General features: G+C 40.9%; 7 protein-coding genes and 1 long non-coding RNA gene across 17 annotated transcripts; 3 read left to right on the top strand and 5 right to left on the bottom strand.

Annotated features, from left to right (window-relative positions):
- Positions 1-23340: 23340 nt before the first annotated feature.
- Positions 23341-26790, top strand: LOC121600998. Its single transcript, XM_041929783.1, has 2 exons — positions 23341-23431; positions 23530-26790. Exon 2 carries the CDS (start codon positions 23551-23553, stop codon positions 26602-26604), a length of 3054 nt encoding a protein of 1017 aa, XP_041785717.1. The 5' UTR covers positions 23341-23431; positions 23530-23550; the 3' UTR covers positions 26605-26790.
- A 400-nt stretch (positions 26791-27190) lies between these two features.
- Positions 27191-27820, bottom strand: LOC121601002. Its single transcript, XR_006005953.1, has 3 exons — positions 27620-27820; positions 27422-27512; positions 27191-27357 (listed from the first exon to the last, which is right to left on the bottom strand). It is a non-coding gene; the product is annotated as an uncharacterized LOC121601002 (long non-coding RNA).
- Positions 27821-30825: 3005 nt separating this feature from the next.
- LOC121601005 (putative nuclease HARBI1) lies at positions 30826-33348 on the top strand. 2 transcript variants are annotated; one of them, XM_041929788.1, is made up of 4 exons: positions 30826-30909; positions 30970-31354; positions 31419-31496; positions 32336-33348. In XM_041929788.1, coding segments are annotated over exons 1-4 (1251 nt in total). In that variant the 5' UTR covers positions 30826-30907; the 3' UTR covers positions 33122-33348. The 2 variants fall into 2 exon arrangements, with proteins under 2 accessions (XP_041785722.1, XP_041785723.1); XM_041929789.1 differs by lacking the exon at positions 31419-31496.
- Positions 31015-34906, bottom strand: LOC121601006. 5 transcript variants are annotated; one of them, XR_006005955.1, is made up of 6 exons: positions 34339-34906; positions 34185-34276; positions 34067-34095; positions 33559-33604; positions 31613-32205; positions 31015-31097 (listed from the first exon to the last, which is right to left on the bottom strand). XR_006005955.1 is itself a non-coding variant. In XM_041929790.1 (4 exons), exons 1-4 carry the CDS (start codon positions 34686-34688, stop codon positions 34069-34071), a joined length of 399 nt encoding a protein of 132 aa, XP_041785724.1. In that variant the 5' UTR covers positions 34689-34906; the 3' UTR covers positions 33840-34068. The 5 variants fall into 5 exon arrangements, 1 of the variants encoding a protein (XP_041785724.1); XR_006005956.1 differs by lacking the exon at positions 31015-31097 and having other exon boundaries at positions 31272-32205; positions 33418-33604; XR_006005954.1 differs by lacking the exon at positions 31015-31097 and having other exon boundaries at positions 31272-32205.
- A 1848-nt stretch (positions 34907-36754) lies between these two features.
- On the bottom strand, positions 36755-38301 carry LOC121601003. The gene is made up of 2 exons (XM_041929786.1): positions 37136-38301; positions 36755-37056 (listed from the first exon to the last, which is right to left on the bottom strand). Exons 1-2 carry the CDS (start codon positions 37497-37499, stop codon positions 37052-37054), a joined length of 369 nt encoding a protein of 122 aa, XP_041785720.1. The 5' UTR covers positions 37500-38301; the 3' UTR covers positions 36755-37051.
- Positions 38302-46859: 8558 nt separating this feature from the next.
- LOC121600995 lies at positions 46860-48690 on the bottom strand. 3 transcript variants are annotated; one of them, XM_041929778.1, is made up of 3 exons: positions 48592-48690; positions 48361-48498; positions 46860-48293 (listed from the first exon to the last, which is right to left on the bottom strand). In XM_041929778.1, the coding sequence occupies exon 3, from the start codon at positions 48287-48289 to the stop codon at positions 47237-47239; it is 1053 nt and encodes a 350-aa protein (XP_041785712.1). In that variant the 5' UTR covers positions 48290-48293; positions 48361-48498; positions 48592-48690; the 3' UTR covers positions 46860-47236. The 3 variants fall into 3 exon arrangements, with proteins under 3 accessions (XP_041785712.1, XP_041785711.1, XP_041785713.1); XM_041929777.1 differs by having other exon boundaries at positions 46860-48498; XM_041929779.1 differs by having other exon boundaries at positions 46860-48498; positions 48570-48667.
- Positions 48691-61920: 13230 nt separating this feature from the next.
- Positions 61921-64663, top strand: LOC121601009. The gene is made up of 3 exons (XM_041929794.1): positions 61921-62411; positions 62467-62544; positions 63716-64663. Exons 1-3 carry the CDS (start codon positions 62304-62306, stop codon positions 64505-64507), a joined length of 978 nt encoding a protein of 325 aa, XP_041785728.1. The 5' UTR covers positions 61921-62303; the 3' UTR covers positions 64508-64663.
- Positions 62831-67242, bottom strand: LOC121601007. Of its 3 annotated transcripts, none has more exons than XM_041929793.1 (5): positions 67074-67242; positions 66660-67006; positions 66080-66308; positions 65927-66018; positions 62831-63444 (listed from the first exon to the last, which is right to left on the bottom strand). In XM_041929793.1, exons 2-5 carry the CDS (start codon positions 66981-66983, stop codon positions 62863-62865), a joined length of 1227 nt encoding a protein of 408 aa, XP_041785727.1. In that variant the 5' UTR covers positions 66984-67006; positions 67074-67242; the 3' UTR covers positions 62831-62862. The 3 variants fall into 3 exon arrangements, with proteins under 3 accessions (XP_041785727.1, XP_041785725.1, XP_041785726.1); XM_041929791.1 differs by having other exon boundaries at positions 66660-67009; positions 67079-67242; XM_041929792.1 differs by having other exon boundaries at positions 67079-67242.
- Between the last annotated feature and the right edge of the window lie 3513 nt (positions 67243-70755).

Raw genomic sequence — 70755 nt, 5'->3', positions numbered from 1 at the left:
TCCGACATCAAGTTTGATACTCTTTCCTTGGACTGCACCTCGTTCATAGTGGCTTCTACCATCCGGATCAACTTCTCAAGAAAGTGGTACCGCTGCATGATTTTCTATAGCTCATACCGGACTAACGTCTTGTAGGCTGCCTGAAGTCGATAAATAGGTCAGTGATGGATTTGCCTTTGTAGCCAGGGACGCATACGTGCAGAACAGGGGATCTGGGATCTGGGGCAGGATCTTGTAGGCGGCATTAAAGACTGTGATGGCACGAAAACTCGAGCATTCCAGCTTGTCGTCTGTTTTTTAATTTAAACGTCATGGGTGAATGAAACCCAGCGTCCACTCATTTCTAGCAGTTATTTCTGTTCCCAGATTCTTATAATCATGAATGCACCAACCGTTTCGAGGGTAAGCCTCACCGGCTCTGTATTGAAGAGCTTGTTCAAAGCTTGATAGATGGCGAAGTTACCTTGTCGTCTGTACAGTTACTGTTGCTGGTGTTATTGATGTTTCCCATTCAAACAGTCGGAATTTCGATTCGAGCCAAATTCGCTATTCGGTTTCATAAATGTGTTTCTATCATGTTTTATTTGGCGTACTGTCCTACGCGGACATGCCGGCCTATAAGACTTTCGAGACTAAATTCATTACTACACAGCTGGAAAGTAAATCCTAGCTTGAACTCATGACGGGCATGTTATTGAATCGTTCGAGTTGATGACTGTACCACGGGACCGCCCCATCGTGTTCTATCGTGTTACAGGTTCCTTTTCAAGACTGATACCATCCTAATCCTTTTTTTTTCATTTAACTGGTTAACAATATTCAATATTAGAAATCAACTTATCTGGATACCTGAAGATGTTATCACATTTTAAATTTATTTTACATCACGTAAATAAAAAAATCATTGTAATGTGGCAGCACATCCCATTGACAAAACTGATTGTCCTCCTTTGCACAAACTACCATCAATAGGTTCAACCCGGTATTGAATTTAACTAACTTTCCGTTCCATCTACATTAACTGAATTTAAGTTTAACTTAACCAAATATACACGAAGCAAATGGGGCGGTCTCGTGGTACATTTGTCAACTCGAACGACTCAATAACACGCCCGCAATGGGTTCAAGCTTGGAACGGACCGTCCCCCCCGTAGTAAGGACTGACTATGCGGCTATGTGGTATTGAATAAAGTCTTGAAAGCCTGTATAGGCCGGCATGTCCTCGTAGGACGTTTACGCCAATTAGAAGAAGAACAAGAACACGATGCAAATTGATTTTATTTTTGCTAAGTTTTCAACTCAACTGTTCATCAATACTGTTGTGTGTCCGATAATATTTTTGTCAACCGCAATAATTATTAGAACACGAAATTTTTCAACCTGTGCACTGCTTCCATTCATGTGGGCAGAGTACAGTTGATCGTAATGATTGTTCATCTCCCATCAAAAGACACACGGACCGCCACCGGCGTACGGGAAAGTTCGCTGGTGGGCCCGGTAGACCGCTATAGGACTGAACGTGTTAATCTGTGCTCTACCTTCTCGAGGATTTTATTGTATAAAATGTGATTTGACTGAATCAAACGCCATAGCTCTATGATTAACAACATGCATTCTGCTTAACATTCACGGTTTTGCTTTGAGTGTTTAAATGTAAGTTGATAATCACTGGTTTTTGAGTTTCATAAAGTATAGATGGTGAGTCCTGCAGTACTTGGACGCTAATGTTTATACTCAGGAAACGGCGCCAGAGTGGCAACAATTTGAAGCTATTGTTGATCTCATCAACGTAGGTGGATCGTAAAATTACAGGAATTATTTGTCTTAAATTGTGTGATAGGAGTACCAATGTGAGGTACGACCGCAGAATCCGATATCGGTCTATAGACTAGGTAAATAGGCCTTTCTAGAACGCGGTAAACTGCTTCCGCAAAGAGTACGATTTGCGAGAAGAATAGAAATGAGAGCGACAAAACGAGAGAGTGTGAGAGATAGAAAGAGAGAGAGTGGAAGAAAGGGCAGTAGCAAAAAGAAAGTCGAACGATACGGAAGCAAATAAAACTAATTTTTTATGCGATCTTAATGAAAGTGCATGTAAAAAAGGTTTTGCCAAAAGATTTATTTTCCGAATCGTAGCGCTACCTAACAACCATAATATCAAAATCTACCGTTGTTTGTTTAAGTGTGTGTGGATTTCTGTTCAACACTTCAAAGAAATAAGTGTGTATGTGTTTGTCGCATAATGCATCCATCTCAGTTTGAAAAGTTGAATTGGACATGTGGGTTTATTTTGAATATTCCTCTTCCTGCATTACATGGTAGCTGAAAACATAAACAATATGTAGTGAACATCAACCAAACTAAGGACGCAGGTCTTTTTTTGTAAAACATTTAATAAGTCCGATATTGAATGAGTGTAAAACCGTTTTTAAACGACAGCGTTGTAATTGTGTTTATTACAATGTTGCTAAAGTTAACACCGTATAACTAATCCGAAAAAATCACTTTTTTCTATGATATTTGCATGAATTTTGCTAGGGTGATGTCGAACATGCATTTGTATAAATCATCATCGTCGTAAATTTTTTGCCATAATCAACTTCATTTCCAGTCATAGGCCGATATATGATTATGCTCAAGCGTCTGAATATAGTCGTTAATCGACTTGCGATTCGGTTCCCCCCTTGCTAAGGAATCACACACGTCATTGGCTGATTTCGGAAAGTAAAGTAAATAATTCGATGGTTGTTAAGTTTGAATTTCTTGCCGGAGCACTTCCGTACGTTCTTTATTTAAACTCTCATTCACAGTTACGCTACTGCGATGCATGTTCTTCTTTTTTTCTTTTTACATTTTTTGTTTTTTTTGTTTTTTGTTTTTTTTTGTAGTGCCTGTCCATCTCTCCAACCCTGTTGCGTTCGGCTTCTAGAACTGGACGTTTAGTTACCTGTACTTGCTTCGTTCATTCATAGCGTTTTCTTCGGGTTGAAGCGTTTTCTTTCGGGTCATGATAATGCAGTAATCCCGTCTTATCCACATCGTTGTCGACTCTTGGGTCTGGACTCGATAAAAACTCGCCACTCGCACTTGCAAGCTTGTTTCATTGCCAGCGTCATCCTTAATGAGCTGATGATGATGTTCCTTATCTCTTATCTGCCATTTCCTTTTATGCCCCTTCCCGCCATCTTCGCAATAGGCCACCTCTCTATATTCCCACCCTGCTAACTCGATAGTGGCAAAATGACCCATTCCTTAAAGCTCAGATTGCATTTAATTCATACTATCATTTGTTCGATTTTAACACTCCTTTATCCCTCTTCCGTTCTCGTCTTCACTCTTCCTCATCCTTATCCTTTCCTTAGTAATTAAGAAACATTGTTAAGCCCTTGAGGCGGACATTTGTAGAAATAAATAAATAAATAAATAACGTACATCTCCTAACCCTCCTTGAAACGGGATACTGCATACGCCCATCGTTTCGTTTTTAGGTGCGAGATGAGCCTCCCTTTTCCTTCTGTGTTCATGAGTTATTCCGTTGATGCAAAAACTATAGGTAGAAGAAAAACGGTCGGTTAATTTATTTGCTAACAACTGCGAATAATATCGATGTGCGATAAAATACTCACCATAAAGTATGGATCTTCATCTGTATTCATCTTCATATTGCATGGATCTCCATCTGCTTTGCAGTTTGATGTCCTTGAAGCTATTCGATTGGATCACGCTTGCGAAAGATTCATTATTCTTCTTTGGCACAAAAACCGTTGTCGGTCAAGGCCTGCCTGTACCCAATAGTGAAGTTAGCTTGGCTTTCAATGACTTAATTGTTACCATAGCAGGATAGTCAGCCCTACATATGGGGGCACGGTCTATTCGGGGCTTGAACCTATGATGGGCATGTTGTTAAGCCGTACGAGTTGACGACTGTACCACCAGACCGGCCCCAAATGAAAGATTCATACACAATGAAAAAGATACATTGTTTATGGTTAGTACTACACACATTTGTACAAAAAATATCCTTCAAATTACCAAACTGTTCGCGTTTCAAATTGTTTAGACGATAGCTCCATTTTCGCAAATCCACATGCCTTTCCTTTCCGCAAGTTCGATTCACCTCAACACACGTTTGTTCTACAGGCAAGCAATTCAATTGATACACAAAACTTGCCCCAGCACCAGTTAAAACAGTTTCAGCGGCTTTAAAAAAATATTCTACAAAAAAAAAAAAAAACAAATAAAATTTCATCCACGAATCGAATCCGTATGGTTGAAAGAGACTGCTAGATCAAAACGAACGGTCAGCAAAAGTGCCCGAGTACGGTGCACGTGTACGAAGAAGAGCAACCAATGAGAAACACACCGTGGTAAAAGTAAGGCTCAGCCCTCTACGTTACGCTAGCGTTACGCCAGGACTCCACAGAGCATAACACGGAGCGCAACATAACAACTGACAGCTGCCGAACGCTTCCCATAACGCTTGGGAAAGGAGGTAAAGCGTTTCATTAACTGTCGGTCTTCGCAGTAGGTTGGTAGCTTTTGTACGAGCAATGAGCTGCCTACTAAGGATATTCACAATATGTTACCAGCAAAGAAGCGTTTTCTGAAGCGTTTGGCAGCTGTCAGTTGTTATGTTGCGCTCCGTGTTATGCTGTGTGGAGTCCTGCGGTGAGAAAACGCTTAATTGCCGGTACCATGTTTTGAATATCCTTAGTAGACCGCTCATTTCTCGTTGAAAAGCTACCAACCTACTGCGATGACCGACAGTAAATGAAACGCTTTTAAACCTTATGTTCAGCAATCGTTCATAAGTTTTAGATTCATTGATGATTCATGAGATTAAAAAAGTAATTATATAACTTGTACCTTACTACTTTTGATATCCATTAGTGTTATAGCAACTTTAAAAATATTGCTTACCCACCTATTGGTAAAATTATGATATTGAAATCATAATCAATGTGTAAATGTATTTATTAACCAAAAAAATGTAAATGTATTTATTAACCTGTATCATTGTCCTAATAAGAGTGTTTTTCAACTAAATGAAATTATGATTTAAAATGGCCACAAACATAGATTTCATAAAAAATAAATATTTTTCAAATATTTAACTTAATTAAATATATTTTACATATTTTTTATGTTCTACTTATTGGAAATGTTACTTCAATTGAAAGCTTCAAGGGTTTTTAGATTTTTTCTTGAATATTTATCATAAACTATATTTATAACTTGTGTTTCAGAATGTAATGTCCTAGATATTGGTTAATCTTAAAATTATTTTTTTATTTGCATCGCAGTTGAAAATATTCTTTATTAAAATAATGTACTCTGGTCGGACAAAACTATAATAAAAATAAAAACTATGATACATATTTCAAGGCATGTAAAGCTTCTCCTGTGTAACGTAGAGGGCTGAGCCTTACTTTTACCCATATAAGTTGCGTTGCTGAAGAGTTGCCAAATATTCTGCGCTCCATCTTGTCCAAATCTGCAGCATTCAATTTGACAAAGCAACGTTTCCATGACATCTTGAGGCAGATTTGTTTTGCCAAGAACCCTGAAAAAATGCTTCTGAGCAGAATGAATTGCTGACTCCCATAGCCCACCAAAGTGTGACGCTTTCGGTGGACTGAAATGTCAGCGCATTCGTTGTTACGTACGCAACAAGGAACGCATTCATGGCAAATGCGTTTAGCTAAGGATCTGGCTCGATGGGTCTGTGGCCCCTATGACCCAATACCTATGACGAAGGATGGTGATCAATAGTTGCGGTGCGGCATGATGATGTTTTTTATGCAAGTATCTAATCAGCATTTTTGCCAGAGAATGACCTGCTGACAGCAACATTTGATGTTTGCTTTCAAATGGTTGATTAGATTTTGATAAACGTCCACCAATGCGGATAAGATTATCATCGCAAAGAAACAGATAGAACCATTTTAATCTGGATTTGTTGACTGATGTTTGTTGTTGATTCTGGAGGACTGTTTTGACGGAGCTGAGTCCATTTTTTTTTTTTCAATGTTTCTGATTTCAGTTTTCCATAATTCATCTGTGCTAATAACGACAGTTTCTTGCGAAGAATCACGTTTAGTTCTCATTCGAAAGCAATATGCAATTAATTGTATCAATTTGTGGTAGTCAGAAAACTTGGATAGCAACTCGTTTAATAACAGTATTGCATCGCATGCCGGACTTTTGGTGGCAGCAGCTGTAGTAGTAATCGATCGACTTTCTATTGGAACTTCTGATGGTAGTTAAGATGACAGTTGGGGTTTGGGCCATTGCTCTTAATCTAGTTGGAGCCATGGCAGGCCGTTCCACCAAAGGTCACAGTTGACGAGTTCGCTTGCAGTTAATCCCCGTGAAACATGATCTGAAGGATTTTCTTGGCCGTTTATGTGTCTCCATGTACAACACCTAGTGTCTTGTTGTATTTTGGACACACGATTGCCGACAAAGGTGTTCCATTTTGACGGTGATGCTTGAATTCAGTAAAGAGCGACTGTACTGTCAAGCCAAAAACAGATATCGACGTCTAGCTGCATAGCTTGCTGGATAGATTTGTATATTTCGCGCTTCATCTCCGCACCTGCACCAGTCTACAATCGATCGCTTTTTTCTCAACTAGACGAAGTTACGCTCATTGCACGCAACAAACACGCCAAGCCTCATGCTCTGACAACGCAGCTCAATTGACTTACCGTATACTCGCTTTATCCAACCACCACAATGACAACGCTACCGCTGAGTATTTAAGCTGCTATTATCAAAACGTTAGAGGTTTGCGCACTAAAACAAAAGAATTTCACCTAGCTGTATCGGAGGCTGACTTCGACCTCATCGCCCTCACGGAAACTTGGCTTGTTGACAACATTTCATCTGCTCTTCTCTTCAACAACAACTTCTCTGTTTACCGCTGTGATCGCTCTCTCAGCGGCTCTAGCGCTCGCGGTGGTGGTGTTTTCCTAGCCGTTTCTAACGCATACGAGTCGATAGAATTACCTTCCCGTGATCGTTCTCTCGAGTATATTTTTGTGCGCGTCACCTGCAATAACGCACATCTGTACGTCATGGTAGTATACATTCCACCGCAGCTTAGCTCCGATATATCGACTCTTCGCTCTCTACATGATTGTATCAGCGGCTTCACTCTCACACTGAAGCCTTCGGATCTGATGTTTGTTATTGGCGATTTCAATCAGCCTAGCATAAGCTGGTCCACAGCTGATCCTTCGTCCTCGCCAGCATACTCATCAATCACGCACTATGAACCAACTGCGCGCTCACTGGCCAACATCACCTTTGTGGATGGATTTAAATTTAACGGATTAGTGCAACTTAATCACATCAATAATTCGCACGGACGCATGCTTGACCTGCTCTACGCTAACAATGCTGCAGCTAAATTGTGTTCGTCTGTCTTTCCAAGTGTTGTTCCGCTTGTACCTTTTGACTCCTACCATCCGGCGTTTGACTTCAATATACGTATTAACTTGTCGACCCGACGCAATTTGACGACTCGACAAAACTCGACGACCACCGCATTTTATCGTTATAACTTTGCTAAAGCTGACTATGTGAAACTGAACGACATGATATCAATGTTTAACAATAGCTTTCATTGTTCCAATTTTGTTTCACTTGACGAAGCAGTATGTTCATTCTCGTCCTTCATGCTGCAAGCCTTTGTTGTATGCGTCCCAGTTCAGCGTCCTAAACCTAACCCCCTCTGGGCGGACTGCACACTCAAACGACTCAAACGTGTAAAAAGAGCTGCTTATCGTCACTACCAAACGCGCCGCTGCCAAAGATCTCGCTCTATCTACTTTGACACGCACTCTTTATACTGCAGCTATAACAGGTTTCGATATGGCAGATATTTGAGTAAAATTCAACGTAACCTCTGCAGGTGGCCTGACTCGTTTTGGCGCTTCTATAACAGCAAAACAAAATCCACGCATACACCGAAATCCATTACGTACAAAGGAGCAACAAATGCCAACACTAATGAAATGTGCAATCTCTTCGCGGATCGCTTCGCAGATTGCTTTTCATCGGCCATGAATGATACCGATACCATTGATGCTGCTCTCGTCAACACTCCGGCTGGCGCAATTAACATGAGCACTCCTTTCATCGACAGTGAGATCGTTTTATCTGCCCTAGCGCAACTAAAGCCTTCCTTCGCTCCTGGACCTGACGGAATTCCTTCTACCGTGCTGAAACGCTGTCAAACGACAGTAGCACCTATCCTTGCAAAATTGTTCAATGCATCGCTAGCCAATGGCTACTTTCCCAAAACATGGAGGAAATCTTGGATGGTTCCTATTTACAAAAAGGGCGACAGGACAGATGCCATCAACTACCGGGGTATTACATCTTTGTGTGCCATTGCCAAGGTGTTCAAACTAGTGATATACAAACATCTGCTACATGCATGCCGCAGCTACCTAAGCCCGTATCAACATGGATTCGTGCCCAAAAAGTCGACTATCACGAACCTGATTGAATTTGTAACCTATTGCACTAGTCAAATTGATGCCGGAGCTCAAGTCGATGCAATTTATACAGATCTGAAAGCAGCATTCGACTCTCTTCCGCACGCAATTCTTCTCGCTAAACTCGACAAACTAGGAGTTCCCAGCTCGCTCGTACAGTGGCTTAAGTCTTACCTAATTAATCGCACATACATGGTGAAAATTGATAAGCACATGTCCAAAGAAATAGTCAGCAGCTCGGGTGTGCCACAAGGAAGCAATATTGGCCCGCTTCTCTTCATATTGTTTATCAACGATGTTACCCTGGCTTTACCTCCCGACAGTATCAGTCTGTTTGCCGACGACGCAAAAATTTTTGCGCCTATTCACAACACAGGTGATTGTACATTCCTGCAAGACTGCATCGAAATTTTCTGTTCGTGGTGCAAGCGTAATGGACTGACTATCTGCATCGAGAAATGCTACTGTGTGTCTTTTAGTCGATGCAGGAGCCCAGTCACTGGGACCTACTTCATGGACGGCACTGCAGTTAATCGACAAAATCATGCCAAAGACCTGGGCGTTCTGCTTGACTCTAGTTTGAACTTTAAAGAGCATATCGATGACGTTGTAGCCAGAGGAAATCAATTACTTGGCGTGGTTATCCGGACAACTAATGAATTCCGCAACCCCATGTGCATCAAAGCTGTGTACAACTGCATCGTTCGTTCAGTTCTGGAATATTCGTGCGTAGTCTGGAGCCCAACTACCGCTTCTTCAATTGCTCGACTTGAGGCGATTCAACGTAAGCTCACGAGATATGCCCTACGCCTACTTCCCTGGCAGGATCGTAATACTCTTCCTCCGTATGCTGCGCGGTGCCGTCTTCTAGGCCTTGAACCTCTTTCGGTTAGAAGACGCAATGCACAGTGCTCTTTCATCGCTGGATTGCTAAATGGCTCTATCGACTCATCGCCTTTGTTGCATCGAGTCGATATCTATGCACCATCCCAAACACTTAGGTCTAGAGAAACTCTACGGCTCGCTCAACCCCGTTCCAGTGCTGGTCGGTCTGACCCTATGTTCCGCATGTCGGCTGTCTTCAACACTGTCTCGGTTGCTTCGACTTCGACATCTCAACTCAGTGCTTCAAGGAACGTCTCCGGCTTTTGCCGTGGCCGCAGTGAATTGCGATGCAAATCTTATTTTTGCTATGTATTTTTTTTTCAATTGAACTGTTACATCTTAATTAGGCCATACGGCCCGTTGAAGATTAAATAAATAATAATATTTGTACTTGCTACGAGGGCGACACAGTTTGTATGTTTGCAGTGATTCGGACGGTGTTGGCTTCCATACGATGAGTTGTAACAATGTATCACGATCATCTACTAGCATTTCACGGTACATCATTTTAATATCAGCGACTATCATGATCAAATGTTTACGTGCTCTCATGATGATTGATCGGATATCGTCCTGAATAGTAGGCCCTACTATCAAAATAACGTTCAACGATATGCCGCTAGATGTCTTGATGGAGGCGTCAAAGACAACACGCAACTTGGTTGTGATTCTTGACGCGTCATCGCATGATGTGGAAGGTAATAATGATGTTGTTTTGTGTTGTTATAATCTTCCGAAATGCGCTTCATGTGCCCCTGTTCAGCATCAATAAATGAGCTGTAGTTGTTTCGAAATTCGTTGTTAGAACTGAGCCGTGATTCTAAAAAATGAAATCAAACGAACTGCTGCCTTTCGATTGTCAACTAGTTTTGTGAGAAAATGTTCCTTCAGTGGAAGACGCACGACGTAGCGTCCGGAAGAACTTCGTGAAACGGTGCGACCTGCGCGACCTGCGAACTGCTTTTCGCACGCTGTATACTCATTAGATTGTGCGTTGACTATTTCACATTCCTCTATTGCCCAGAACCGTTACATAAGTTTATTAAAATCTTGAACCGTTGTAGATGCATGGTTGACTGTAATAGAAGAAGCTTGTGAAGTAGGTGTGAGTGTACTTACGGCTGGCCCGATACGATCCATCCGAGCTGCGAGTTGACAAGGACTGGTTGCTCCTTCCCGAGAAGTATTCGTCCAGTTGGTCTCATGATGTCGAAAAAGACTTCCACGCCGATCAAGACATCAATTCGGCCGATGTAATCGAATTGAGGGTCCGCAAGAAAGATGTTGTCAGGCAGGTTCCATCCCGTGGAGTCGATCGATGAAAATGGAAGATTCCCCGTGACTCTTGGTAGTATGAAGAACTGTAGGTTGGCAAAGTATTGCCCAACCCGCGAGCGAAGTGTCGCTCGGATGCTCTGCTTTGCTGTGGTATTGGTGGAACTGATTCCTGAGATGCATAGATTGCTTCTCTCCCTTGTTGATTTCATTTGCTGGGCTTCCTGAATCTAGCACCACTCGTGCGTTGTGTTTGTGGCCTACATCGTCAACGATTATGACGAGTGGCAAAGGCCAGGAGGACTGTCTTATGTTGACCTGATGAAGCACATGTGATCGACTCGATGACCGATGTTGATGCTAACGTCTTCGGAGGATCTCGTTGTTCTTCTTCTAATGACGGTACAGTAGACGAGGGTTGAGGTAAAGAACACAATTGTGTATGATGGCGCTTGTGACAACTCTTACAGGTGCTGGCAGATTTGCCTTGCAAGACAATTATAACACAATTTGTGCTCCGTGATGACCTTTTGCTTCGCATTCAAGGATAGTTTTTTAAACTCATCGCACGCGTACACAGGATGGTCTGTGTTGCGACAAGCACAACCCTTGGTGTTGTTGTTCGGTATTGTGGTTGTTGCAAATGCACGTTGCTAAGGCGAGTTACCTGATGCTGTTGATGGCAACACTCGACTTTACAGAAACGCAACCAAATCACTATACGAATCCATTTTCTTTTCTGCCGAATGCTCTTTCTAGCTTCGTAGTGTTGGCGGATCGAGTTGACGGCTAAGCATTTGTATTAGAAGCATTTCCCATTGAGCAGTTGGTTCACCTAATTGGGTTATTGTATTTACATTGGCTTCGAAATTTTCTATCAGTTTGCGTAGTTAATTTGCACCTTCCTTTTTCAGCGCAGCATCTTCAAATAATGCTTCCACATGCAACTGCTTTAATCTCTTCGGGTGGTTGTAGTGATTGAGCAACCGATTCCATGCCACGAAATAATTTTCTTCGCTGATTGGAACGCTTTGTATTAGCGTATTCACGTCCGGTAGATTGATGTTAGATGCTGGCACATATGGCTTTTTGTCATTTGCTTCAACAGCACTAGCTAAATTAGCTTCAGCATCATATTACGCTGTTTCCAAGGTTTGTCGAAGCGCAAGATTCTTCTCTTCATGGCCTTCACCTTGGGGCAACAGTTCATCTTGCAGGTCAATGAAATTTTGCATATTGTTTTTGTAAATTTTGTTTGCGAATAATTGCCTCTGCTTTTTGCGTTTCTTTGTTGTATGACTTTGAAAATGTATGAATTGCCTGTATAGAGAGTTGCGTGGTCGTTTGCTGGATACGCAGCGACTTTACCTTACGTGCCTCTGCCATTTCATTTGTTTACACTCTCCGAATGACCACAATTCGTTGCTCGAAGAACCAAATGATGATCAATCGTCAATCCGCGATTCGAACGACCAAAATATTGGGATAACTCAATTGATGATACTGGGTTTATTTGCTGTTGAAACCAACTGTCCCATCGAGTTTGTCTGAGCCAACCTGATGCAAAAACTCTACTCTAACAATTTTGTCACAAAAACTTAGAAGGAATTGATAAAAATCGAAAGTAGAACTTAAATCATGCCTACACGCATGTATTCGTCCACCATGACCAAAATTGCAGATAACTGACAAAAGGTAACTCGCAAAGTCTTAGATTTATTTGTGCAAGTAAGCTTAAATAATTACTTTTCAAATGATATGCATGTAAAGATGTTATCTCTCCTAGTTTTTTTTTCTACAGTTAGCCGAAAAAAGGCAATTTTTTCATCCAAACGTTACCAGGTTATTAACCTCGAGTGCAAACATACTGAACGGTCCGTCATTCCATAGTACTTTATTTAATGTTGAAAGAGCAAGATGGTATAAAATGGTGTACTAAAAGATCTTCAGTAATTTGTACACGAATAGTTGCTTCTTATCTTTCAAATTCATTCAAATCCTGTCAAGACCGGATTGCATGATGCGGCGGGCCGCATTTGGCCCGCGGACCTGACTTTGCCGACTGCTGCCTTATGGGAATATCTTTTTGTTTTTCAGCTGCCTCCACTGCCACTAAGAGGGTAGGCCTTACTTTGTTGTAATCGTCACAAGACCAGATTATGTGGTCTGAATCATGAAAACCTACTCCACATCTGCAGATCTTTGTTGTTGCCAGGTTTATGCGCTCAAGATGTAGATCTAGAGCAAAATGGTTACACATCAGCCTTGATACCATGCGGATAAACGCTCTACCTACGGTGAGTCATCCAACCCATGGCCTAAGTGATACTTTCGGAGATATCGCATACAGATGCCTTCCGAAATCATCGGCGTCCCACGCACTTTGCCAGTGTACCATGCAGAACTCCTTGGCCGTGCCAGTGTACTCATGCGCAAGAATTGGTCCCTCATACAGCTCACCTTCAGCAGCACCTCTTTTAGCATGCATGTCACCCCTCACATTTCCGATGATACCGATATGAGCAGGTATGTATACTAGCGAGATCCTGAACGCCTTGTTAAATAAAGATCCCAAAAGTTCCAATATTTTCAGAATAAAAAATTCTTTGGCCTGTATCGCTTTTACGTTTTTGAGAGCTTGGACTGCACTAAAGCTGTCGGTATCCGTTAAAGCGTTGGGAATGGTCATCCAGTGGAGACTGCTCAGAGTAGTCTAAGTTTCCTCTATATCGAGGTATCTATACTTAAAAATGAACTGTAGGACTCTGGGAGCTCAATACGGTCTGTTGAATTGATGCGCCTAGGGACTAGGGTGCGCCGGTATTGAAACAAAATCTTGATAAAAATTCAGGATTTTGTTTTTGGATTATAACTCTAGCAAGGAGCAAAAAGTATTTAAAACAGGGTTTGAGGGGCATCACTCCGGACATCACTCTCAAGTATCTATACTGGATTCTTTCTAATTTTATTAGAAGCGTTTTGGGTGCCCAATGGAAACATAACTTCCATATTTCAAAACGGATCGTATTGTGGTTATACATCGTTTAAGCATATCCGTTAGTTGTAATTCTTCTGGTGCATTTTTGCACTATGCTATGTAGAACCTGGCAACACGCTCATGACACTGAAGTGTACCCTACCAGCATTAAACGGCTTTGAAGGCATTCAGAAGGCATTTAAGGCCTTAGTCGCCTTAGAAAGCGAATAAAGATTTCAACCTTTCAAACTTTCACGGCTGTGACCGGTTCTCTTCGAAATCTTTCAACTTTTTGATTCAACGAGAACAGATAGCTTGCCGCCATCTTAGATTGTTTAAATACTAGTTTTGCTCCCTTATTAATATAACTGCCAAATAGAGCAGTGACAACGCTTTTGGTTCCGAACCGAGAAAGCGTGTGTTTTCAAACCCTGGCTTTTTTATGATCTTTTTTCTGTCTTTTTTATTTTTAAATGAATATTTTCTTGCTATAATTAATATAAAAAAATATGTGAAGCAAAATTAAAATAATACCTTTTTAAAAAACATAATAATTACACGCTATGTTCACCCTTCATTATCAGGATGGGAGAAATATGTATCTTTTTTGTCCTTATATTAGAGCTATCGAAGTGTGTTTGATATATTGACATTTTTCAACGGGTTGGTCTTTAACAACGGAATAATGCAGACCATCTTTAATAGAATGAAATAGCTCAGAGCTTAACGCAAAATAACATTACACGTAAATCGTGCTATCGAGTCTCACGTTCATATCGGGGAACACTACAACAGTGCAGTGCTGAAGACGCTTGTAAAAATTTTCTTTTGACAGTTGCAATTTCAAATTTCAAATTAAAAGCGAAATTTTTCATTGACATATTTCAAATGCATTTAATTACTGCTAAATACACCGCTGATCGCCTTCAATTCGCCGGCGATTATAAAGCGATTAGAAGGCATTTAACGGAAATTAGCGGGTAGGGTTGCATGATTCAGTTGTTAAAATTTGACACAGCTCCCAACTTAAAATACACCCTACCCGCAAATTTCCGTTAAATGCCTCCAAAAAAACATCGGAACGATTTTTCGTTAAACAGCCTCAAATCAGCTATAGAGTTCGAGCTGGCTATTTGGGTCGAGACGAGAAGGTACGAGACAAAGGACTGGAAAATGTGATGAGTCTGGATGAGGTCATGGTATACGCCATGAATCGAGAGATTCTTCAGCAGCAACGAGAGAAGCATAAACCATTTCTGGATGATTCAAGCGTTAACAACGTTAATTCAAACCGTCGAGATACAAGCCACCCAAATGAACGAAATCATCCGTATGAAAAGCGTCAATCACCTTGTCGGGAATATTCATCAGGTCAAATGTCCTATGGCGACTGTAAGGCTGCGCTCTGGCACCAATCGAACACGACATCCGACTCGAACAAACCCATATAATCATATGGAGGTGCACTGTCAGACACAAACAAACAAACAAGACAAACATGTCAAATCCCATACATTTTTCATGTTCGATGTCGTGTTCGATTGGTGCTAGAGCGCCGGGTAAGCGTTGTGGTTCATCTCGTCATTCGGAGCACTCACAAGAATGTTTTGCTAGAAATGCTCGATGTAATAATTGTGGTGAACGCGGTCATTACGCTAGGAAGAGCGCAAGTAAAAAAGCTCAGCAGACAAATCGATTTTCGGGACGCGAACTCAGACGTGAATTTAACCGAGATTTTAGTCGCAGGTTTGGGCGTGAAGCAAACTCAGTAAGGGCACCCCAAGCATGGGAGGAAAAGGATCTGCATCGCTCAGCTAAGAATGAAAACTCTAAGGTGGTGTAAATCGTACATGTTATTTTGTTTATCTCTTGAATTCCAATTATATTTTATTAACTGTATATTAATAAAACATAAAATATAATTCTGTTTTTACATTAGGTTGCAGCAGTTGGTTCAGACAGTAATTCAGTAATTTGTCGTATCGATGAGATACCAGTGGATTTCGTTATAGATTCAGGATCTTCTATTAACACTGTTACAGAAGCTGTTTGGCACAAATTGATTACTGGGAAAGCACACATATATAACAAAAAACTCCAGTGCGATCGTAAATTCTACGCATATGCAAACCGAATTCCGTGGACTGTGAAAGCAATTTTTGAAGCATTGATATCAGTAAATTCATCCAAACCCACGAGTTATGAGGATTTTTTTGTGATTATCGATGCTCATAGGTGCCTTTTCAGTAAATGTACTTCTGAGAAACTAAAACTGTTAAAAATCGGACTTGATGTTCTTCGTGTAAATGGGTTGGAACAATATGCTTCTCCATTTCCCAAATTTCCTGGAGTACAAGTGAAACTGTCGATCGATCGGACAATTCCACCAAAGAAATTGGTGTATTTAAGAATCCCAGCCCCAATGGAACAAAAGGTAGACCAAAAGATACAGGAAATGCTCCAGAGTGATGTGATAGAAAAAGTTGAAGGGCTGGCTGATTGGATATCGCCTATGGTGGTAGTCCCAAAGGGCAAGGATGGAATTAGAATATGTATTAACATGAGACACCCAAAAGAGGCAATTCAACGAGAACATTTTTCTTTGCCTGTCATTGATACATTTTTTGAATAAGCTCAGGGGATGTAAATTATTTTCACGGATAGATATAACTTCAGCATATCATCATGTCGAACTTCATCCGGATTCTAGAAGTGTCACAACATTTATGACAAGCGTGGGGTTAATGCGCTTTAAGCGGCTTATGTTTGGCACTAATTGAGCCCCCGAAATTTTTCAGCGATTAATAGCAAACATGCTTGATGCCATTGAAGGGGTCATAGTTTATATCGACGATATCGTTGTTTCGGGTCGCACTTAACAAGAACATGACGAGAGCTTGCAGCAAGTTCTCATAGTACTGGAAAACAATAATGCCATGTCGAACAAGAGTAAATGCGTGTTTGGAGTGGAAAAACTGGAAATACTTGGATTCGAAGTAAGCGCCCAAGGCATCAGTCCGTCTGAAAAAAAAGTGGAGGCGATTAAAAAATTTCGTACCACCTCATCAAAAGGAGAAGTACGTAGTTTTATAGGACTTCTTAACTTTGTGGGTCACTTCGTTTCAAACCTATCATCTAGAACAGAACCACTAAGAAAGTTTATTCGTGATGAAGTAACAGTATTCGGTGAAGAACAGATGAGAGCTTTTAATGATTTACGACTCGAGCTGTGTAATAATGTAAGAGAACTGGGGTTTTATGACCCTAAACACCCTACAGCCTTATACGTGGATTCATCGCCTATTGGCCTTGGGCGGTTTTTAACCCAAAATGATCGGCATACGAATAAGGCAAGAATTATAAGCTTCGCTTCCAAAGGCCTATCTCCAATTGAACGTGTATACCCGCAAACACAGCTGTAGAGCTGTGTGGGCTGTAGAAAAATGGTACTTATATCTCTTCGGAATTAAATTCAAAATCTTCACGGATCACAAAACCCTAGAGTTTATATACGGGGGCAAGCATCGTGATGGACGACGAGCCTGTTCAAGGGCAAAGGGCTGGGCTCTCCGCTTGCAACCATATGATTTTGAAATAAAATATATTCCTGGATCAACAAATATATCAGACACAATGTCTCGTCTGGTATCTGAGCCAGGTAAACCATTTGAGGAAAATGCGGAACATTTTCTCTTTGCGATAAATCCAGGAGGCTTGGTTATCACAATGGACGAAATAAAAAAGGAGACTGTCAATGACGAAACACTTACGGCTGTAATTGAAGCATTAAAGTCAAAACTATGGTCCCCGGAGTTATTTAGATGCCAGGCATTTGAAAAGGAGCTTTCGGTAATTGATGGCGTTGTAGTGAGAGAAGATCGCATAGTATTACCATTGAAGTTGCGAAAGAGAGCATTAACCATTGCGCATCGGGGACATCCTGGAATTGTTGCGATGCGAAGGAACTTAAGAGAAAAGATTTGGTGGCCATGTATGGACCAAGATGTGACAGACGCAGTCCAAGAGTGTGTTGGCTGCACGGCCGTTAGAAAGGAACACCCTCCGGAGCCGATGATACGTAAAGAGATGCCTGAACGTGCATGGCAAGAAATTGGCATTGACCTTTTCTCTGCCAAAGAATGCGCCACATTTCTTGTCATAGTTGACTATTACAGTCGGTTTATAAAAGTAATAGAAATGAAAAATACGAACGCAACCAAAACAATCCAAGCTCTGGAAATTGTTTTTCGCGAACAGACTTAGGGTAAATGTACCCATAGTGGCGGTAGTACCAATAGTGGTGGTATTGCACTAAAAAGCGGTTCATACGGCAAATTACAAGTAATTAAGTTATTTACGTTAGTGTGAAATGTTCTTTAGCCTTTTACAAAGGGTTTAAAATTTAAATGGGGCCATTCCGTTACTTAGTGACCGAAAAATCCATTATTTTGTGAAATTTGTCAACATTTTTCCAAAATCCTTAGGATTTCATAACGAAACTCATTTTTCTGTTAACGTTCTAAACGACCACATAACCACGCAATTACTAGTTTTTCAACATAACTGTTATGTAATGTTATTGTTTTACTAAAATTATTTGCCTTTTGACCATATTTATGCATTTTTAAGTGTTTTTTACCATAGTGCCATTATAGGTACACAAAACAGGCATGTTCCTATAGTGGTTATAGTTATAACATCAATAAAAACAGGTCGTTTTAGATTTTTTCGAGAAAATTTTTGACATGTCGTACTGTTTTCACTAAAATAAGCAACAGAAATGAGTTTTCTGTAGGTAATTTACCAAAAAACAGGCCAAAATTCGCTTATATGGCTGAATGAAAATTGACTTCAAATCAAGCATACTCTTCCGGATGTAGGTTGACGACAGGTGTGATGCAGTACTTTAGTCAATAGTTTCATCGATCAAATTTATACATTTTTTTACGATCAAATTACGCAAGAAACTAACATTATGGCAGTAATCGTTGCTATTCATACGAAAACAGCTTCGAAACTAAGTTTCATTGATATTATACACCGTTTTTGATGCATCTTTGTTTACCACCACTATAGAAACACAATACGACGACTATAGGAACCATACCACCATTATAGGTACAACGAAGCAGTCACAAAAATATGTATTTTTTCGTAAATTTGATGTATTTCATGATAAAAATGGTTGTGATTGCGTAGATAAAACATATTCTAATTGGTATGTGTTAAAATAGCCTCCAGAGAAATTGTCCTTCCTGATACTTTAAATCCATTAAAACACATCGGCACCACTACAAATTGCACCACTAATGGTACATTTACCCTATCCCGAATCCATTCGCTCTGACAATGGCCCACCATTTGCAAGCAAAGAGTTTTCCGACTACTGTAAGAGCAAAAACATCAAACACATACGCACCATCCCCTTTTGGTCCCAAATAAATGGCTTGGTTGTTTTTTCGGAATTTTTTTCGGAGAGTTTTTCGGATTGCAAATGCCACTGATTGCGAATGCAAACTGATTGGCGAAGAGCTGTGGAGGATTATGTGTATATGTACAATACTACACCGCATTCCGTCACTGAGAAAGCACCGTTGGAACTATTAACCGGGCGTCCGGTCAAAGATCTCCTACCATCTCTGAGAACAGATCCACATTGGCACCGCGATGAAGAAGTAAGAGATAAAGATGCAATCAAAAAGATGCAAGGGAAACACTACGCAGACGCTCGCAGACACGCTAAACCATCAAATATTAACGTTGGGGATTCCGTTATGTTACGTAATTTTGAAACTGGGAAACTTGAACCTAAGTTCAAACTCAAAAAATTTACTGTGCTAGAAAGGAAGGGAAACGATACCATCGTTGCTAATGAAGAAGGGGTACGGTATCGACGTTCAATAACATTTCTACGGAAATTCCCATCCCAATTTGAAAACGATATTCCGTCATCAAAAATGCCCAGACCCCAACAAGATAACCCAGAAAAGCCATTGACATCCGACAAACCAAAACCCCTAGCACCAAAGCAAGAACAATAATTTAATCATGTTTTGAAGCATCCAGTAAAGCGACTAGTAAGAAATAAGAAGTTACCTCTCAGATATCGGCAGGAATAATTGTATGTGTGTTTCAATTTCAAACACGGCCTTAGCAGTAATGATGTGTGTTGAGTAATGAATTTGTACGGTATAAACATATGACCTTCTGTCACTTGAATTTGTTGCTTGGGAATTGTATTGAGGGGACGAATGAAGGAAACAAGGAATAAAGAATGAGTCTAGCGCAAGCGTTCAATCAGTACAGACGTTCCTCTCTCTACCAGTTGAGAAATTCAATAACTAAAACATTATGGTCCTTCGTAGAACCGGATAGAATTGGCTATCGAGATAACGACAATTCGTTGCACACGGGTGCATTAGTGGCAGTGTATTGTGCGTTTGCTGTTTCGATACTCGTAGAGAGATTGAGGAAGTGTGCATAACGGCAGTGTATTGTTCGCGCGAGTGTCACAGTGTGAGTTGGACACTAGGACATTCAGTGTGCGTGTAAAATAGCTGTGCGCGTTCGGACAGGCTCATACTTGAGCATACGCAGGCGTTAGATCGTGCACTTCACAAGTGGCTTAATTGTGAAGTCCAGATACGCAACATTTGGTGCATCGAGCGTTCAAAGTGTAGAACGTTTTCGGTGAGAAGTGTTGTGTAGCTTCAGTGCGGGAGTGCAAGTGTCCCCACAAACCGAGTACCTGACTTCCAATTCGTGGAACGTCGTTGGTGGTATCGTTTGTTCCAGTGTAGGTGCGCAAGTTACCTACACACGCACATCGAGCGTTTTCAATCTGTGGAAACGTGGTCGGTGCGATACATTATTGTGTGTCGTCGAACCGCTGCCGTTCGAATTCACAAGAAATTACCAGTGCAGGTTTGCAAGTTCCTGTACAAAGCATATCGAACGTTTTCAATACGTGGAAACGTGGTCGGTGCCAGTTATTGTTTCTGACGGTCAAGCCTCAGTCTTTTGGACGCTTGTTGAACAATACATTGTTCAAGTGTTAGTGAACATTGAATTCAAAATTGTATGTTTCAAGTGTAGGTGAGCAAGTTCCCTATACACGTACATCGAACGTTTTCAATCTGTGGAAACGCGGTCGGTACGGTATCTTTTTGCTTGTGATCGATCATCAGTCGTTCGAATACGCAAGAAGTGTTTTCAGTGCAAGGAGGCAAGTTCCCTGCTTAAGGCATATCGAACGTTTTAATTCGTGGAAAACGTGGTCGGTGCTAACAAACGTATTGTGAACAATACGGTTCGCGCGCGTTATTCAAACGGAGTGAGCGTGTGCGCGAGTGAACAATTCTCTCTTTTCGGGTTAAGATAAAGGTTCGCGCGCGTTATTCAAACGGAGTGAGCGTGTGCGCGAGTGAACAATTCTCTCTTCTCGGGTAAAGCAAAGTTCCGCGTGTGTTAATCCGGGTGTGTGCGTGAGTGTGCGAACAATAAAACCGCGTGGTTTGAACTAATTCTACGGGTAGAGTACGGAACAAATTGAACTATTTTACGAACATTCAGTGTTGTGAAAAGTGTTTTTTGTTACAAGTGAAAATGCCTGGTTCACCAGTTCCAACGACGTCGGCGGCGTTTGAGGAACAAGACGCATCGCATCGTGTATCACATGTGCAAGCTGCATCAGACAGCGATCATGTCCAAGCCAATCCAATACTGAGGGCAGCCGTGGCAAGAGAAGCTTCGGAGAGTGAGTTTGAAGGTTTTGAATCAGTAAATTCAAGTCCTACTTTTCCAACAGCAGCAATGCTGGCGGAGAAAAGAAAGCGAATGCGTCAGCATTTCGACCAAAGGCTGGACCGCATTGATCAAGCACTACAGCATGCAACAAGAGCGGATGCCGCTTTTCTGAAAGGATGTGCGTCACGCTTGTCGATGCTATCCACGGAATATGAAACATGGCACACCAACAATTTGGTTTCTTCTTCCAATGCACAGTTCGAACAAGAAGAAGAAGAGTACGCCTCTTTCGAGAACCGCCATTTTGAACTTTCATTGGCAATTGAAAGAAACTTGTCATCAAGTGTAGTTTCCACACCAACACGCGATACCATGCCACACACAAAACTTCCCGAAATGCGCTTGCCAACTTTTGATGGAAAGATGGAAGATTGGTTACCGTTTCGAGATGCCTTTCTCAGTCTTATTGATCGCAATAAGAATTTAGCCGACGTAGACAAGCTACGATACTTAAAAGGCTCTCTTCAAAAGGATGCTCTTAACGTAGTAGGAGACATCGAAATCGCCGACGCAAATTATTCTGTTGCCTGGGAAGTATTGAAATCGCGATTCGAAAACAAAAAGCTAGTGGTGAAACGATATCTTGATGGATTATTTGCGATACCACACATGAAAAAGGAATCATACGAATCACTGATTTCTTTAATTGACAGTTTTGAGCGTGGTGTTAAAATGACGACTAGAATGGGAGTGGCCACGGAAGGATGGAGCGTGCTCTTAGCTCACATGGTCTGCTCTAAATTAGACCTGGCCACACTTAAACAATGGGAAATACATCATAGCTCAACCAATGTTCCCACGTATGACGAGATCATGAAATTCCTTCGCAGCCAAGCAACTGTTTTGCAAGCCATGGCTCCAGGCAGGAATCGAACAAGTGAAGCAACAACAGCTGGAGGCAGAATGAAAACCCGCAACGAAGTGTACAGCGTGGTTAAGCCGGCCACAAAGGTTTGTTCATTCTGCAAAAGGGCTTCACATGCTGCGTACCTGTGCGAAGTGTTTCGAAATGCATCTGTGGAAAAGCGACACGAGCTAGTGAGGAACGGACAGTTGTGTTTTAACTGTTTGTCGGCGGGTCATCAGCGAAAGGATTGTTCGTCCGGATCTTGCCGTGTATGTCAGCGAAATCATCATACGATGCTTCACAAACCGAATTCTCCAATTGATCAGTCGTCATTAGCATCAGCGTCATCACTGCCGTCTACATCAAATGCAGAAGCAGCTACACCGGCTTCTATTGTTCAACATTGTGCGCGCAACAATTTCGAAAAAATAATCCTGTTACCAACAGCAATGGTACAAGTAGTGAATGTTGACGGAACACGTATCTGGGCTCGAGTTTTACTGGATGGAGGTTCACAGATCAACATTGTTACGGAACGATTGGTACAGCTGTTGAGAGTCCAGAAGAGGAACGAGCATCATCTGCTTGGTGGAATAGGGAAGGCACAGCATTCGTCTCATCATTCTGTGAGCCTTGCTATCCACTCTCACTGCTCTACCTTCAAGGCAAGCTGGAAGTTCCATGTGCTGCGAGAAGTGACGTGGGACCAGCCAGCACATGCAGTCAATCCGGAAGGATTGAACCTACCGAAGGGAGTGACGTTGGCGGATCCTCATTTCTATGAGCCAGGGCCAATTGATCTACTTATTGGGCGAGAAGGTTACAACGATCTACTTTTGGGTAACATTCTTCGGTTGAATAGCCCAAAACTACTACTGCAAAACACGGAGCTGGGTTGGATTGTCTCAGGTCAGGTAAGCCAAGGTCTAACACACTCTTCCTTAGTGCTCAACGTCATGACGCTGAATGACCAACTAAGCCGGTTTTGGGAACTGGAAGGCTGCTACTCCCCTGCGATGTTATCCGTCGAGGAAGCTGAGTGTGAGGCAGCATTTGTACAAACAACTTCACGAGACCACGAAGGCCGTTTCGTGGTAGCCTTACCAACGCGTACTGAAAGGCTTAATCAACTAGGTGACTCTTATGAAGCTGCATCACGGCGGCTACAATCGCTCTGTAGGCGATTAAATATCGACTCGAAATTGAAGCAGGAATATTCTAAATTCCTACAGGAGTATCTCGATCTAGGACACATGGAAGAAATTCCATCTGACCGCCATGACATTGGAAAGACATATTACATGCCGCATCATTGTGTAGTACGACCCGACAGCCTCACGACTAAGCTAAGAGTCGTATTTGATGCATCCAGTTCTACTGATACAGGGGTATCCCTCAACGATGCACTGATGGTGGGACCTTCAGTGCAAGATGATCTTTTGTCGTTGTTACTCCGATTTAGAGTACCCAGATTTGCGATTTTGGCTGACATTGAAAAAATGTATCGCCAAATTTGGGTGAAGGAGTCCGATCGTCCACTTCAACGCATCCTGTGGAAAGAATCTGCTGATGATAGAATTCGCATCTATCAGCTGAAAACCGTTACGTACGGCACAGCCTGCGCACCTTACTTGGCCACCCGTTGTCTGCAAGCGTTGGCTAAGGAAGGAGAAACAAGATATCCCAGGGCATCCAAGGTCCTCGAGCAAGATTTTTACATGGATGACATGATCACCGGTGTGGAATCTGTTGAAGATGGCCGGATTATTTGCAGCGAAATAAATCAGCTTCTACAATCGGCAGGATTTCACCTGCGCAAATGGGCTTCAAACTCGTCTGAGTTACTGGAGCAAATACCAGCTGAACTACAAATCGAGGGAGATGTTTTGAACATCGATCGCAGCACATCCATCAAGGCTTTGGGTTTAAGATGGATGCCATCATCGGACCAGCTAGGGTTTAGTGTGCCTGGTTGGAAGGAATCAGAAATCATCACCAAACGCATTGCGTTATCAGACTCAGCTAAGTTGTTCGATCCTCTTGGACTGTTAGGACCAGTCATTGTAGTAGCAAAGTGTTTCATGCAGGAGCTCTGGAAGAACGAAAATACCTGGGATGAACCTTTGGAGTCTGAACGGCAACAATTCTGGTTGCGCTTCAGAGAACAACTCGCTGATCTGACTAGCTTGACAATTCCACGACGAGCAATTGGTGGAACAGTGCGAATTGAAGCTCACGGATTTAGTGATGCTTCCCTACGGGCTTATGGCGCCTGTATCTACATACGAGCAGAATCGTCCGATGGCCAAGTCTCAGTACGGTTGTTATGTGCTAAGTCAAAGGTGGCACCGATACCTAATACCAAACGGAAGAAAAACGTGTCCCTTCCACGGCTCGAGTTGTCGGGAGCGTTGTTACTATCACACTTATGGCAGAAGGTGAAGCAAGGGGTGAAATTGGAGCTTAAAATCAACTTCTGGGTTGATTCAACGATAGTTCTTCATTGGCTTTCAAGCAGTCCTTCCCGTTGGAAACAGTTCGTTGCGAACCGAGTTGCGGAAATCCAGCACCAAACCTACAAGATGCCTTGGAGTTATGTGGCCAGCGAGCACAATCCAGCTGACATTATTTCCAGGGGAATGATGCCTTTGCAGCTCATGGATTCCCAACTTTGGTGGCAAGGGCCCTCATGGTTGCATCTTCCAAGTCAAGCTTGGCCTACGAACAAACCCAATACTGAAATTTCCTCGGAAGATTTGGAAGAGCGATCGATTGTAGCCACATCTCAACAGGTACCGCCAAATTTTCTATTCGATCTTTCTTCATCTTACGAAAAATTGGTGCGACTTACGGCATATCTGCTGCGATTCATGTACAATTGTCAACCGACACACCGCGGAAATCTACGAAAGGGGTTTCTAAAAATAGATGAATTAGTGTCAGCGTCTCTAACGCTCGTTCGTCTGGCCCAACAAGAAACCTTTGCTGAGGAGCTTCGGGATGTTCGTCAAACTGGAGCGGTCAAGCCGAACTCAAAACTGAAAACGCTAACACCTATTCTGAAAGAGGGTATCCTACGTGTGGGTGGTCGTTTGCGAAACGCGCCTGTTTCGTATGAACGCAAACATCCGATAATTTTAGCGTTTTCTCACCCATTGACCCTACTGATTGCGCGTTCTTATCATCGACAATATCTGCATGCGGGACAACAAGAGCTCATATCTAGCCTGCGTGAGAGATTCTGGCCCCTTCGCGTACGCAACCTGGCACGAAAGGTCGTATATGAGTGTGTAAGTTGTTTCCGATCCAAACCAACAACGGCAGAGCAAATCATGGGAGATTTGCCCAGCGAACGCGTAAACCCAGTTCTCCCATTCTACAACACTGGTGTGGATCTGTGTGGTCCATTATTCTATAGACAAACCAACAAGAAGGCTGCTCCAATCAAATGCTATGTTGCTGTTTTCGTCTGTCTTGTGATCAAAGCAGTACATGTGGAGCTTATTGCCGATTTGTCTACTCCAGCCTTCATTTCTACATTGAAGCGTTTCATAGCTCGTCGCGGTAAACCATCCGTAATCCAGTGCGACAACGCCAAAAATTTCCGGGGAGCTGATCGAGCGCTCAAGGAGATGTATGAGCTGTTCCAGAAACAACAACATCAGGATGCTGTTACAACTTACTGCGGAACGGAAGGGATCACCTTCAACTTCATCCCTCCGCGGTCACCCCATTTCGGTGGGATCTGGGAGGCCGCAGTGAAGTCGCTTAAACGGCATCTCAAGGCGACGATAGGATCCAGTATCTTGCGGCGAGACGACCTGGAAACTATCTTAGTTCAAGTGGAGGCTTGTTTGAACTCGCGACCGTTAACTGCACTTTCCAACGATCCAGAGGACCTGGAAATTCTGACACCGGGTCATTTTTTGATTCAACGGGCGCTTACATCGGTCCCTGAGCCATCTTATGCTGAGATTCCAGGCAACCGCCTGGACCGCTATCAACAATTGCAGGAGTATGTTCGGCGGATTTGGAAGCGATGGAATCGAGACTACTTGTCTGGTTTGCATCCGCGTACCCGGTGGACTTCAAGGCGAGACAACGTTCGGGAGGGCACTATGGTCCTGCTGAAGGAGGACAACCTTCCCCCTCTCAAATGGCGCTTCGGCCGAGTGCTGAAGATTTATCCTGGTGATGATGGCTTGGTTCGAGTGGTTGATGTGAAAACGAAGGATGGAATTTACAGAAGAGCCATCACCAAGATCTGCATACTGCCCGGACAGAAGGAAGAAAGAGAGGTTTCGTAATAAGGGTTGAAAGCTACCTTTCAACGGGGGGCGGCTATGTTGAGTAATGAATTTGTACGGTATAAACATATGACCTTCTGTCACTTGAATTTGTTGCTTGGGAATTGTATTGAGGGGACGAATGAAGGAAACAAGGAATAAAGAATGAGTCTAGCGCAAGCGTTCAATCAGTACAGACGTTCCTCTCTCTACCAGTTGAGAAATTCACTAACTAAAACAATGTGAATACAACGGAAGAGAAAAATCGTTTTTTTTTTTGTTGCAAAGAACTTAAATAAAATTTAAATGAATCAATGGCATATCCTTTGCCATGTTTAGTTTTTTTTTTCTTTCTTTCTCTCTCTATTTTTTTTTTTTTTTTTTTTTTTTTTGGAGAAGAAGCCCGCTTGGCAAAATGTCGCGCGACATGCATGCTTGAAATCGATGCTTGTTAACATTTTATTTCAAGCATCGTGAGTGTCCCAACGTGAGCACTGAGCACACCTCCCCTCATTCTCAATGCCGCGTTTTTGGTTAATCTTCACTCCCACCCTTTCTTTCCTTCTCCTCAACGGACACACCATTCCCGCGAGCGTAGACCGACCAAAAAATTCCAGGAAATTTTGACAGCAAGTGTGCAGTTTTTTATTCACAGTACTGTTTGGCAAAATATCAATTCTTGATGGCGCGTACTGGCGATCAAATCGTTAGCTGCTTGATCCACCGATGGTGCGTGCTGTTGGAAGAGAAACACTTGCTGTTTGATGCGTTTGCCTGAGGAATGAAAGACAATTGAGCATTAGAATGGTGAACAAAACTAGTACTATTTAAAACTTACCGATCACGAAGATATTTTAAATTAAACGGCGACTCTGTATACCCTATCCATCTGCTTTGATCTGTTATCAGGAGCTTTGGTGATGAAATAGCTACATGTGATGGAAAATAATAGAAGATTAAACAAACATTAAAAGCAATACGATTGATAGAACACAAACATCATTAGGAAGATTCTTCTTCTTATGCATGCACTTACCCGTAGATCATGTAACAAAACAAACTGCATTTACGCCTGCGATGACATCTTTCACGATTTACTTAATCACTTTTCTATTAACATTTCATAATTTTCACTGCATCTTCCGGCACCGATCCTTCCCAAATGAAATTTACATTCGTTCTGGCAATGAGTTTCGAACGATCACAACACACCGCGAGAGTGAAGAACACAAAGTAAATGGCACTATGTACAAATATTGATCATATGGTCAAAATAAAGTATAATGGAATTTATTTTACTTCAAATAAATTGATTTTATTCTGATTTACATTTCAAATATTGTTATCAGCCTAGTTGTGAACGTTTAAAATTATGATGAAGTGAAAACATCATTACCAGATAAATCAAACGACAATCGACGCATTTTGACCATTTCGAATTATGATCGTCTTTACACATAGTGTCATCTCTTGCGCTTTAGGGTCTCACGCTCAGAGCAAAAATTCTCCCATCTTCGCAACGGTGGGAGCGATCGGCTATGGAGGGCTGGAGGAGTGCGAGTGTGTTTCTCATGCACACAGCGAAATTTTGGTCAACACCTCGATGGTGGGAGCATTTTTTCATGGGATGGGGTAGTGGAGTGCGAGTGTGTCGCATGATTCCTTTAAAACTAAGGCCAGGGGTAGCGAGAGGCATCAAAATTAGTTACTCTTTGCCAAGCGGGAGAAGGATGTAGAGTTCGCTATGGTTTCACATCGGTAGAGTTTGGTTGGTGTGTCGCGTCTTTGAGCGTATTGGACGCCCACCGTTACACTGAGATAAACCTTGGTCGGTGGTTGTCAAAAGTAACAAGATTGACAACGCCAACGACGGGGGAAATTAAGGGGACGCCACTCGAATGCCGGCAAGTAACTGAGGTGGAGTGATTTCGAAACCTAGAGAACCCAACATTTCTTCTCCATCTCCTCAAATTGAAATACAGTCAGTCCAAAAAGTATTCGTCTAGCTGAATATTTTGCAGAAAAAGGCGAATTATGGCCGCAATAGGAATGGGGTGGTAAAAGTAGTCATGGGGTTTGATAAAGGGACCATCAATACACACGTTTTGCTAAAAAATAAGCATTTAAATAGTGCAATAGCAACCAAAATACATAAAAAACTAAAAAAGTCGTTTGATGGGCGTGCAAAAAGTATTCGTCCATCAGACTGTAATAAGTTTTATTATGTACGCTTTATTACGTATACGTCTGTTGCTCTCTAGTCCCCAAGCACGTCTGCTGGATCATTTCCAAGCAGCCAGAACTGTCATATATCAGTGTTGCCAGCAACCTTGCTTATTACACGCTTTCTTTTTTTTTACAAATATTTAAAAAACTTATTATTAAAGCTAATTATCCTAATGCACTTAGTCTAATCCTATCAATATGAATCTATACTAACTAAATATCAAATATTCTTGGAGCACGAACGACGCGTCCACTTCGAGTTTTGTATGGGTTATCTGTATCTGGCTCATCTGATTGAGATTCGCTATTTTCAAGGTCTTCATTTAATGTTGATTCTGAATCACTCGCTGTACAACATGTGTCATAATCAGATTCTGTCCCTGTAACTGTTTCATTTGATTGATTTTCCAATGCCTCGGTATCTTGTGTTTCTATGCTTTTAGTTGGCTGATATCTATTTTCAACGTGAGATGCGGCCATACTTAAGGGTAAACCTACATGAATCTCATCTTTTTGATAGAATATGTCATTGCTATTTGGGATCAAATTTGCAGTTTTCACCAGAAATCTTCTATTCCGTCGAAAATGATTCCCAAAATTGTCTTGAACTATGTACGATCTACTGTTTACCTGACGAACGATTTTACCATTATTCCATTGTTTTCCTGTCTTTTTGAAATTCACTCTATCTCCTATGTTCAGGACTTGCAATGGTTTTGAAGCTCGATCATAGAATTTCTTTTGATGTTGTCGCATGGAAAATATTTTCCTTTCGATGAGTTTTTCATCAATGCAATTGCGATGTAACAACGCACTATTTGTGGGTAAGCGAGACTTAAGCTGGCGTCCAAAGAATAATTGTGCTGGAGAAAGACCCATTGTCGCTACTGTTGTGGTGTTATACTCTAGAAGCCGATATTGAAAATATTTGATATCGTCAGCTTCATAGCATCGTTTGATTATATTTTTAGCAATAGCTACACCTTTTTCTGCTAGTCCGTTACTTTGAGGGTTTCTTGGGCTAGAAAATGATATGTTAATATTTGTATCATTGCTATACGTTACAAATGCAGTAGAATTGAATGGAACATTGTCACACCTGATTTGCGTGGGATACCCATATTCACAAAACACGCAATCTAAGACTTCCAGGACACATCTTATTGATTTTTCATTTAACTGCCTAGAAATAAGATACCCTGAATATGCATCTATAATTACGATATGATCATTCCCTGCGTATTCATATAAATCTATACCCACTCTCTCAAATGGATAACTAGGAGGTGTGTCTTATAAAAGGGGTTCTTTTTGTTGGTTACGTGTAAACTTTTCGCAAACCTGGCATGCTTTAACAAGTTCAGTGATATCATTCGACATACCGGGCCAAAAAAACTGGGACCTAGCTCTTGCGAGAGTTTTTTCTATGCCTAGATGAGGAGCGTGCAACCATTTGGAAATAGTTGGTTGCATGAGAGTAGGAACAACCAATCGATGCTCTTTGAACAACAATCCATTTTCAAAATGAAGCAAGTGTCGATGCTTATAAAACAATTGTCCTAATGAATCTAGTTGATGATATGACGGCCAGCCCTGTTTGACATAATTAACAATTTGTTTGTATCTTTCATCATCATTTAGCGCGTGGCCACGGAGCTGAAAAAATGTTGAAAAATTTTTCAACTTTGTCAAAATTGCTTGTCAACTGCAAAAAAGAGCTTTTCTCGTGGCCGCACCAAAAATAAACACATTGAAAATATGCGAATGACAAAAAGCTTTGCCTATTGACAGAAGCCGTGTCATTTCGCATACAGTGACGAACCAAATATATATTTACGTTTTAATTTTCATGTTAAACATGGAACTTACGGTAAATTAAATTTAATGTCTATCTCAAGCATTATTGAGTTTTGCAATATAAAACATTTTAATAGCTTTGTGTGAAAGAAAATAGAAAATATATTTCGATACAGTTACATAAACAGCAAAGCACCTCTAACGTGTTTTATTTTGCAACACACTGTCGTTGTCAAATGACATTAACCAAGGATCTTTGAAGACATTTTCAATACAACAGCGCAATAAGTAAACGGTAAAAATGTAAGTCTAATATAAATACAACGTTATGGCGAGTATAATTTAACGAATATATCTTTATAGGGATGAAACGCAGATCATAGCAATAATGCATACACCGCAATGGTCTGGAATTTTGGCAAGATTGTTGACTATGACCATAATGCGTCGCCGACGTATACTTCGATCCATTAGGCGCTGGTGGATGAGGCCTATAATGGTTCAAAGAAATGAAGCAGGAGTCAGATTATTGAACACTTTAATGGAGGAGGAATCCAATTTTGCAACACTAAACTTGCTAAGAATGACGAAGCAAGACTTCGACCTTCTGCTTTCATGGACCGAACCCATAATTCGTATGCAGGATACAAATATGAGATTGGCTATTACTCCTAAAGAAAGGCTCTTAATAACTTTAAGATACCTTGCGACAGGTGATAGCTTTGCAAGTCTTCATTATTTGTTCCAGGTAAGAAATAAAAGAACAATCAGCACAGTTCATAGCAAGTAGCAAGTTCATAATTTTATTTCAGGTGTCTGTTAGATCAATTAGTCGTATTATTCATCAAGTATGTAAGGCCATTATAACTGCACTTAGCGAATTTGTTCAGGTAAGCATGTGTTAAGCAACATAGTGTTACTGCAAAGTTCAATTTTATTTATATTTCATTTTTAATTCTAAATTATGAATTAATTCTAAGTTTAATTCATCAAACTTAATATTCACCTAAACGATCATTTATAATTCTTAGAAGTTGGTTGAAAGTTTCTTTTCTGTTTGAAGAGTCCATCAACTGTAGCAAGTTGCACAGCGCCCTTCCATACTTCAATACGTCTTCGTCATGGTTGTATGTATTTGCAAATACTTCCTGGACCTTCCCAAAAGTATTTTGTCTTCTTTCGGCTGGAACTCTCTTCATCATTTGTAAAAATGCAGTAGACATTTCAATTTCGACGATTTCGACGGTTTGATGGTTCGGAAGGCTGCAATCGGGATGTTTGTGAAACCGAAGATGGTGGAGTAGATGATTGTGTCCGAGCTTCCTGCGTTAACTGTTGTATGGATGGTTGGTTGTTTAGTATATTACTGATTGATATTCTTGTTGACGACTCCGACATAACTGGGTGTTGTATGTTTTGTATTGGAGTATTTGGTAAAACCCCCAATTCAGCAGTTTGTTCTAAATTATCTGGCGTAATAGTAGCCCTGACGTCTATTGGAGAATTTGGATCCAGAAATATAGGTATTTCTATGTCTGAAGTCTCTTGGTGTGATGTAAAAGGGTTTGATGATGATGATGATGGCCAGTTCCTTCCCATCTGAAATATAATCAAAAGAAAAGCGATGATAGTTTTAATTGTTTCAAATATAGTTATATTTAATGAAAACATAGGTATAGTTATGGTTTCTATCACAATTTAACTAATAATGATGAAATTTTATTTTTAGATTCCATCTACACCGGAAGAATGGATGCAAATTTCTGATGAATTTGAAGAAAAATGGGGGTTTCCACATGTTATTGGGGCGATGGATGGACGACACATAGAAATTAGAAAGCCACGTAACAGTGGAAGTGAATACTATAACTACAAGGGTTTCCACAGTATTGTGCTATTAGCAATTGTAGATGCTAATTACAATTTTTTATATGCAGATGTAGGATGTCAAGGTCGTATATCTGACGGTGGTGTTTTTAAAAATTGTGCTATATATCCCCAATTCGAAAATAATATTTTGAATCTCCCCGAGCCTCAAATTTTAAGTACGCCTTATGCGAAAAAAATGCCTTATGTTCTACTTGGAGACAAAGCATTTGCTTTAAGCAAATATTGTTTACGACCCTTCAGTGGCACTCCTCCCAGCTGTCCAATCCAACGAAATTTTAATGTGTGCCACTCAAGATCTAGGGCAATCGTGGAAAACACTTTTGGCATTCACAACAGTCGATTTCGAGTTCTAGATAAATGTATACCTTTGGAACCAACCCATGTAAAGGAAATAGTTCTCGCTACTGTATATTTGCACAATTTTATTCGAGCTAGTCATTCGGGAGACTTATACCTCGCACAAGGAACAGATGCACAAAATAATGGCGGGACAATTAACGGATCTTTGCGCTCCGAATCAAATTCAGCACCACCCATAACTAGATTAGCAGGTATTAGAATAAGACCTTCAAACGAACTCAATGATATGAGGATGCAATTTGCAAACTATCTGTTTAATCATTAAAAAACTATGTTTTCATTTTGTTAGTTTAGATGATTATGTATAAATGTTTGAATTAGAGTAATGCATGTACATATTGACACTTGAATGTAAACGGAATAAAAAATGAACTACTACATAAGAGGAGTACAATATTTTGAAGATGGATTTATCTAGATTACTAATAAAAAATACGAAAACAAAAGTTAATCATTCACATTTTCTACACTATCTACTACAACTAAATACAGTGCAACGCAATTTATCCGGGTTCGGATTATAAGAGTATGTTTTTTTTTTAATTTTTTCAAAACATATACCTTGCAAAGGATGCCAATTTTGTATTGAGCTGTCATTTCTAAATAGCACAAATACACGGACAACCGTATGAAAGGTACCTGGATAAACGATGCTCCACTATATTTATGTTGATTCTATAAACAAGAAATTGAGAAAATTACCGTTTCTCTGCTTTAGCCAATCTTCAGAAGGATATCTGTCGAACTCCTGTCAAACATATACGGAATTGACGATTCGATGGGTTTGTGGATAGGTAATGGTCAGAGAATCGCCGCAAGTAGCAAGAAATTAGTTTTCTCAATTTTCTACTTGTTTGGGATATTTATATGAGATATTGTTGTTTGTTGACAAGGATAATCATTATTTAATATTATTTGAAACATTTGAAATAAAATTGCAAGCGGCGATGCGGCAAATTAGCAAATGCTATTAGGCCGTAAATATATTACGCGCGTTTCCGCGCCCGCATATAACGATCCATCCATAGAAATGAAATGTCATTCGATCGTGAAAACTCGGAAACGCAGAGATACCTCTACGGAACAGTTATACGCGTTTGGACGTGCCCAGGGAAACGCGCGTCATGTATTTGCGGCATTATAAACTTCAATACCCATACAAAAGCATATGGCGAGTCTCTGACCGTTACCTTAGTTTTCCATTACTTACAGTTATGCGGTTTGAATAGTCCGAAAGAGCTGATGTAGATATACGATTAAAGAATCATTTGAATGTAATATTTTGAAATATTTTGATTATTCGTTATGCGGTTGTAACTTTAACTTACGGTGTCCATTGTTGATGCAGTTTCCTTAACATGATGCATAAAATGCATTGCTCTGTATGCAAACCATTTTGGTTTATATATGCTCGATGAAGCTGAAATTCAAATCAAACATCAAATATTATGGAATGTCGATGATAAATGAACAGTTACATACATGAACCAGTCACTTTACTTTTTTGTTCCTTTGCATGGTAGAAACGGAAAGAGCCACAAAGTGACTTCCATTTCCTCACCAAACAGTCGACAGGTGTGTCTAAAATTACACTAATTTCACGCCATGCGTCATGCTGTTTGGTTTTATTTTGAAAGCCTGAATTTTTTCGGTTCCATATGCAGCTTCTTTCTTCGATCAAACTTATCATGAAAAGAATGGTATCTTGATCCATATCCACATTCTAAAACATAAACAACATTCATGGGTATTGTGGAAAAATTAAACACGGAAAAGATAAACAAAATACTTACCACCGCTTCTATTTTTTGCTGTGTAGCTAATGGTTCCATTTATTCTAACATTCGATGCACGGGATCACTATTTTTAAATAAACGTTTGTTCCCGCTTGCTTTTGTATTTGCTATTGCGTAGATGGTGCTGTTAAACTGATGATGGAATGTTTTCTTTCTTGGATGTTTTCTTTATATCAATTATTTTCTTGATGCAATTATTTTTCTTGAAAATATAATTTGAAGTTTTTATTTTCTCAAATTCATATATGATTATATTTTTGGAAATTCATGAAAAAGCATAATTTATCTATTAAAATATAATATAAGACTAGAGAAAATATATAATAATCAAGATAAAGCAACAACCGCAAACATACAATAACCAGAAACATGAGTTTTAATTTCCAAGTAACAAACCATAACCGCCCTGAATATGAAATTGTTTACATTTTTGAGCAAACGTCAAATTTTGTCGCTTTTTGTCAACTTTTGTCAACTTTTTTTCCTGGCTGCTCCAGGTTACAAAATTTTGACAAAAGCTCAAAAAAGTGACAAAAGCTCACATTTTGAAAAATTTGTCAGCATTTTGTCACTCCCGTGGCCTTTCGCTTATTGAGTTTACCGACATAGTAATTATAATTATCAGTCGATAAGCATGCTTTATTGGAAATTGCATGAATTTCGTTGCTAAAGTCTTTATTGTCTGGCAGTGCTGCTCGTGAGAGACAGTCAGCTATAAGTAATTCCTTACCAGGTGTGTATTTTATGATCATTCCTGGATACTTCAATAGATGGAGGAACATTCGTTGCAAACGAGGAGTAACATCATCAATATCACGTTTAACCAGAGCTTCTAGTGGCTTGTGGTCCGATTGAACAGTGAATTCGTGACCATATAAAAAGTGATGAAATCGTTCACAAGCAAAAACAATAGCCAAGAGTTCTTTTTCTATTTGTGCCCACTTTTGTTCACTTTTGGATAGTGTGCGAGATGCATATGCTATGGCCTTTCCATTCTGCATTAAAACACTCCCTAAACCATCTTTAGAACTGTCTGTTTGAACTATTATAGCCTTGTCAATATCAAACATTGCTAGCACAGGTTGATTGGTAATCGTCTCTAATATATCGTCAACCTCACGTTCGTGTTGCTCGGTCCAAGACCATTCAACATCATTGCGAGACAGTTGTCGCAGTAAGGCGGTTCGTTTGGATAGATTTGGGATAAATTTACCTAGATATTTTAGCAATCCCAGAAGACGAAGCACCTCTGACTTATTTTTTGGTCGGGGCATATTAACAATTGCATTTATGTAAGATTGATCTGGTCTTATTTTACTATCAGATAATATATGACCCATGAACTTGATCTCATCAGTTCTGTATTGGGTTTTGCTAGAGTTAAATTTTATGTTATTTTGTCTAGCTCTTTCAAGAACAATTGATAGTGTTTTGTCATGTTCCTCAAAATCCTTTCCAGTAATGGCCACATCATCAAAATATACTTCAACTCCAGGAATATCCCCAAATATTTTTACCATTCTTTGTTGGAACATTTCTGGTGCACTACTTATTCCAAACGGGACACGATTCCAACGGAATCTACCATACGGTGTCATAAACGTGGTTAGATCCGAACTTTTTCTATCTAGTTTCAACTGCCAAAACCCATTTTTAAGATCTAATACGGTAAATTTTTTTTTCCTGTAATACGACTTAGAAGATCTTCTGACTTTGGGATAAGAAAATGTTCCCTTTTGATACATTCATTCAATGGTTTCGGATCTAGACAAATACGTAAAGCACCATTAGGTTTTTCGACAATTTGCATATTGTTCACCCAATCTGTAGGGTATTCAACCGAACTAATAATCCCTAAAGATTCCATATTTTTAAGCTCATCTTTTAAACGAGAGTGCAGGCTAATTGGTATGCGCTTTTTGTAATGCAAGGAGGGAGTGGAGTTTTCTTTAAGCGCTATAGTGCATTCCCCTGGAAGGTTTCCCAGGCCTTCAAAAAGATCTGCATTTGAATCAATGAACGTTTTCCTGTCTGATGGAAAAGACTGAGATGATTCTATACTATTCAAGCGTTTCAGCAATCCAAATGCTATACATGTTTGTAATCCCAATATTGGTTGAAGATTGTCATCTACAACAAGGAAATTAGCTGATAATGCGTTTTTGGTTTGTCAACACAAGTAAGACGAATCTGACCGTGTATTTGTATACGATTATTGTTATAATCCACAACATTAAATGTACGCTCTTTCGACAACGGTAAGTTCATACGGGTAACCACGCTAACAGGAATGCAATTGACATCTGCACCGGTATCAAGCTTAAATTCCACTGGCCAGTCCTGAATTAGGTATCGTTTAGTCCATTTGTAATTGGAACCCACTGTTGCTACGTTACAGTTTACTCTACAATAGTAATTATTATGAAATTCATAAGAATCCCTATTTTCCATACCCTCACAATAAACATCTCTAACAATGTTACCTGAATCAGCCCACGCGATCATGTGTACATCTTTGTCGTTCCTTTGCTTCACTTCATGCGTTGTTCGTACCGGTTCCCGTGAGATGTCACTGTTGCTGTTGATTTTCGGAGCTTTGCAGAATTTCATGAAATGTCCCCGCTTTCCGCAATCGTTACAGGTCACATTCTTCGCAGGACAATAACGACGATGACTCCCGTTAAAAGGTTGTCCACAATTATAGCAGCTTGCCTTATGAAGTTCACTACGCTGAATTGTGTCCATTTTCCAATTTCCAGCATCTTTTTCTACACTATTGAGGTGATGTACATCGTTGGTCTGAATTAGCTGCTTGTGTTTTGATGCAGCCTCATACGTTTTACACATTTCTACGACGTTTTTAAGCGGCTAGTCTTTTGCATCCAACAATTTTAGCTGCAACGTTTTATTCTGGATGCCGACTATAATACGATCACGAAGCATTCGGTCAGCATAGGATGCGTGACAATTTGCACACTCAAATTCGCAAAATGCCATTTGTTTTCGTAGTGCCGTTTCAAACTCTGCAAAGGGTTGATTTTCTTTCTGCTCTATGAGGTTGAATTTGAACGGTTCAATGGCCAAATTTTTTCTTGGAAGACAGTAAGAATCAAAAGCAGTAATGACGTCATCCAATGTTCTGCCTATTTCTTCTTTTTTAGCAGCATCTCCCTTATCATCTTTTTTTGCATTGTTTTCGACAATTTCACCGAACATTGCCTTCATGTCTCCGTTGCTGGGAAATAATGTGTTGTATATTTCAACTCCGTGATCACCAACTAGCCATAAAAAGATCGCGATCTTGTTCCGCTCGTCCTCGTTGATTTTGTTATTCGCAATCATATAGATGTGAAACTGCTGCTTCCATTTTGGCCATTCTTTTGCCAAATCTGAGCAATCCAGCGCTCTTGGTAAGCGGTCTGCTGAATTTGCCGCCATCTTGCTGCTTCTTTTCTTCTCTTGATACACGCAATATGCGACTTTAATATGCATTTGTTCTGCTGCCAAACGACAATAAATCCACTATTTACCGGATATTGGACGATACTTTCCCGTTTGCTTTTAGGTTCCGAGAGTTCTTACACTTCTGACACCATGTAATAAGTTTTATTATGTACGCTTTATTACGTATACGTCTGTTGCTCTCTAGTCCCCAAGCACGTCTGCTGGATCATTCCCCAAGCAGCCAGAACTGTCATATATCAGTGTTGCCAGCAACCTTGCTTATTACACAGACTTTTGGCATAATATGCGTAAGAAAACAAAGGTTATGGAATCAAAAAATGTCCTGATCGTGTTTCTTATTGCATTTATGACTATTGGTGACTACTTGCACAACGCAAGAACTCATTTGAACCTTTAAAAAGGCGTATTTTTGATCCACTTATCCTACAAGACTTGTTCCAATTATTCTCTGGTAGAAATATTGCATTTCCGGACTACGTGCCCAAGTTCCATTGAAAAAATGGCAACTGATATCATATTGAGAGTCTACTAAATCATTTTCATCAGTTTGGTTTCAGCACGTTTGACGTTTCGGGCAAATGACAATGCCCTGTATGTTCTCCAGTTCGACTGTTCTTGAAACATGTGATGCATTTTAAGTAAAATTTCTGAGAACTGGGACTCAAAGTACTTAAAAACTGCATTAATATGTTTCCCCATCTCGTCTCCAATCATTTTGAATCATTTTTCTAGCTCACCTTTCCTCACTGAGTCCTAGTATCATGACACCATAGTGCTACCGTTACACGAGAGTTTGTTGCTGCATCTTAGTAGACTGTTTTTGCTATGGTAGACGTCGGCCGTATGACCTTGGCGATTTAAACATGTTTTAAAATGTTAGTAGAGCCTAATTTGAAATAAATTCCTGCATTATTTGATGCACCTTAACAGATTTGGCCACTTTCTGTGTATGGTATTATTCAAACAAAACATGTTTGTAACTACTCACTCATTCAAGCTATTACATGACCAGCTACGATGAAATGCAGCATGACCCATCAACCAAATGTGACCCATCTCTTTTCCTGATCTTATGGGCCATCACAAAATGCATTGATTCCTTGGTAATATTTTATTTTTTGGACATTAAACCGCTTCTTTCGTTAGATTAACCGTCAAGAATGGCTGCTTACATGGCAGTTTGTAACACAATTAGTGTCAGAAAAATGGCCAAACTCTGATCAAATGAAGGAACGAGGTCTCCCACACCTTTTGTAACCTTCAAAAATGAGAAGGATAGGTTATGCATAAGTTAAATATACGATGTTCGCCATCATGCTCCAATCATTTAACTCCCCCGCTTTTAGTGCCTCTCTGACCGCTTGAAGTCCAATTGAAACAACAGAAATGCTTTAATTTAGAAGGAAGTCACCAGCAGATTGATAATAATAAATTTAATTCACGTCTACGTAGTGTGTGTCCAGCGTAAATAATTTAAAAGCTAGATGGACGAATACTTTTTGCGCGCCCATCAAACGACTTTTTTTTTTTTATGTATTTTGGTTGCTATTGCACTATTTAAATGCTTATTTTTGAGCAAAACATGTGTATCGATGGTCCCTTTATCAAACCTCATCATTACTTTTATCGCTCCATACGTATTGCGGCCATAATTCGCCTTTTTCTGTAAAATATTCAGCTAGACGAATACTTTTTGGACTGACCGTATGCCTATTGTACCTGCGAAATACTTACACACAAAGTATGCTTATAAAAATATATGGATAGGCAGAACGCAGTGCTGGGAGAGAGAGTGGCCACTCGGCGTAGAACAGCCAAAAAAGATCGTCAATGAAGACATCTTCTTTGAAAACGACTACGCGCTGGATCGTTTAGTATCGTGGCCAGCCAACTTCGGCCTGGCGAGTTTGGTGCGCTACAAAATAACGGAGCCAGCTATTCGACGTATGGACCCGATAAGGTTCATACAAAATAATTGATTAAATACCTACAGGTGGTCCCCGAGATACACGGTACCTCTTATACGCGGATTCGGAGATACGCGGTTTTCCAAATTTGACTGTTCTTTGAGCAAATTGTACTGATTTGACACATCCATTGTAAAATACCAAATAATTTCCGTATTGATCAAATGTGAAATACCATTTCAAAAGGTTTAAAACTGTTCAATTCAGTAGAAATATATCAAACAATTAATTTGGTGGTTACACAACCCCCTACTTGCAAAATTGCACGAAAATTAGGGATATTTTGGCGGGAAATCACGAGATTCGACTTACGCGGAAATTCGAGATACGCGGTATTTTGCGGCCGTTTTCGGTCCCCATTAACCGTGTATCTCGGGGACCGCCTGTATTGTCTTCCAGCATCCTTGCGCTCAGTTTATATTTTTTTCTGTTGGCTGTTGCGAAAATTCACACGATACGAAACAAAGCTGTACGAGCAATGGTAAGACAACTGGCATATTTACCCGCTGAATATGTCTCAAACCCCTCTTCATGTAAACTTCGTCGCATACTTGTGGACAAGCTACCAGATGCCAAAGTAGCACATGAAAATCAGCAACTTTGTTGGACCAGAATCTGGGCTAATATGCAAAGTTTTGATTTATCAGCACAACAATGAGCTACTCTATACATGCTAGCAAATGGTAAAGTGTCACATGGAGAGCTCTTGTTTCGAATGGGAAGAAGGGCTTCCAATCAATGTTCGTTTTGTCCCCAAATGGAAAGTCTGGAACACAAATTTGCTTGCTGTAGTAGAGTAGCGGCGGCTTGGGCACTGCTGCAGCAAGAAATAATTTCAATAGCTCCAGGAGGCCCCTATCTGTTCATTAGTCTGCTATTTCCAGAACTAGCAGGAGTTGGTCTGGGAATACGTATATGTATTCTTAGGTTGTTTGCTAACTACATTTTCCAAATCGTTGATAACAACGATGATGTGATAGATTTAGTCGTCCTTAAGTGTGTACTACTTTTGTAAATGTAAAGTTTTTTTGTAAATATCCACTCTAGTAAATAGAAATTAATCTGCACACGCAAATAAATATATTTATATAAAAAAAAGCAATCGGAAACAATTCAGTCAACATCAACTGGCAATCCTGAATAGGAACCCAAATAACCAAGATACCGAAAACGCCACCAATTCCCTGTACTAACAATCCAGTTCCATGAAACAAAGCCAAAGCACTGTCAGTTTGGTGGGTTAAACCATAAATAACCAAGATACCGAAAACGCCACCAATTTCCTGTACTAACAATCCAGTTGCATGAAACAAAGCCACAGCACTGTCAGTTTGGTGGGTTAAACCATACGGCCGCAGAAGAGGCTACTTCAGTGTTGTTAAAATAAGTTTTTATACACGGGTAATTCATTTGCTAAACATGTTCCACCCCAAAATATGTTTAATTATGCAAAGGAAGCAATGAAACGTGGTTTAAGTTTGTTTATTGTAAAACATATTTGTGTGTGTTTGTTTACATGCAAATGGACTCATCCATTTCGCTGGTCAGTGGACAGTTTTTAGATTTAAAATATTGACGAAGTTATGCTGTGATATAAGTGAATGAGGTAAAGTAATCGATGTGTTAAAATCCTGTTAAGCATATTTACCCTAGCCCGCCCTTGATCCATCTTTTCCTCGTCAACATGTTTGGAAAAGGTGGGCCAAGCGCGTGCAAGGTCAATACATATGATCGGAACTGATAGCTCCGATTGTTCTAAAATTTGGTGGGTTAACGACTGAATCGTAAGCCGGTCTCATGGTACAGTCGTCAACTCGTACGACTTAACAAACATGCCCGTCATGGGTTCAAGCCCCAAATAGACCGTGCCGCCATACGTAGGACTGACTATCCTGCTATGGGGGGAAATCAATAAGTCACTGAAAGCCAACCCCACAAGTGGGTTGGCAGGCCTTGACCGGCATCGGTTGTTGAGCCAAACAAGAAGAAGAAGAAGAAGAAGAACGACTGAATCGACCACCACTAATCCACGTGGGTTTGAAGTGGCTTTACAGTGGGTTAAGACCGATTTGGTTATTTGGGAATGAACCATTTTTTATAATTCATGATCTTTTCTAACTATCAGAAATTATGCTACTACCCAACTACCCACAAATCCACTTAACGACCACTAAACGGGTTCTAAACGATTCAAGCTCCCTACCTAAACGGAATATAGAAAGACTTCGTTTAGCAGACGGACTTTAAAATAGCCAAAAGCTGGTGGCGCCATCTGTTGGTAGGATACCCAACCAGTGGAGCTTCCTCGCTTGGAAAGCTTTCTCATTTCCTCTGTATTATTGTATCCGTATTCATAAACGATGCGCAATCTCAGATTGAACCAAACATCAAATAGAATAAATGTCATCATAGTCATTCCACACTGTTGAAATTCAAAGAGATTTATGAAAATAGTACCAAATTTTCTTTTATTTTATACTTTATGTGACATCCCAAATATCCAAATCGTCCTTAACCCACTGTAAAACCACTTCAAACCCACGTGGGTTTGTGGTGTTCGATTCAGTCGTTAACCCACCAAATTTTAGAACAATCGGAGCTGCCAGTTCCGATCCGATGTATTTATCTTGCCCACCCTTAACCCACCTTTTCCAAAAATGCTTTGAGGAAAAGTTTGGTCAAGGGTTGGTTTAGGTCAATATGCTGGACAGGATTCCCAAATAACCAAAAGCCTGAAATCGCCACCAATTTTAAAATTTTAGAACACAGTTCATTTGATTCAAGCTAACTTGAAATGCTGAATTGTCGTTTCATTGTATGAATCTGTTTGGGTTTTCAACCCCGAGAATTGAACTATACGATTGTATAAACGCTTGGACGAGGTGATGAATTGGTTACTTGACAGAAGAAGCTGAAGAAAAAAATAAAATTCATTGTAGAACACACATGTTTTGGTAACCTAGCAGGAGGTCCCCAAAAGAAAAATAAGATGCTATCGAAAAATATCCGAACTGGAACTTGTACAAAAAAAGGGATAAGACGCACGCAGCATTCTTCAATGCACATGATGAAACATCAGATACTGCGCCTATCGCTTGTACAGGTGTACATGTTGTTTACGTTTTCATATTTTACCCTCCATTCAATAGCGTATCACGAGAAGATTCTATCTATTAAACTATCTTCTTTTATGAATATAGATATAGAAAATAGTACGGCAGATTTAGATGTTGCAATGGAGCGTGAAGAAGACATGAATGACGAAGAGGAATCAGATCAGGAAACATCATCAATACATGAGAGTGATAAAATGGATTTCTCCAATATGTCCTTGGAAGATTGCATAAAATGTTATGCTTTGTCAACAAATCAGTCAAACATCGCAATCAATCTGCTGTCTAATATAGTATCAGCTAACCTGCGACGAAGCCTACCAAAATCTGCTCGAACTCTTCTGAAGACCAGGAGGAATAATGACGATATTCCCAACTAGTGATGGGTAAAGTTGGCAAAAATCCGGAGTCGACTCCGATCCGACTCCGTTAAATTCGGAATCGACTCCGGAAGGTAGGTCCGCGCTGCAATATCCGGAGTCGGTCGGAATCGTCCGGAGTCGTACGTAGTCGCCCGGAGTCGCCCGGAGTCGGAGTCATCCGGAGTCGTCCGGAGTCGCCCAGAGTCGGAGTCGTCCGGAGTCGTTCGGAGTCGTTCGGAGTCGTCGGAGTCGTTCGGAGTCGTCCGGAGTCGCCCGGAGTCGCCCGGAGTCGGAGTCGTTCGGAGTCGCTCGGAGTCGTTGGAATCGTTCGGATTCGTCCGGAGCCGCCCAGAGTCGCCCGGAGTCGGAGTCGTTCGGAGTCGTTTGGAGTCGTTCGGAGTCGTCCGGAGTCGTTCGGAGTCGTTTGGAGTCGTCCGGAGTCGTTGGGAGTCAGAGTCGTCCGGAGTCGTTCAGAGTCGTTCGGAGTCGTTCGGAGTCGTTCGGAGTCGTCGGAGTCGTTCGGAGTCGTCCGGAGTCGCCCGGAGTCGCGCGGAGTCGGATTCGTTCGGAGTCGTTTGGAGTCGTTCGGAGTCGTTCGGAGTCGTTTGGAGTCGTCCGGAGTCGTTCGAAGTCGTTCGGAGTCGTCCGGAGTCGTTCGGAGTCGTTTGGAGTCGGAGTCGTCCGGAGTCATTCGTAGGACTCCGACGACTCCGAACGACTCCGAACGACTCCGAACGACTCCGAATGACTCCGGACGACTCCGACTCCAAACGACTCCGAACGACTCCGAACGACTCCGGACGACTCCGAACGACTCCAAACGACTCCGATCGACTCCGAACGACTCCGGACGACTCCGAACGACTCCAAACGACTCCGAACGACTCCAAACGACTCCGAACGACTCCGAACGACTCCGGACGACTCCGAACGACTCCGACTCCGGACGACTCCGAACGACTCCGACGACTCCGAACGACTCCGAACGACTCCGAACGACTCCGAACGACTCCGAACGACTCTGAACAACTCCGGACGACTCCGACTCCGAACGACTCCGAACGACTCCGGACGACTCCGAACGACTCCGGACGACTCCGAAAGACTCCGAACGACTCCGAACGACTCCAACTCCGGGTGGCTCCGGACGACTCCGGACGACTCCGAACGACTCCGACAACTCCGAGCGACTCCGAACTACTCCGAACGACTCCGAATGACTCCGGACGACTCCGGACGACTCCGGACGACTCCGAACGACTCCGACGACTCCGAACGACTCCGGGCGACTCCGAACGACTACGAATGACTCCGGACGACTCCGACTCCAAACGACTCCGAACGACTCCGGACGACTCCGAACGACTTCGAACGACTCCGGACGACTCCAAACGACTCCAAACGACTCCGAACGACTCCGAACGACTCCAAACGACTCCGAACGACTCCGACTCCGGGCGGATCTAGTGGTTCCATTTTGCCGGAGTCGGAATCGAACTAACAATAGTCGGAGTCGGATCGGAGTCGTGGGTGCGCTCCATACAGCACATCACTATTCCCAACATTCCCGGAGGCCAATTATGGTATTACGGTGTTGCTCAAAACATTAGAAACTTCTACAGTTAATAGCATATAGCATATAATTGCATACGAACACTCATATTTGGCTTCAATTTCTAGGTCTAGTGTACCAAATATTACAACGTTATCAATCAACATTTCGATTGATGGATTACCATTGTACAAAAGTAGTAGAACACAGTTTTGGCCCATATTGATGGATATTGTGGAACTAGAAAATGTTCCAGTTATGACTGTGGGTATATTTTGTGGTCAAAGCAAACCAACAAACGTGCAGGACTATTTGAAAAAGTTGGTGGATGAGCTGAAAGATAAATGGCATTTTGATCAATTCTGCTTAAATCAAAATCAATTTGCGTGCCATTATTGCGGATGCACCTGCTCGAGCATTTATTAAGGGTATGTTAATTGGATTTGGTACATGACTTATAATTAATATTTAATTTTCTATCATTTCTCAGGATGTGCATATTTTAATGCTACTCATGGATGTATGAAGTGTACCTGCGAAGGAGAGTTTAGTCCCCTTTCAAATACAACAACTTTTAAAAGCATCAATGCCCCTCTTCGTACTGATAAAAAATTTCGCACTGAGCAAACCCAGATCATGTAAAAGTAATCTCTCCTCTTTTAGAAATACCCGATATCTATATAATAAGAGATGTCATAGTTTCAGAATCCCTACATTTATTTTACTTAGGTATATTGAAAAGACTTTTATTTGGATGGAGAGTTAGGGCAAGTTAGGGAAATGTTACAAATGGTCTGGTATGCAATGCGATTGTGTATCAGAGTACCTAATAGGTATAGAATTGCCATCGGAAATACATAGAAGGTTTAGACGATTAGATGAGTTGAAAAATTGGAAAGGTACTGAGCTAGCATCATTTTTACACTACGCTGGATTGGTGGTTTTGAAGGTACTTCCATCTGAAGCTTACGAACATTTTCTGCTACTTTTTTGTGCAGTTACGATGCTCTCATCTAATGAATTTAAAAAAATTGGCACGTAGCTGGTAAAATGTTGGAAACATTTGTCATCCAGTATGGACAAATATATGGCCAACAATATCTTACTAGTAACGTACATAATTTGCTGCACGTTTTGGATGAAGTTCGACATTTTGGACCACTTCCTTCACTCACCGCCACCGATATGAAAACAAATTACAGTTTATGAAAAAATCTCTTCGTGGAACCAATAGACCTTTAGCTTAGGTCGCCAATAGAATTATTGAACTTCAAATTTTTTTTATGATAGCAAATAATACAGTACTATCTTACACATTCACTAAGAATAACAAAACAAACGATTTATTTGTAACTTCTGGATTCCTCTTGCAAAACAACAATCGAAATGGTTGGTTCTTAACTTTAGACAAGCAAATAATTCGTTACCATTCTTTTGTTTTCGAATCTGAAACAGAGATTAGAATTGAAGGTTTTGTTTTGCCAGGCAATACAGACTATTTTCAGTATCCCATAAAATCTAATCATCTATATGTTTTTCGGGGAAACCGGCGCGACTTAAGAAAAAAATCTTCTATGTTTAAGTTAAGTGATATTAAATGCAAGCTAGCTGCTGTAACAACAAATGATGGCGATGAACATGTTTTTGTACCTTTATTGCATACGTTACGATGAGTACGAAATGTCAATAAAAAAAACAATAACATGTGAATAATTACATTGAAATATTGTTTTTATAAATTTATACAATTTTTATTTTATTTTTATTTTTAGTTCACAGTCACAGAGTATGTTAAGTAAATAAATTCGTCACAATTATGTTGTGAGTTACTAGAACTATGTTAAAGATTCAATATATCACATTTCATGGTGTTTGAAAGTATGTTTAGTTGATTTTCTTAATCCTTTATTATGAAGTCACTTCTGTGCCTACTTTAACGTATCCTTGAAAAAGTTTGCAACTGCATTCAAAGAAAGCTGTTCATCATTAGTAGACCCTATTTCTTTAAAAATGTTATCATCATTTTGATATGATTGAAACTGTATCTTGCTCCCAGTTCTTCCTACACCTGCCCAACTACATTTCGTTAAAAAGGTTTTGTCAAATAGAATGTCCAATGCTTGTATCAATCTATTATGGCCTTTTTGTTTGATATCAAAAAATCTAGCCAATCAAATATTGTTCGCATGTTGGTAAATGACTCTAGATCTTTGTTAAGTTTTTCGAGATCTTCCAACGTCTTTATAGTTTTAATATTAGCATGCTTTTCTTTTAGATGTGGAGGCACAAGAGGACATGTCTTATCAAGCAAAATATTCATTTGGGTGATGAGAGTTGCTTGCATCTTTTCTATTCTTGAAAGCCTGTTATCTATTTCGTTTAATTGCTGGGTATGGTCATAGTCTCCTTTTTGGTTTTGTGTATGTCTAGGAACATTGTTGTTTTCATCTATGAGTAGATGATTGCTTTTTACTAAATTATTTGGATCACAGGGGATATAAGAGTGAGGGTATTGTGCATTAGCATCGTCCATATTTTCAAGCATTTGATAGCCATGGTTTGAGCATACAGTTGTTACCGAGTCGTTTGTCGTATCACATTTATCATTTGCGTCATTTTCATGAAGCCATTCTTCTGTAGAGTATTTCGCGGATTGATTTTCTTCTACAGCCACTTTAGTTTCGTTGCCATGGGTTGAATGTAGTGATGCTATCGAGCCATTTATCGATTCAACTGGATCATGTGCATCATTGTCATGAAGCCATTCTATAGAATATTCAGACCATCGACTTTCTTCAACAGCTTCTGTACTTTCATTTTTAACATCATCTATCACCATTAAGTTTTCAAAGTTAGCTCTTTCTATACCATCTAATGTAGGTGCAGATGTGATGCTAAAATCAGAGTTATTTTCGTCACTCATAGCAGTTACCAGTTGCTCCGCATCTTCTAGCGTACCGATGTTCTTTTTTTTCACGATGCATTTAATCTTCTCCCAGTTGGGATTGCCCGTGCAATTCCCAACCCTAACCATTTGTTGAAGATGGCGTTTGTTTTTATATTTTGGCCAAAGATGATATGATTTGCCTCGGCTTGTTTCCTGTATCCAGCCCTCTGGAACTATATATAGCTCGGCATTTCCTCTTGCATCAGTTGTCTGAACTATGGCGTGCGGCATTTTACTGAAAAAATATATCAACGACGATGATTATACGCAATCCATTATATACGTGTACTTGTGGCTCATACACCGAAGCTCTACATGTTCTATATGTCCTCTAATAACTTGGATGGCTTTTTACATCGATATCTCAACCTTTTCAGATAGCCGAAATGACAAAGGCGCTAGAAGATGGATGCACACAAAGGCCTCGGATCAGGACTTCACTACAATAGGTAAATAGAATAAAATCTTAGATACAATCACATCACACTAATACCATATCACAATATAATACACGCAATAAAGGCAATATTAACCAATGTGTATCCCTATAAACAGCATCGGTGAAAATGACACACACACGCAGATACACACCGGCCGAACAAGATCGGACAAGCTTTTTTTTGGCGCATCCGTTACGTTTGACATATATTGCACATTTTAACCTCAGAGTTTAAAACTGACAAGAGGGGCTGTCAGTCATGTTCTAAAAACAGTACATGTTCCAAAATTTGGTGGGTTAACGACTGAATTGACCACTTTTAACCCATGTGCGTTTAAAGTGGGTTAAAAGTGGGTTAAGGCCGATTTGATTATTTGGGTTTTAACTCCTCGGTTGATTAAATTCATTCACTTACATCACTGCACTTCAACTTCAGCAATATTATTAGTCTAGAAACTGCACTGACCAGCGAAATGGAAGAGTTCATTCGCAAGTAAACAAACACACATATATACATATTACACATGACTGTTTTACAACAAACCAACTTAAACACACACGGAAGCAAGGAAGCAATTATCCTTTGCACAATTAAATCTGATAACCAACATACCGAAAACGCCACCAATTTCCTGTACTAACAATCCAGTTGCATCGAAAAAAAAAAAAAAACTGTCAGTTTGGTCGGTTAAACCACACATCTACAGAAGCGGCCACTTCAATGTTTGTTAAAGTCAGTTTTTTTATGCACGGGTAATTCATTTACTCAACATGTATCACCCAAAAATGTGTTTAATTGTGCAAAGGAAGCATAAAACTTGTGTGTTTAAGTTCATTTGTCGTTAAAAATATTTGTGTAAGATCCCATATAACCAAGATACCGAAAACGCCCATCAATTTCTTGTACTAAAAATCCAGTTCCATCAAACAAAGCTAAAAAACTATCAGTTTGGTGGGTTAAGCCACACGGCCACAGAAGCAGCCACTTCAATGTTGTTGAAATCAGATTTTTATGCACGGGCAATTTGTTTGCTCAACATGTTTCACCTGTGTTAAAATGATATTTAATTGTGCAAAGGAAGCAATTAAACGGGTTTGTTGTAACACATTCATGTGTAATATGTGTACATGTGTGTTTGTTTACTTGCGAATGAACTCTTCCACTTCGCTGGTCAGTGCATAGTTTATAGACTAATAATATTGCTGAAGATGAAGTGCAGTGATGTAAATGAATGAATTTAATCAACCGAGGAGTTAAAATCTTGTCCAGCATATTGACCATAGCCAACCCTTGACCAAACTTTTCCTCAAAGCATTTTTGGAAAAGGTGGGTTAAGGGTGGGCAAGATAAATACATCGGATCGGAACTGGCAGCTCCGATTGTTCTAAAATTTGGCGGGTTAACGACTGAATCAACCACCACAAACCCACGTGGGTTTGAGGTGGTTTTACAGTGGGTTAAGGACGATTTGGTTATTTGGGATGTGGATGTGTGTGTTTGTTTACTAGCGAATGGACTCTTTCATTTCGCTGGTCAGTGCACCGTTTATTTATTAATAATATTACCGAAGTTATACTGTGATGTAAGTGAATGAGGTAAAGTAATCGATGTGTTAAAATCATGTTCAGCATATTGACCTTAGCCCGCACTTGATCCATCTTTTTCTCGTCAACATGTTTGGAAAAGGTGGGCCAAGCGTGGGCAAGGTCAATACACCTTATTAGAACTGACAGCTTCAGTTGTTCTAAAATTTGGTGAGTTAACGACTGAATCGACCACCGCTAACCCACGTGGGTTTGAAGTGGCTTTACAGTGGGTTAAGGCCGATTTGGTTATTTGGAATGTGATGATCGCGCCTATATACGACGATGATTACAACGTACCGGAACGTACCGTGGTAAACATCAGTGGCTTAGTTTCTGCAAGTTAGAAGAGACCATGATTTATAAAAGAGTACGCTTAACTTTCACGATTATCGTTGGATACCCGCGGTCTGGTGTTGTATTGTTCAACGTACCACTCTTCTACACCATGGTACATGCGTAAACCACTTCGAATCGAGTAAGAATACGTTGTGCAGCACATCTACCAAGCATTCTACCATTTCTTTAACTTTATTAGATTCACTTCACTACATAAGGTTTTCATCAAAATTTAAAGAAAAATTGGACTTCATCTGCATCCAGATTGGTGTACGTTTAAGGCTGCGCTCTGGCACCAATCGAACACGACATCCGACTCGAACAAACCCATATAATCATATCGAGGTGCACTGTCAGACACAAACAAGCAAACAAGACAAACATGTCAAATCCCATACATTTTTCATGTTCGATGTCGTGTTCGATTGGTGCTAGAGCGCAGGGTAAGGCTGCGCTCTGGCACCAATCGTACAAACCCATGTAATCATATGGAGGTGCACTGACAGACCCAAACAAACAAACAAGACATACATGTCAAATCCTATACATTTTTCATGTTCGATGTCGTGTTCGATTGGTGCTAGAGCGCCGGGTAACAGTACTGCAGGCGAGAAAGAGACAGACTGACTGTTGCCAGCTGTGAGCAGAGTGACCAGAAATAAAGATTTATCTGTATTCTTACCGATTTTTGATATGCCTACCGACTCACAGATGAGCCTCCTAAAACTATCGATTTTTCGGAAAAAGATTTTTTAAGGCCCCCCCCCCCTATGGCAATCAAAGCAGCCCTGACAAGAAAAACGAGATAGTGTACGGTTGATCGGTCATGTAATCTGTCAAATATTCAAATAATAAAGTTTGTTTAAATTTTGAATCGAACGATAGCTCTCACGATGTACAACGGCGAATGATTAAAAAAAGGCTACATCGGTGATGAAAATGTTGTGTGTAATGTGTAAAATAAACAGCCGAAAAATTATAAATGGTGGCACGCCTGAAAGCCGTTTAGGGTAAGAAAAGCATAGCTAATATTTGTAATACTAAATCAATTAAAGCGGTATTTTCTATGCAGCTGTTGTGCAACCGTATTGTGCCGGTGATCGTTAGAAAGAGGAAAGAAAAAATGCCCGCAATCAAACTACACGATGATCGATCATGGCAAACAAGGTAAGTTGATAATGAATGTAATCCGCACGGTATCAAAAACTCCTCGAGTTATTAACCATTGTTTTTTTTATAGTTACAAAGCATGCAAAGCTCGCTCGCCGTTGGACGCTTGGACAATTCCTTTTACAAGCATTCGGTGATCAGTTTGCGAAACGTCTTGCCGCACGCATGGTACAGGCCCTTCTTGTCCGCCCCGGTATCGATCGTGGACTGATCCTTCTGCAGCGTCAGCATCATCACCTTCATCTGCGGGTAGTTGTGGCACCGACAAACCGACGTGACACAGGCGTTACAAAAGTGTCCCACACGAAAGTACTGTCATTTGCATGTGAGGCGATCACTTATGTCAAAGTAAGCTCTGTTCACTGCTGTTTCGATGTAAACAACTTTTCTAAATACAAATTGCGAAGGAATTGTGAAGCAAGATTTTGTAAGCATTTTTGGACAAAACACCCAGGAAAATCATTTTATAAGTTTCCAAATCGATGCAAAAGATGTAAGAAGTAATTAAAACAATGCGCATTGGAATTTGCGGAGAAAAACAAAAAGGGGATTTAGCAGTTCCTCCTTTGTGTCAGGGTAGTAAGCGAATCATTATACAGATGGCGCTAGTGTTTAACGTATTTTCATTTGAAATGAGGAGACAACTTTTGAAGCTAATTTTGTTCGAAGTGTCACGTCGGTTTGTCGGTGGTTGTGGTACGACGCAGTTCCGGTCGCCATCTCGATCGTGGTAATGCCGAACGACTAGAAGCCGTATCCGTGGTCCCGCTCCATCTCCTCCGGCGTCATCCAGCACGACGTGCCGATAAAAGTGTGGTACACCTTCTGCCGCGACATGTCTCCATCGGTGGCGAGTCACGCGCTCATCGGCTATATTTAAGGTGCCGTCGTCGCTGTGCAGTATGATGGCCACCTTGGTGTCCACATAATGGGCAGTGCGGTATGTGCACTCTATTGGCAAGCGCACAGCAAGATCCAGCAAACGTTACCGACAGTATTTATCGCCGTGAAAATGCTTTTACTGCATGGGTGAGTATTATTATATCTAAAAGCATACGTTCGTTCCTTTCTTTAGTTTCAGCTAATGGCAGATGAACGATCGAATGACTGTTACCTCGGAAGGGAGGTCTCATTGCGGATACTGACTTGGATGTGGTACCACCGAGTCCCTTGGTCGTAGTTGGCCCTGGTGTTTCGGATGCGGCAACATCGGAAAAGCGCTCCGAACGTGTTGTGATCAAACCGAGATCGGCGAAGCAGTGTAGTGTTGTGTGGTGATCGTGTGTTCATTTATGTTGTAAAGGGTGATTGTACTCATTTTTTACTGGAAATTGTAATACTAGTTGTTATGCAGAACAAAATGCAGCATAAATGGCGATGAGCTAGCATTGTTTAAAGGTGCCGGATGTTATACGTTAGAGCTGTTCCTAGTGGTGTGATGCGTTGATATATTAAACCAGTATTAGGATTAGGATATTAGTAGGATTTAAACCAGTGCCGTTGAATAAAATAGTGTACAACAAGTTCAAAAACATCCCGTGTATTTTGTTTGGATTTTTTAAAGTCCTTTCGATTACCTATTACGGAAGCAAATATGTGTCATTAATGTGCAAAAGGTAAGGAATCAGTGATCGCGTTGGAAGGTAATTGCATTTACGGTGTATCTCCATTTGTGTTTATTGTTTTTCGCTCGCTGTTTTTGATTCCCCATTCCACATAATGGTGCGTACGTTTCGTTAACAATGTACATTAGATGGTGAAGTTGCATGATAATTAAATATTGAGCGTGTTGGAGGGTTCAAAAAAATATTTTACTTGTTCCGCTCCGTTGGTTGTCTGGTTGTCTGGCTGGCTGGCTGGCTGGTTGGATGGGATGATCGGATGCGCATTTCCCTACGCCGCTGTGCCGGGTGCATCATACGTCGGTGTTGGGTTGCTGTTGCTGGGCCGAGCGGATGCGCGTGCACACGTGGGAATAACGACACGCAATTGTGGTGATATCACAGAAACTATATATTTTGTTCTATTTCATCATAAAAAATTCTTGCCATTAATTTCTCTTTTTAGGTATTTTATATTGTATCGGTACGATTATCGTGTTCAAAGGCTTTTTCGAGAAATGCCAATACATAAATCGGTTAGTCTCATGGCCTACTCATTTTCATTTGGTTGTAAAAATACTGCCTATACATTGTTTCATTTTGGTTTTCTCCCTCTCCATCTATCTCTTGATAGGAATGCCTGGTCGCTAGCTGCAGCTTCCCATCGATGTAGGCACCCGATCTTCGAGATTTTACTTCACCTGATCTAGCCATCGAACTCGCTGTGCTTCCTTGCTTCTAGTACCGAACTGAGAGCCGCTCGAACACCTAGCTGCTGGGGCACGAGGCTGCCTTCTTCAAAACATGCCCCAGCCATCGCAAACAGCCATGTCCGGTGCGCCATACGGCTTCAGTAAGCTCGTGGATGATCATTCGCACAAAGATGATCCGGAGGATGCGTCGGCCGTCGTGTTTCGCCGCTGTCCTTTGCATGCTGTAAAGAAACATACCTATTCATCGTCGGCCAATGGTGCAGCACGAGCGCAACGTGATACATCGTGACATCATCCGGAAAACTTGCAGCTGGGGCAAGGTGGTGATCTGAAGATAGCCGATTTCGGTTGGTCCGTGTAGGAGCCGACCTTGTTCCGGTACGACGCTGTGCGTTTCGCTCGACTATTTATCGCCCGAGATGGTACATGGTCAGCCGCACACAAAAACTGTCGATCTATGGAATTTGGGCGTCCTGGTGTACAAGCTGCTGTGCGGTAAGGCCCCGTTTTTGGCGACCACGTATGAAGAATCGTTCCGTAAAATCATGAAGCTGCAGTATAAGATGCCGTCAGATGTAACGAAGCCGGCGGCCCATCTGATCTCGCGACTGTTCGTTAAGGATCTGGCCAGCCGTATGCCGCTGAAAAATGTTGCGTCCATTCTTGGATTCTGCTGCACGTGCACAAAAAGTAAATAGGAACTGCTGCTACCATGTACCATTTATCGTTTTGCTCTAACTAAGTATGTTTATAAGATACCTGTACCCTTTAGTTTTTTAAACCCTTTCTCTTATAACATGTAGTGGTATTTGAATGGCAATTGATGGGTTTTGCATTATGATGAACAAGATCGTGACCATCCTCTCGTGGTACCTTTAGTGCTTCAGTTCTATATTAAGGAGAGCGTGGAAGGGTATGGCTACATTCATTTCGGCGCTGCCATGCACCTTTCGTTGCAACGATAAGATAGAGCTAGTGTTTTGTTTTTGAAGATATGTTATTATTATTATTATTATTTATTTACTCTTCAACGGGCCGTATGGCCTAATTAAGATGTAACAGTTTAATTTAATGATCAATTTAAGATGTAACAGTTCAGTTATTGTAGGATAATTTGTTCGGCTATTTCTTTAGATGACCTATTCAACTAGCTTCATGACGGTGTGACTTGGAATAGGAAAAAATATTAATCATTCCGTATGCCCTAATGACAGAAAGCTGGTCTCTACATACGCTGTACGTCGTTCTATTCCCTCCCGGAACACACACCAACCAGTGATTAACTGTCCGGTTAGGTGATACGAATAAGTCTTGTAAGCATTTAAGCATAACGTCTGCATGACCACGTATGTCGGCTATAGCGAAAATAAAGCATAACAATTATTTATTTGTTACGCAATAAATAGGAAGAAAGTGCAACGCTGTACGGTCCCGTGATACAGTCATCAATTCTTACGACCTAATAACATGACTGTCATGGGTTCAAACCTCATACGGACCGTCCCCCCGTAGCAAGGATTAACTATCCGGCAGCGTGGTACTAAATCAGTTTCGAAAGCCTGTATAGTTCGACGCGTATGTCGTTAAGCCAAATAGAGAGAATGTGCTGCGTTATCGAGATGGATACGATAAAAGTGCTTCCGTCTTAACAGAAGGTGTTCTATGATCTACCAAACCGTTGTGTGAGAAATGGAACTAGCTTGCGAAAATGTTTGGTCAGTCTGCTTCATGAAAAAACAATCAATGTAGTCAGGTGTTTTTACTTCTCTTATTCGTCTTTGGATATAACTGTTGTCATTAATGGCATGCCTGTACCACTAATGGATTTATCAGTGTAATTAAGCTATTGATTACCCAGATCAGGATAGTCAGTCCTATGTATGAGGGGCTTGAGCAAATGACGAGCATGTTGTTTGGAAAACTTATTAACAATCAACACGACAATTGTGACGGATGGTTGGCTTGCCCACATCGGATTAGACGGAAAAGGGTATGAGCACGAGATGATAAACCATTCCGAAAATTTTGTCGACCCAAGCGATCCATTAGTACACACACAGACCATCGAGAATTTATGGCGCTGGATCAAGCCCTTTTTAAGATCTAAAGGCACAAACCGGGGAGCATTGATTGAATATATACGCGAGTACCAGCTTAAGCGAGCCCGGCCTTACAATTTCATTACCATCTTGCGTGCCATCCAATCAGTTCAGGAGTTTGAGTAAGTATTAACATATTCTCCGTCGTATTTTTTAATTTAAATTCATCGAGCTCTTTCCAGCTGGCTAGCTAATGCCAGGAAGCGGATGTATTATTATGCAACCGCTATCTTGGAACTCCGAATCCTACCTCCTCGTGGTGCTAGCTGGAATGCGACGTCAATTGCTGACGATCGTATACTAACAGGATCGGGGGACTATGTTTTATTTTTATTTATTTATTTATTTTTTCTCTCTACATACTTAGCCTTGACCTTTTATTATCATTGACACACAACAATAATGACATAAACAATAATTGTTACGACGGCGAACGGATCTGTGGGCCACGCGAAGGATGCGGCCTTGTAAATCAAACCCGCTCGGGTAACAGCGATCTTCTCAACCGTTCAACACCAATAATAAACCTTCCCGCTAGTTGCTCTCTCAAGTAATTTGAGGAGCCTATGCCGCAGAAGGGAGTGAAGAGGGATGAGAGATTTCTTTCTGATCCGAATATGCAAAATTAAAAAAGAGGTTTCTGAGAGTTGCAAAATCCAAAATGATTCTTTATTCAAAGTTCGGTCCCTTTTATACCCCCGGAAGCCCATACATTTTTAAGGTGTTAGCGTATCCTTTCCGAGGATAATTAGTACATAAGTGCACGTACGCGTGAGTGCCGTGTATTAGTGTTTGTGACGCATATTTATTCTGCTTTTACACGTAGCGTACCCTGTTTCTAGTTTAAGGTGATCGGGCACCACGCGAATTTACAATTTGACACGTCCGTTACGACTTTAATAATTGCTAACGTAACAATAATTAATTGACTAAAGGAACAAACTCTTAAAACTATAATCAGGACGATCACATGCTGGTACTAACCACTCCCCTTGGAACAGTCCTTTCCTGTTCAGTTGAGCTCTTGTTCGTAAAACACTGACCTTCCGCAACAGTGCTTAATGCCCGCTGTGGCTTGCGAGCGTTAAAATATTCAATCGGTTTCTTTGGCTTCTCTGTTCTTCAATGAAGGAAAATAAGTTGATTGTTATGCATTAAACCAGTTTTCCAAACAACATGCTCGTCATTTGCTCAAGCCCCTCATACATAGGACTGACTATCCTGATCTGGGTAATCAATAGCTTAATTACACTGATAAATCCATTAGTGGTACAGGCATGCCATTAATGACAACAGTTATATCCAAAGACGAATAAGAGAAGTAAAAACACCTGACTACATTGATTGTTTTTTCATGAAGCAGACTGACCAAACATTTTCGCAAGCTAGTTCCATTTCTCACACAACGGTTTGGTAGATCATAGAACACCTTCTGTTAAGACGGAAGCACTTTTATCGTATCCATCTCGATAACGCAGCACATTCTCTCTATTTGGCTTAACGACATACGCGTCGAACTATACAGGCTTTCGAAACTGATTTAGTACCACGCTGCCGGATAGTTAATCCTTGTTACGGTGGGACGGTCCGTATGAGGTTTGAACCCATGACAGTCATGTTATTAGGTCGTAAGAATTGATGACTGTATCACGGGACCGTACAGCGTTGCACTTTCTTCCTATTTATTGCGTAACAAATAAATAATTGTTATGCTTTATTTTCGCTATAGCCGACATACGTGGTCATGCAGACGTTATGCTTAAATGCTTACAAGACTTATTCGTATCACCTAACCGGACAGTTAATCACTGGTTGGTGTGTGTTCCGGGAGGGAATAGAACGACGTACAGCGTATGTAGAGACCAGCTTTCTGTCATTAGGGCATACGGAATGATTAATATTTTTTCCTATTCCAAGTCACACCGTCATGAAGCTAGTTGAATAGGTCATCTAAAGAAATAGCCGAACAAATTATCCTACAATAACTGAACTGTTACATCTTAAATTGATCATTAAATTAAACTGTTACATCTTAATTAGGCCATACGGCCCGTTGAAGAGTAAATAAATAATAATAATAATAATAACATATCTTCAAAAACAAAACACTAGCTCTATCTTATCGTTGCAACGAAAGGTGCATGGCAGCGCCGAAATGAATGTAGCCATACCCTTCCACGCTCTCCTTAATATAGAACTGAAGCACTAAAGGTACCACGAGAGGATGGTCACGATCTTGTTCATCATAATGCAAAACCCATCAATTGCCATTCAAATACCACTACATGTTATAAGAGAAAGGGTTTAAAAAACTAAAGGGTACAGGTATCTTATAAACATACTTAGTTAGAGCAAAACGATAAATGGTACATGGTAGCAGCAGTTCCTATTTACTTTTTGTGCACGTGCAGCAGAATCCAAGAATGGACGCAACATTTTTCAGCGGCATACGGCTGGCCAGATCCTTAACGAACAGTCGCGAGATCAGATGGGCCGCCGGCTTCGTTACATCTGACGGCATCTTATACTGCAGCTTCATGATTTTACGGAACGATTCTTCATACGTGGTCGCCAAAAACGGGGCCTTACCGCACAGCAGCTTGTACACCAGGACGCCCAAATTCCATAGATCGACAGTTTTTGTGTGCGGCTGACCATGTACCATCTCGGGCGATAAATAGTCGAGCGAAACGCACAGCGTCGTACCGGAACAAGGTCGGCTCCTACACGGACCAACCGAAATCGGCTATCTTCAGATCACCACCTTGCCCCAGCTGCAAGTTTTCCGGATGATGTCACGATGTATCACGTTGCGCTCGTGCTGCACCATTGGCCGACGATGAATAGGTATGTTTCTTTACAGCATGCAAAGGACAGCGGCGAAACACGACGGCCGACGCTTCCTCCGGATCATCTTTGTGCGAATGATCATCCACGAGCTTACTGAAGCCGTATGGCGCACCGGACATGGCTGTTTGCGATGGCTGGGGCATGTTTTGAAGAAGGCAGCCTCGTGCCCCAGCAGCTAGGTGTTCGAGCGGCTCTCAGTTCGGTACTAGAAGCAAGGAAGCACAGCGAGTTCGATGGCTAGATCAGGTGAAGTAAAATCTCGAAGATCGGGTGCCTACATCGATGGGAAGCTGCAGCTAGCGACCAGGCATTCCTATCAAGAGATAGATGGAGAGGGAGAAAACCAAAATGAAACAATGTATAGGCAGTATTTTTACAACCAAATGAAAATGAGTAGGCCATGAGACTAACCGATTTATGTATTGGCATTTCTCGAAAAAGCCTTTGAACACGATAATCGTACCGATACAATATAAAATACCTAAAAAGAGAAATTAATGGCAAGAATTTTTTATGATGAAATAGAACAAAATATATAGTTTCTGTGATATCACCACAATTGCGTGTCGTTATTCCCACGTGTGCACGCGCATCCGCTCGGCCCAGCAACAGCAACCCAACACCGACGTATGATGCACCCGGCACAGCGGCGTAGGGAAATGCGCATCCGATCATCCCATCCAACCAGCCAGCCAGCCAGCCAGACAACCAGACAACCAACGGAGCGGAACAAGTAAAATATTTTTTTGAACCCTCCAACACGCTCAATATTTAATTATCATGCAACTTCACCATCTAATGTACATTGTTAACGAAACGTACGCACCATTATGTGGAATGGGGAATCAAAAACAGCGAGCGAAAAACAATAAACACAAATGGAGATACACCGTAAATGCAATTACCTTCCAACGCGATCACTGATTCCTTACCTTTTGCACATTAATGACACATATTTGCTTCCGTAATAGGTAATCGAAAGGACTTTAAAAAATCCAAACAAAATACACGGGATGTTTTTGAACTTGTTGTACACTATTTTATTCAACGGCACTGGTTTAAATCCTACTAATATCCTAATCCTAATACTGGTTTAATATATCAACGCATCACACCACTAGGAACAGCTCTAACGTATAACATCCGGCACCTTTAAACAATGCTAGCTCATCGCCATTTATGCTGCATTTTGTTCTGCATAACAACTAGTATTACAATTTCCAGTAAAAAATGAGTACAATCACCCTTTACAACATAAATGAACACACGATCACCACACAACACTACACTGCTTCGCCGATCTCGGTTTGATCACAACACGTTCGGAGCGCTTTTCCGATGTTGCCGCATCCGAAACACCAGGGTCAACTACGACCAAGGGACTCGGTGGTACCACATCCAAGTCAGTATCCGCAATGAGACCTCCCTTCCGAGGTAACAGTCATTCGATCGTTCATCTGCCATTAGCTGAAACTAAAGAAAGGAACGAACGTATGCTTTTAGATATAATAATACTCACCCGTGCATTAGAAGCATTTTCACGGCGACAAAGACTGTCGGTAACGTTTGCTGGATCTTGCTGTGCGCTTGTCAATTGAGTGCACATTTCGCATTGCCCTTTACGTGGACATCAAGGTGGCCATCATACTGCACAGCGACGACGGCACCTTAAATATAGCCGATGAGCGCGTGACTCGCCACCGATGGAGACATGTCGCGGCAGAAGGTGTACCACACTTTTATCGGCACGTCGTGCTGGATGACGCCGGAGGAGATGGAGCGGGACCACGGATACGGCTTCTAGTCGTTCGGCATTACCACGATCGAGATGGCGACCGGAACTGCGTCGTACCACAACCACCGACAAACCGACGTGACACTTCGAACAAAATTAGCTTCAAAAGTTGTCTCCTCATTTCAAATGAAAATACGTTAAACACTAGCGCCATCTGTATAATGATTCGCTTACTACCCTGACACAAAGGAGGAACTGCTAAATCCCCTTTTTGTTTTTCTCCGCAAATTCCAATGCGCATTGTTTTAATTACTTCTTACATCTTTTGCATCGATTTGGAAACTTATAAAATGATTTTCCTGGGTGTTTTGTCCAAAAATGCTTACAAAATCTTGCTTCACAATTCCTTCGCAATTTGTATTTAGAAAAGTTGTTTACATCGAAACAGCAGTGAACAGAGCTTACTTTGACATAAGTGATCGCCTCACATGCAAATGACAGTACTTTCGTGTGGGACACTTTTGTAACGCCTGTGTCACGTCGGTTTGTCGGTGCCACAACTACCTGCAGATGAAGGTGATGATGCTGACGCTGCAGAAGGATCAGTCCACGATCGATACCGGGGCGGACAAGAAGGGCCTGTACCATGCGTGCGGCAAGACGTTTCGCAAACTGATCACCGAATGCTTGTAAAAGGAATTGTCCAAGCGTCCAACGGCGAGCGAGCTTTGCATGCTTTGTAACTATAAAAAAAAACAATGGTTAATAACTCGAGGAGTTTTTGATACCGTGCGGATTACATTCATTATCAACTTACCTTGTTTGCCATGATCGATCATCGTGTAGTTTGATTGCGGGCATTTTTTCTTTCCTCTTTCTAACGATCACCGGCACAATACGGTTGCACAACAGCTGCATAGAAAATACCGCTTTAATTGATTTAGTATTACAAATATTAGCTATGCTTTACTTACCCTAAACGGCTTTCAGGCGTGCGAAGTCGATTCTACCACCATTTATAATTTTTCAGCTGTTTATTTTACACATTGCACACAACATTTTCATCACCGATGTAGCCTTTTTTTAATCATTTGCTGTTGTACATCGTGAGAGCTATCGTTCGATTCAAAATTTAAACAAACTTCATTATTTGAATATTTGACAGATTACATGACCGATCAACCACACACTATCTCGTTTTTCTTGTCAGGGCTGCTTCGATTGCCATAGAGGTGCCTTAAGCCTTAAGGCCTCGCTACACGAACCGAAAACTCGAGGCGAAAACTCAAAAATCTGAAATCTTTACGTCATAAAGATTTTGGGTCGTGTAGACGCGTTTTGTGCACCACCGAAAACACAAAGCCGCTGTCAATTGAAGCAAGCGAAAACTTTCTGTCAGTACTGTCTGTTCAAATGTTTGTTTACAAGCAGAATCGTTTACGCGTTGTTATCGATTGTGTATAAATTTATCCGGATAAAAATGGATACTCTTTTAATGAGTGAAGAATGGTTGGCGTCGCTATCGTGGGCGGTAGAACTAAACGTGGAACAGCTAAGGGGTCGCAACCAGCGAATTGTGCGCAGCTGGTGGATGCAACCTTTTGTTGGATGATATTGTTGCAGAACGGACCAACGAAACAATTAATACCTTCATTCGCGTAAAACCAGAAGATTTAGAATTTTTACTGCGAAGCATTGCACCGGAAATAGCTCGTATGAATACGAATATGCGCGATGCCATCACCACTCAAGAAAGATTGCTAATATTGCTTCACTACTTAGCTACAGGCCATACCTTCAGTAGCTTGCAATTTTTATTTCGGGTTGGTGTGATTAGCACGGCTTAAAAACGGAAAATAATATTTTTTTTTATTTCAGGTGTCTCGTTCTTCGATTAGCAGAATTGTGAAAGAGACGAGTCTTTGCCTAAATAAAGTGTTACGTTCCTATTTGAAGGTATGCGTTTGAATAGTGGTTGATATATTAAAAAGTTCATGTTTTCTTATATTGTGATTCATGTGTGATTCATGTCATCATACAACTCAAGTTAAACTAATTATTCAATTATTTTTTAATTCATTTTTCATTTTCATTCAAAACGGTTCAAAACATAAACACTACCTTAAAGCTACAATAAAAATTCAAAGTAGTAACTAAAAAAAAATTCTAAATAAACCCTATCCTATCCTAATTCTATACTATATGCTAACTATTTACAAGACTATCTACTATCTAACTAACTATTAACTAATTATATACAACTATTTACATAACTCATGGCTGATCCCCATCGCGACGGTTGGCCCGGTTGGCCAACACAAACTCCTCGGCATCTAGCATGGTTCGCTGAATCCTTGAGGTCACAACACGCTGTTCCTCTGGCGTGAACCTCGTCAGGAATTCAGCGACCCAGCGGCCAAACACATTCTCCGAGGAGTTTGCATTGGCCATCGTGGCTTCCGCCACGCGTGTGAGGGCCTCGCTCATACGAAGCCCCTCGTCGCTAGGGGTTCGTCGACGACGCCGTCCTTGCCGAGGATGGGACAGGTTTTGGATGGGAGAGGCTTGGGAAGGACGGGAGACTTGATGAGGAAAGGATACCTGAGAAGGGGAGGGGAGAATTTCGGGAGGGTGTAGGATGACGGATTGGTTGATGGAGGTTGGAGGTTGGCTGGGACTGAAGAGGTTCGCTTGGACTGAAGGATTGGGTGGAAAAAGTTTTGGAGGGTCGGGACTAAGGGAACAAGGTGGATCATACTCAATGTATGAGTGATCGGCAAGGATTCGGGATCGTGCAACGGCCGAACCCGTTGTGACGAGGGAGTTCAGAGCGAGGCCCTCATCTTCCTCGTCAAGCTGAAATGAAAAATGGGTACAAAATTAATAGAAATAATAATGGAAAAAAATCTTGTTTGCAATATAGAAAATGTATGGTTATATTAATAATCCTTTCATCTACCTAAAAATACTTTATACACAGTGAAAATTATGGGATAATCTCGCGTCTGTTTTAAAATTTAACATTTATTATTACTAATAAATAGTCTAAGGTTCATTATGTTTACTTTACAAAGGCTTTCGTCTTAATTTAAATGCACGCTAATTCAATGTTCCTTTTTATTTTCAGCTACCGTCCACTAAACAACAATGGCTGGAGGTATCACAAAGGTTTGAGCAGCGTTGGAACTTCCCCCATGCCATTGGTGCGATGGACGGAAAGCATGTCAAAATCCGCGCTCCTGCACACAGTGGATCCGATTACTACAATTACAAAAACTTTTTTAGTATTGTGCTTCTAGTAATAGTGGACGCTGACTACAATTTTCTGTTCGCGGATGCGGGAGGAAAAGGAGGCATTTCGGGTGGAGGAATACTTCGAAACAGTCGATTGTTTCAAAAACTGGAAAACAAGTTGTTGAATATACCTGATCCAGAGCCTTTGCGAGTACCATATAGAGTTCCAGTACCGTACTTCTTGCTAGGAGACAAGGCTTTCGCCTATACCGATTACTGCATCCGTCCATTTGGTGGAATCCATTCACCTGGAAGTTATCAGCGCATTTTCAACTATAGACATTCCCGAGCTCGAATGCCCGTTGAAAATGCGCTGGGAATTGTGACAAACAAATTCGAAGTATTAAGTGGACCAATACGTCTTCCACCGGATTTAGCAAAACACGTTGTTTTAACGCCATTATATTTACACAATTTCTTGCGTAAAAGTGCTTCAAGGCATATCTACTCGCCACCATCTTCATTCGACAGAGTCGTTAACGGAAACTTGGTACCTGGCGATTGGAGAGCCAATGAAGGGTTAGAAGGTCTGCAAGGTGTTTCGTCAAGAGCACCTGATCGATTGTTGAATATTCGAACGCATGTGGCACTAGACTTCAAACATAATTATAATCATTATGGTTGAACTATTAATCATAATGGTCAGGTCGTTGCACAACATGTCAAATAAGAATAAGCCATTGAAATACAACGAATTTGTTTGAATTGATTTATCAACGTCATCGTCCTTAACCTTCACTAATAACATGTTGTGATATTGATGTGATATTATCTATATATTTAACATTAACCATACAAATTGACCAACACGCTGAAACAGCTACTTTTACGATGAAACGCATTGTGATTGTTGGACTCTCAAAACATGAAGACTAACATCAATAAAATCAACAGAAATATGAAATAAAATGAAATATAACTACATTAATCGATTATAAACGGTTTATTGGCAACAGTTGATTTACAGATCAATGAAAACAAATAATTATATTCCTTAACTAGTAAAAACATATATAATATTTTAACATGGATGAAATATATTAGTAATATAATATTGAGAGGCTTTACTCTGGTAAACTTAGGGTTCGGAGGGGAAAATAAAGTATTTAATAAAAACAACATTTGTAGAGTTGGAATGCTGGTACAAATCTCGATATGATGCCGGGCGATATGAAACCATGGTCTTGGCCAAAGTGGGCAAGTTGCACGTAAAAAGGTATTAGTATGTTATAAATATACCATTTGTGACAACGCTGCTTCCGAAAACTATTTGAAGTGATATCATGTAACAAGATAACACGAAAAAACATAGAGCTTTCAAAGATATGTATATCATATAAGAACAACAACAATGTATAAAACCACGCATGAATTGTAACAAACTCAGTTGATTTTGCAACGCATGCAAAAAGCTAACTTTTTAATATAACACATAGGGCAAAAGTTATTGAAGTAACAGAAATGGTACACGTTGGTACAGTAGCACGTTGAAAGTATGTAATTCTAGGGATAATTTAGACGGTAAATAATTTTGTGAACATATTATCCTGTATCACATGGTTATTAAACCAATGGATGAACTTATTGCACCCCTGTTTGCATTTTAGTTATTATTTTGTATGGTCACCTTAAAACCATAAGCAGGGTCATTCGCCAATTGTTGCACACGACCAAATTATTGCTCATTATTGAACCACAGCAAAAACTATGCCGGTTTGATACTATTTAATGAAAATGGTATCAAGCTACCGACTAATTTCCTTCGATTTCGAAATATGAAACTATATAATTTCAAGGCTGTGACGGTTTTGCGCATTATTTGCGCACTACGTGGTAGTTAGGAAAATAATTTATAATTTACAATATTTAGCCAATGGCTAAATGTTTTTTTTTACATTATTATCGATAATGTAACATAATAAAACCACTTTTCAAAAAAAGAAAGAGCTAATACATTTCATATCTTAAAGTGTGCAATTAATACATTTAATAACAAAGTGTGCGGTAGATCGATTAACAGAAACAAAAAAAAGATTATTCTTACCGTGTCTGCATGTTCAGCGTCCTCCGACGCATCGTTCATAAACGACAAAGCCTCCCAGGCTGGCCATCGCGGGCGATAAACTTCGGCGTAGGCTAAAATAGTCAACAGGTTAGTTGTAGTCTTTTAGCTTGAATAAAAAAAAAAACAATTTACCTGACCCGGTCTGCATACTCTGGCGCACTTTGGATCGGTATGACCGATATTTGGCCACCATGTTGTGCCACATTTTTTTGGCCTCTGCCATGGTCAACCCGACCTCTTCTGCGACACACATCCATGCATCATTTTGACGGTCTCGGTTTTTATAATGCGGAGATTTTTTATTGTAGATGATGTTTTGTTTTTCTACCGCATTAGCCATCCGCAAGCAGAGCTCCACGTCCTGGAATAGTAGTTAAACAAATTAATAAAACGTACGTTGTTTTTATTGTAAAACATAATAAGGATAATAACTAAAGAAAACCGGCATAGAAAATGAGATGGTTGGATTTTTGGAGGAACACGATCCAATAGACACAGGTGCAGGAACAAAGGAAAAATTAAAAAAAAACCCGGTTTAGTAATGAGTTTACGAGGGGCAAGTTGGCAAGAGGCAAGTGTGGCGATACCCTGGGGTAAATTCTTAAACCATGTAAGTACCACTACTACGAGCAACGGCAGTTGCAGCGATCTAGTTTTAACCTCATCCAACATAGTCTCTCAGCCGTTGTTAATTAAGTACACCCATACTCACCTCTCGCATATATTTACGCGGTTCCCGTCCTGATCCCGAAGCCAGTCTTGCTCCCGAAGCCAGTCCTGATCCCGATGCCAGGCCTGCTCCCGAAGCCAGTCCTGATCCCGATGCCAGGCCTGATCCCGAAGCCCGTCCTGATACCGGTGCCTGTCCTGATGCCAGTGCCCGTCCTGATACCGGTGCCAGTACTGATACCGGTACCCGTCGTGATATCGGTTCCATTACTGATATCGTTGCTGGTCCAGGTCCCGATTGCTGTACCGATTTCGATCGCTGTCCTGAAGCCGTTCCCGGTCCTGATCCGCTCTGATTTACATTCATTTTGTTAAATGTTTTGTTTGGTTCTGCTAAAATAATATACACATGTATATTTATTTAATATTAACACGGAAAATAAGTGATAATTAATACCGTACTTTTACAATGCCGGCTTTGTGCTTGTTTTGTTTTATTTTGTTTTGTTGTGATAATGCTCTTCCTTTTCCTGTTGACACCTACAATGCTGTCATTTTGAGTTTTCGGGTTGCTGTCAAAAAGATTTCGGATGAGATTTCAGCTCTCGGAGCTGAAATCTTTTTGACGTAAAGTTTTCGCCTGGCCCCCCCTTTTGACCGAAAACTTTTTGAAATTTCGATTCATGTAGCGAGTAGTTTTGGGTAAAGTGCTGCTGTGCGCACTGTGCGCACAGCACACCATACTGTGCGCACAGCACAGCACAGTGCCTTAAGTGCTACCACAGTGCTAGCACTTTCGCACAGTGCTAGCACAGTGCTAGCACTTCCGCACAGTGCTAGCACTTTCGCACTGTGCGCTCTCTGAGCACAGTGCGAAATGCTAGCACAGTGCTAGCATTTTCGCACAGTGCGCTCTCTGAGCACAGTGCGAAAGTGCTAGCACAGTGCTAGCACTTCCGCACTGTGCTCAGAGAGCGCACTGTGCGAAAGTGCTAACACTGTGCTAGCACTTCCGCACTGTGCTCAGAGAGCGCACTGTGCGAAAGTGCTAGCACTGTGCTAGCACTTCCGCACTGTGCTCAGAGAGCGCACTGTGCGAAAGTGCTAACACTGTGCTACCACTTCCGCACTGTGCTCAGAGAGCGCACTGTGCGAAAGTGCTAGCACTGTGCTAGCACTTCCGCACTGTGCTCAGAGAGCGCACTGTGCGAAAGTGCTAGCACTGTGCTAGCACTTCCGCACTGTGCTCAGAGAGCGCACTGTGCGAAAGTGCTAGCACTGTGCTAGCACTTCCGCACTGTGCTCAGAGAGCGCACTGTGCGAAAGTGCTAGCACTGTGCTAGCACTTCCGCACTGTGCTCAGAGAGCGCACTGTGCGAAAGTGCTAGCACTGTGCTAGCACTTTCGCACTGGTTCCAAGTGCGCACTGTGCGCACAGTGCGCACAGCACACTAAAGGCAATGTGCGTGTGCGCACAGCACACTTAATTGTGCTACTTTACCCAACACTAGTAGCGAGGCCTTTAGGGTGTTTGCCTATATGCGATATCGAGCAGTCGTTAGCTGTTCCCAATCGACAAGTGTTCTCGAATTTGGATGAATTTCGAGTAGAATTTATGGCTTCATAAGCCGCTTCACAAGGGCTTCATAGCAGTTCTTCTAAAGCACTTTTTGAGAGTGTGTGCGTCATTTGTTCATTTCGTGCTTTTTGTTGCCCATGTAGCAAAATTTGTTTATTTCCAATTATCCTCTTACAGATGCAAACCATTATTAAAGTAATAAAAAGTAGTACTGTAATATCTTGTTTATAGCAATCGTGGTATTCTGTCTCACCTTATGTCTTTGTGAATCTTGATTAATGTCAAAACCGAAAGTGACAGCAGCAGAAAAATAAAATGGGCATTCGAGTTTGAACAAGCAAACTGCAAGCGTCTTCCGATTTTCCGTTCTTCCGAAAATTTAATACATTACAGTACAAAAAACTATTAAAAATTATTTTGTTTTATTTTCTATTACTTCTTTGTCAGTGGAGTAACAATTGCTATGCAGAGATTAGGGAGGGTATACAGCAGTGGTTTTCAAACGGTGGGGAATTTCCTTCAAGGGAGGAATTTTAACATTTGGGGGGGGATTTTCGAAAATTATAACTAATACCTTATAATTGGTTGTCACGCTCTCCCTCTGCCCATGAATTTGTGAGTGGGGAAGGAAATGCTACGTGCACCCTACATGGGAGGAATGCTGCAAATAGCTATTCTTTCCGTTGCCGTATGCTGGACTTGATTGATATCAAATATCTTCATTCGCATGCGCAGCCTTGCTGTATTGCAGGTGTTATCTCTTCTAAAATAAATGCTAAAGAATCAAATCATTCGGCCTAGCAACTCTCCCTATGCATCTGCTCTAGTGTTAGTACGCAAAAAGAATGGTGAAATACGTAAATGTGTGGATTATCGCCCCCTTAACAAGATCACTATACGAGACAATTACCCGCTGCCGCTCGTTGAATCATGTTTGGAACACTTAGGAAACAAAAAATACTTCACTCTTTTGGATTTAAAAAGCGGGTTTCACCAGGTGCACATGCACCCTGATTCAATCAAATACACCGCATTTGTTACACCAGACGGCCAATACGAATATACTCGTATGCCGTTTGGATTAAAGAACGCCCCCGCTGAATTTCAACGGTTTATAAATAATATTTTAAAAGAATTTGTCGATGATGGAAAAATTGTTGTATACATAGACGATATATTGATTGCTTCTATTGATTTTGAGGAACATCTTCAGTTGATTGGTACAATTTTGCGTACCTTACGAAAAAATGGCCTAGAACTCCGAATTTCAAAATGTAAATTTGCCATGAATGAACTCGACTATCTGGGGTATAAAGCCAATTCCTCTGGAATTTCTCCTAGTGACCATCACATAAAAACTATTAAAAACTACCCTATGCCACAAAATGCTAAACAAGTACAACAATGCTTGGGACTATTCTCGTTTTTCCGTAAATTTGTTCCTTCATTCTCCTTCATTGCAAAACCGTTAACAAATCTATTAAAGGATAAAGTACCATTTCATTTTGATGAATCTTGCAAGAACGCTTTTGAAACTTTACGAAACAAGCTAATATCAGCTCCTGTGTTGGCCATCTACGATCCTAAACGTGAAACGGAGTTACATTGCGATGCAAGTGCTACAGCTTTTGGTTCAGTATTGTTACAAAAACAGGATGATGGTATTTTTCATCCAATTTCGTATTTTTCAAAAACTACCTCTTCCGATGAAGCAACCCAAGCGCCACAGATTAAGCTTAAACGACTGGAAAATTGAATATCCATAGGAAAAAAATGAAAGCTTCACAGCTTCATTGGTTTGATCAATAGATGGCGTATTACAACTCATCATTATATTGCTATCCTTTTCTTGCAATGTGTTTCGACAAGTTTCATCTTATAATGACCTATATAGCCTTCTAACTTTCCAAGCAAAAATCTATATGAATGGTCGTGTGGTCAGATACGTGGGTATCAACACCAACGACCATTACTCAAATCTCACTTGCTTCAGTACTGGTGGTTTCCGTTGGAGTTTAGTATTTAAACAATCGTATCGCCGTTCTAGTTCTAGCGATGCATAACTTCAATGCGAAACCATACAACAGTACATAGGAAATGAGAAAGCTCTCCTCCAAGCGAGGAAGCTCCACGGTTGGGTATCCCACAAACAGATGGCACCACCAGCTTTTTTGCTATTTTTAGAATGCATGAGTCGTTTGCCGTCTGCTAAACGAAGTCTTTCTATATTCCGTTTAGGTAGAGAATTTGAGGCGTTTAGAAGGCGTTTAGTGGTCGTTTAGTGGATTTGTGGCACTTGGGAAAGCTGCATAGCTACGAGCTGGAAACACTCGCAGTGATTTACGCTCTCAAGCGGTTTCACACATATGTGCACGGGATCCCTATCAAAATAGTTACTGATTGTAACTCCCTTGTCGAAACTTTAAAAAACCGAAACGCTTCTGCTAAGATTGCACGATGGTCTTTATTTTTGGAGCAATACAATTATACGATACAGCATCGTCCAGGCACAGTTATGTCTCATGTAGATGCACTGAGCCGTATTGAGAACGTTGCCACA

Source organism: Anopheles merus, unplaced genomic scaffold (genome assembly GCF_017562075.2).
Source record: "Anopheles merus strain MAF unplaced genomic scaffold, AmerM5.1 LNR4000016, whole genome shotgun sequence".
Classification (NCBI taxonomy): domain Eukaryota; kingdom Metazoa; phylum Arthropoda; class Insecta; order Diptera; family Culicidae; genus Anopheles; species Anopheles merus.
Note: the sequence above shows the minus strand (reverse complement) of the source record. Positions and strands in the feature narration are given on the sequence as shown.

Coding starts and splice junctions, on each gene's coding strand:
- LOC121600995 (XM_041929777.1), bottom strand. CDS start 48,289: ATGCCGCACGCCATAGTTCAGACAACTGATGCAAGAGGAAATGCCGAG.
- LOC121601006 (XM_041929790.1), bottom strand. CDS start 34,688: ATGGAACCATTAGCTACACAGCAAAAAATAGAAGCGGTG. Junction 34,580..34,649: donor AGCAAAAAATAGAAGCGGTG/GTAAGTATTTTG, acceptor TTTATGTTTTAG/AATGTGGATATGGATCAAGA. Junction 34,277..34,338: donor AAGTAAAGTGACTGGTTCAT/GTATGTAACTGT, acceptor TTTGAATTTCAG/CTTCATCGAGCATATATAAA.
- LOC121601003 (XM_041929786.1), bottom strand. CDS start 37,499: ATGTGTAAAACGTATGAGGCTGCATCAAAACACAAGCAGCTAATTCAG.
- LOC121600998 (XM_041929783.1), top strand. CDS start 23,551: ATGGAAGAAATTCCATCTGACCGCCATGACATTGGAAAGACATATTAC.
- LOC121601009 (XM_041929794.1), top strand. CDS start 62,304: ATGAATACGAATATGCGCGATGCCATCACCACTCAAGAAAGATTGCTA. Junction 62,412..62,466: donor GCTTGCAATTTTTATTTCGG/GTTGGTGTGATT, acceptor TTTTTATTTCAG/GTGTCTCGTTCTTCGATTAG. Junction 62,545..63,715: donor TGTTACGTTCCTATTTGAAG/GTATGCGTTTGA, acceptor TTTTATTTTCAG/CTACCGTCCACTAAACAACA.
- LOC121601007 (XM_041929793.1), bottom strand. CDS start 66,983: ATGAATGTAAATCAGAGCGGATCAGGACCGGGAACGGCTTCAGGACAG. Junction 66,019..66,079: donor GAGTATGCAGACCGGGTCAG/GTAAATTGTTTT, acceptor TGACTATTTTAG/CCTACGCCGAAGTTTATCGC. Junction 63,445..65,926: donor ACGCTGAACATGCAGACACG/GTAAGAATAATC, acceptor TTTTCATTTCAG/CTTGACGAGGAAGATGAGGG.
- LOC121601005 (XM_041929788.1), top strand. Junction 31,355..31,418: donor GTCTTCATTATTTGTTCCAG/GTAAGAAATAAA, acceptor ATTTTATTTCAG/GTGTCTGTTAGATCAATTAG. Junction 31,497..32,335: donor CACTTAGCGAATTTGTTCAG/GTAAGCATGTGT, acceptor TTTTATTTTTAG/ATTCCATCTACACCGGAAGA.